Genomic DNA, 72089 nt, shown 5'->3' on the forward strand with positions numbered 1-72089 from the left:
GTGAAGAGTGAACGTTTGACTTCTTTCTTGCCAATTTGAATGCCTTTATTTCTTTTCGTTGTCTGTTTGTGAGGATAGACTTCCAGTGCTATGTTAAGTAGAATGATGGGAGTGGGCATCCCTCTTGTGTTCCTGACAGTAGAGGAAAAGGTTTTTTCCCTACTCTGAATAGTACCTGTGGGGTTTTCATATATGGTCTTTATGATGTTAAGTTATGTTTCCTCTATGCCTTGTTGAGGGTTTTTATTAAGAAAGGTTGCTGTACTTTGTCAAATGCTCTTTTTTACATCTATTGAGAGGATCATATAGTTTTTATCCTTTATCTTATCGATATGTTGTATGACATTGAGTCATTTGTGAATCTTGAACCACCCTTACAACCAAGGAATGAATCCCACCTGATCGTGTAAATGATAATTTTAACGTATTTTTGGATTCAAGTTGCAATTATTTTCTTGATAATTGTTGCATCCATGCCAATTAGGGCTAGTGGCTTTTAAGTCTCCTTCTTAGTGGGGTTTTATTTGATTTGGAACCATGGTCATACTGTTCTTATAGAATGAGTTCGGAAGTTTTCTTTCCATTTCTATTATTTGGAACAGTTTGAGAAGACTAGAATATTCTATGCTACTTAAATAGATTATTTACACTCTTCTTTAAATATCAGGTAGAATTTACCTGTGAAGCCTTCAGGCCCTGGTCTTTTGTGTTTCAGTAGAGTTTTGATTACGGATCAATTGCTTTGTTCATTCAGTCAGTTCAGGTTTTCTATTTCTTCCCATTTCAGTTAATGTAGTTTCCATTACTGTAGGAATTTATCCAGTTCTTCCAGATTGACCAGTTTGTTGGGATATAAATTTCCAAAATATTTTCTTCTAATTGTATTTCTGTGCTATTAGTTGTGATCTCTCGTCTTAAATTTGTGGTTATATTGACTTAGTCCTTTCTCTTTTGTTTTTCGTAATTCTGGCCTTGGGTTTATCATTTTTATTTATGATTCCAAAAACCAACTTATATTTTCAATGACATGTCTAATGTTTTGTTTGTTTATTTATCATTTGTGTGCTCTAATGTTTTTCATTTACCTTCTGCTGGCTTTAGGGTTCATTTGCAGTTCTTTTCTAGCTTCTTTAGTTGTGAAGTGGTTGTTTGTTTGAGATTTTTCTTCTTTCTTGAGTTTGTCCTGTATTGCTATATATTTCCCTCTGCCAACCACTTTTGCTGCATCCAGATGGGGCACTGGCATGTTTTCATTTTAATTTGCATCTATGTATTTTTTATTGCTTCTTTAATTTCCTGAAAATCTCATTCATTCTTTACCACAATTTTCTTTAACCTTAGGTATTAGTGGTGTTGCCAAAGTTTTTCTTGTGGTTGACTTCACGTTTCATAGTGTTTGGTATGAAAATGTGCATGTATGATCTCAGTCTTTTTGAACTTGTAGTGAGCTGATTTATGACATAGTATGTGATCTGTTGTGGAGAATGTTGCATATGCAGTCAAAAAGAATGAGTATTCTGTTGCTTTAGGGTGGAATGTTCTGAATATATCTGTTAAGTCCATTTGGTCCAGTGTGCCTTTCTAAGCCATTGTTTCCTTATTAATGTTGGCTTAGGTAATGTGTCCATTTCGGTAGGTGGAGTGTTAAAGTTCTCTATTATTATTCTTGTATTATTATCAATAAGTTTTTAATGTTTCTTATCAATTGATTTATATATTGGTGTATAAATATTTAAAGCTTTATATCTTTTTGCTGTATAGACCCTTCATGATGATACACTGACTTCCTCATTTCTTGTAATAGACTTTGGTTTAAAATCTAGTCAGTGTGATATGAGTATGGTACTACACCTTTCTTTTCACGTCCATTAGCCTGATAAATTGTTCTCCCTCCCCTCACTTTCCATCTACTGTTGCTTTAGGTTGAAAATGAGCCTATTGTATGCAGTGTACAGAAGGTCTTGTATTTTTTTAATCCATTCTGATATCCTATGTCTTTTGATTAGAGCATTTTTCCCTTTTACATTCACAGTGATTATTGATAGATATAAACTTAGTGCCATTGTGTTACCTCTGAAGTCACAGTTTCTGGAGACTCTCTGCTTATTTCTAATCTTTGTTTCTTTTAGTCTTCCTTTACCACTCAAAGAGTCCCCTTCAATATTTCTTGCAGGGCTTGTTTAGAGGCCATGAACTCCTTTGGTTTTTACCTTTCTGGGAACTTCTATCTCTTCTTCTTTTATCCGAATGACAGTCTTACTGGATAAAGTATTCTTAGATGCATAATTTTCAATTGAGCATGTTGTGGATATCATGTCATTCCTTTCTTGCCTGAAGGTTTCTGTGGATACATCTACCATAATCATTTATTTTATCTTCCCTCTTTAGTTAGGGACGTCTTTCGTCTTGGTGCTCATAGGGTTTGTCTTTTTCTGTGTATTTCGCCAATTTTACTATGATATGTCTCAGTGTTGGCCTGCCATTTTTTATTTTAATGGGAGTTCTCCATGCCTCCTAGATGTGTATGTCTGTTTCCTTCCCCAGTTTTGGGAATTTCCCATGGAAATGCACTCATATAACACCTCTTCTTTTCTCCCTCTCTTCTCCCCGACTCCTTTGAAAAGCATTTTATTACACATTATGTAGTTTCTGAGTTCCCTCAGTATATGTTTGTGATGAAATATTTTAATTTTCCTCTTATTTTCTGCTTCATTTCCCCCATAATTTTATCTTCTATGTCACTTACTCATTCATCTGCTTCATTCTGCCTTGAGGTCATTATATACAATCAGTTTCACATCTTAGAGTATTTTTAAAATTTCAGCATGACTAGGTTTTAGGTCTTTTCTATCTGCAGTAAGGGTTTCCCTCATGTCTCCTATGCTTTTCTCAAGCACACCTATTATCCTTATGATAGTTTTTAAAAATTCTATTTCTTTGTGAGAGTTTTTAGAAATTCTGTTTGAGGCATATTAGTTATATGTGTTTTAATAATATCCCTGGCAATGACCTTTTATTGTTTTTTCTTTTGGGACGAATTCCTCCATCATGGTGTATATCTATGTCTCCGCTTGCTTAAGTGTTTTAGAAAATCCTGTTATGTTTTCTGTTTCTAGAGTAGTGTCTTTATTGAGAAGTGTACAATTACTGTTGAGGGCTTGCCACTTTAGGAAGCATCTGTTGCACATTCTGTGTGCACTGTGCAGTCGTGTATTGGCTGCTCTGTCCCTCAGCTAAGTCCTCTGCAGTTTCTCCTTGTCTCCAGTGATGAGTGTTTAGACATTGCCAACAATGTTGTGAGTTTTAACTAGGTGAGTTTGTTCTGACTGTTAAAAGAGGCTAATTCCTATTTCCCCTAGAGGTGAAGCTATGCCTCACTATATGGTCAGTAGACTTGGTGCCTGTGGGGGTATGTGTGGTCTTTGGAGGAAGGGACACAATGCAGGTCTGGTTTCCAGGCAGTCTTTCCCTAGAAAGGATGCACCTGAGGAAGGAAAGGGGGGTGGATCTTGGTGTCAGTGGCTCATCTTCTACTGGGGGCTGCTGTGCTGCTCACTGAACTCTGTCCATGATGACTGGTGGGAGGAAATATTGACATCATTTCCCCCTCTACTCTCTGTGTTGGAGTTTCCAGCCACCGCTGTTCAGGAAGCCCTCACACAGAGAGAACAGTCTATACTCATGGGTGCCAGGCTTCCGTCAGAACCCTGCATTCACCCTGTCTGTGTCCAAACCATTGGCCCACCTGGCGGCACATGGCTCTTAGGTTTATCTCAGGTGCTCTAGCTGGGTTTGAAAACTCCCAATTGTATGAACTGAATATGACAGGGACCCCACTGATCCTCTGCAAGAGGGTTTCACTGTGCTGTGGCTGGAGCTGGTTATCCCAGAAGGGCAGTTGCATGAACACTAGGGGCTTGGAGTTCATGGTGGGGAACAACAACAAGGCAGTGTTCAGTTAGCTGCTCTCAGCAGAGGCTCCTATATTAATGACCAGGGCAGTGCAATGGTGCCTGTCAGCTCTCCTGCCCCACGAGAGGCAATGAACCCTTTACGAAATGCACCCTGAGAAGGGAACTGTCTCTCCCCAAGTCTCCCAAGGGATACTCAGACCACAATTCTCCCTATGCAACTCTGCCCTCCTTCACCACAGAAGCACAGCTATGCCCACCAGGCTCCATGCCAGTGATGGCATGGACTTCTAAATCTTCAGTCTTTTAAAGGCACATTTACAGGAGGTTGACTTGTCATGATTACCTTTATGTGTCATCTTGACTGCATCATGGGTGCCTAGACTCCCCACTGTTTCTGTGGATGTCTGTGATGTGTTCCAGAAGAGACTGGCATTTCTATCCATGGTTTCTGTCTGCCTGGGCATCACCCATTCCATTAAGGTTCTGAATAAAATCTGATGCACAGGGAGGAGGAATTCCCTCAGTTTTACTTCCCATGTGCCTGTTTGAATTGGAACTTTGGTTTTCTCTGGCCCTTGTTCTGAGAGTTACATCATCAGCTCTCCACGTTCTGAGACTAGACACTAGTTCAGAATCAGATGAGAATTATACCACTGGTTTTCCTGGGTCTCCAGTATGTGAGAGTGGAATGTGGGGCTTATCAATGTATTTAGTCATGTAAACCAGTTTCTTTGGTTTCTGTTGCTCGGGAGAATCCTGACTAATACATGGAGATGAATTATCTCTTCTTTAGAGGAATTGAATAAAGCTGTAGCTCATTTAAAGTCCTGAGTAGCAAGTTCCAGGAAGGAAGTTTCAGGTTGTTTGGGACAACTGCTGGGTGAAGATAAAGTGGAACTGTGGGATCTTGTGGTCCTGGCTGCACAGGGAGTGCATCTGAGACTCCTATAAAGGTTCAGCTGTTGTGCCTCAAGAAATCTGTAATTCACTCATGTTCAGGGACTGGAGGAAAAAGTGCAAACAACTGTGTCTATGTGCATGTTAGGGTAGTTTTCCTATGACAACACAGTTGCTAATTCAGTGAGTTAATAGGTAAACACAGAATCCTGTGTCCAGAGAGGCTCCCTGGGGAAACTGCTGTGTGGACAGGAAGCCCCAGACCCTGAGAGGAAACATGCCTGTAATCCCCATCTGCACCTGCTCCTGGGAACACAAACCAGAATTGTGCATAGTGTGCGCCCCCTGGTGGTGCTTGATCCCCTCCTGCAGGGAGGTTTGTGTCTGGGCTCCCAGTGAGGTCCCCTCACCGTGTCTCTTGCACAGTAATATGTGGCCATGTCCTCAGTCTTCAGGTTGTTCATCTGCAGATAGAGCGTGTTCTTGGAGTTGTCTCTGGAGATGGTGAATCGGCCCTTCACGGAGTCTGCGTAGCTTGTGCTACTTCCATCAGTATTAATATATGCGACCCACTGCAGCCCCTTTCCTGGAGCCTGGCGGACCCAGCTCATCCAAGAGCTACTGAAGGTGAATCCAGAGGCCACACAGGTGAGTCTCAGGGACCCCCCAGGCTTCACCAGGTCTCCTCCAGACTCCACCAGCTGCACGTCACACTGGACACCTGCAGACACAAGACATCTTCATCAGGAAACTGTCACACATCCACTCTTTCTCAGTCATGTCCACTCATATACTCAGTGTCCCTCGTTCACCATGCTCTTTTAAAAGAGCAACCAGGAAAACCCAGCCAAGCACAAACTCCATGGTGAGGTGTCTGTTCTTTCCTGATCAGAGAATGGGAACACCTGAGACTCCCGGGCCTGGGGCTCTTCTCCCAGCTGCAGAGTCTGCGATGGGCTGGTTTTATCAGCACAGTGAGGGCGCTATTTGCATGTCCTATGACATATATATCACACTCCAGACTTAGATTTGATTCTTTAAAAGTGAACGACAGAGTTAGGGACGCACTTGTAGTTTAGTTTGTGTAGATGGTGCTGTGAAAATATGAATAATTCTAATCAGTGAGCACAGGTATATTTGCAGTCCTGTGTGCATTTTTACAGGTCTGTCATCAACATAGGTCATTTTCACTCTACATGTATTTTACATACTTTTTGAAGTTTAACCCAAAATACTTTATTCTGTGCCATTTTCACTTGTATAATTTTGTTTTTTATTTTTCATGTATTTCCATGCTGGTGTGTAGAATCACAGGTGGTTTATTTTTATTTATTTTCTTTATTCATTGTGCATCCTGCACTTTTCCTCATTAAAAAAAACTGGTTATAATATTTTTTGTGGTATCTCTAGGGTTTTGTTATGTTTAAGATCAATGTCATCTGCAAACAAGTAATTTTCCTTCCTCCTTACTGATTTAAATGTCTTTTATTTCTTTTTATTGCCAAAGTTTGCAGGTACTTCTTCCAGTTGTAGAAGGAGAATTATTTTCCCTTCTTCTGAGTTTTCACTTGGTATAAGGATTCAATTGACATGAGACTGATCTAAAGGGGAGGATAAATTTCATTTTGCAAGTGCATGGCCTTCCTAATGATATGACACCCAGAGAATGAACAAAGCAGTTGGCACTTGTGACTTTCAGACAACAAAACATTGGATTTGGCAAGAGTTAAGGCAAAGGTGTGGGTTTGGGGTATTTAATTTGTCAACAAGTAACTAGGTTTGTTTTCACAGCCTTCTTGTCCCTGTGTTTCTTATTCCGGTTCTAAGGATGCTCCTCCCCTCCTGGTACAGGGAAGGGAGTTTTCCCAAGGGAGATTTATTTCCTGATGTGAAGGGACAAACGAGGGTCTGATGTCCTTGGACTGGCTGTTTCTCATGTGACTTTTATCCAAATAAGGACTGTGACACGATGATATGGTTTGAGGCAGCATGTTTATTCTTCACGTTATCATGTGGAATACTTCTATTGGGGATGACCATCATTGCCTGGCTCCTGATGTGGCAGAAATGGTTTTAATATTTTATGTGCAATATGCTGTCAGATTTGGGCTTTCATAGTGGCCATGATCATGTGGAGGTAATTTTCTTCTCTTTTTTTTTTCATTAACATGTTTGTTTTTTATTTTTTAAAATTTATATCCAAATTAGCATATAGTGCAACAATGATTTCAGGAGTAGATTCCTTAGTGCCCCTTACCCATTTAGCCCATTCCTCCTCCCACAACCCCTCCAGTAACCCTCAATTTGTTCTCCATATTTATGAGTCTCTTCTGTTTTGTCCCCCTCCCTGTTTTTATATTATTTTTGTTTTCCTTCCGTTATGTTCATCTGTTTTGTCTCTTAAACACCTCATATGAGTAAAATCATATGGTTTTTGTCTTTCTCAGACTGACTCATTTCACTTAGCATAATACCCTCTTATTCCATCCACATAGTTGCAAATGGTAAGTAAGATTTCATTCTTTTTCATTGCCAAGTATATATATATATATATATATATATATATATATATATATATATATATATAACATCTTCTTTATCCATGATGGATTATTTGTTTTTTTCAGTGTTGAGTTTGATAAGTTCTTTATAATATTGAATACTAACCCTTTATGTGATATGTCATTTTCAAATATCTTTCCCCATTTGTCAGTTGCCTTTTAGTTTTGTTGATTGTTTCATTGCTGTATAGAACCTGTTTATCTTGATGAGATCCCAATAGTTCATTTTTGCTATTGTTTCCCATGCCTCTGGGGACATGTCTAGTAAGAAGTTGCTCTGGACAAGGTCAAAGAAGTTGGTTCCTGTGTTCTCCTCTAGGATTTTGATGGTTTCCCTTCTCACATTCAGGTCTTTCATCCATTTTCAGTTTATTTTTGTTTATATTGTAAAAAGTGGTCCAGTTTAACTACAGTGTCATGTTGCTGTCCAGTTTTCTCAACACTATTTGTTGAAGGGACTGTCATTTTTCCAATTCATACTGTTTCCTGCTTTGTCGAAGATTAGGTGACCATATAGTTATGGGTCTATTTCTGGGTTTTCCAATCTGTTATATTAATCCGTGTGTCTATTTTTATGTAGGTACTATACTGTCTTGATGACTATAGCATTGTAATATAGCTTGAAATCCGGAATTGTGATGCCTCCATTTTTTTTTCTTTTTCAGGATTGCTTTGTGGATTCAGGGTCTTTTGTGGTTCCATGATAATTTTATTTTTTAAATGTTTTTATTTATTGCTGACACAGAGAGAGAGAGCATGAGCAGGGGAGGGCCAGAGAGAGAGGGAGACACAGAATCTGAAGCAGGCTCCAGGCTCTGAGCTGTCAGCACAGAGTCCAATGCGGGGCTCGAACTCACAGGACTGTGAGATCATGACCTGAGCTGAAGTCAGACGCTTAGCCAACTGAGCCACCCAGGTGTCCCTACCATGATAATTTTAGAATTATTGGTTCTAGCTCTGTGAAGAATGCTGGCATTATTAGACACGGATATTTGCATTGAATTACTTGCATTGAATGTCTAGAATGGTTTGGGTAGTATCAACATTTTAACAATGCTTTTCTTTTAATCCATGTACTTTGAATATTTTTCCATTTCTTTTGTCTTCTTCAATTTCTTCCATAAATGTCCCAGATTTTTCAGAGTGAAGATCTTTTAACTCTTTAGTTAGGTTTATTTCAAGGTATCTTGTGGTTTTTGGTGTAATTGTACATGGGATCAATTCCTTGATTTCTGTTTCTCCTGCTTCATTTATTGTTGTATCAAAATGTAACAAATTTCTGTATGTTGATTTTGTATGCTGCAAATTTACTGGTTTATTGTATCAGTTCTAGCGGTTTTTTTGGTGGAGTTTTTCAGGATTTCTATATATAGTATAAAATTCAACTCCAGAACTGAATAATCCTATTAAAAAATGGGCAGAAGACATGAATAAACATTTTTTCCAAAAGCGACCTACAGATTGTCAATAAACACATGAAAAGATGATCCACATCACTCCTCCACAGGGAAATATAAATCCAAACTACAATGAAATATCAACTCACACTGGTCAGAAAGGCTAAACTCAACAGCACAAGAAACAACAGGTGTTGGTGAGAATACAGAGAAAGAAGATCCCTTTTGCACTGATGGTGGGATGCAAACTGGTGCAGCCACTCTGGAAAACAGTACGGAGGTTCCTCAAAAAGCTAAAAGTATAACTACTTTATGATTGAGGAATTGCACTACTAGGTATTTACCCAAGGGATACAAAAATACTAATTTAAGGGATTTGTACTTCTATGTTTATAGCAGGTCTATCAAAAACAGCCCAGCTATGGAGACAGCCCAAGTGTGCTGTTTGATTGATGAATGGGTAAAAAATATGTGGTATATCTACACACACGCGCGCGCACACACACACACACACACACACACACACACACAGAGGAATATTTCTCAGGCCCACAAAGAATGACATTTTGTCATTTGTAATGACACAGTTGGAGCTAGAGAAATTTATGCTACCTGAAATAATCAGAGAACTTCTCTAAAGAAGACATCCAGATGGCTAACAGGCACATGAAAAAATGCTCAATGTCACTCCTCATCAGGGAAATACAAATCTAAACCACACTGCGATAACATCTCATGCAGGTCAGAGTGTCTAAAATGAACAAATCAGGAGACTCTAGATGCTGGAGAGGATGTGGAGAAATGGGAACCCTCTTGCACTGTTGGTGGCAATGCAAACTGGTGCAGCCACTCTGGAAAACAGTGTGGAGTTTCCTCAAAAACTTAAAAATAGATCTACCCTATGAACCTGCAATAACACTTCTAGGAATTTACCCAAGGGATGCAGGAGAGCTGAGACATAGGGGCACTTGCACCCCAATGTTTATAGCAGCACTTTCAACAATAGCCAAATCATAGAAAGAGCCTAAGTGTCCATCAACTGATGAATGGATAAAGAAGTTGTGGTTTATATACACAATGGAATAGCACTTGGCAACGAGAAAGAATGAAATATGGCCTTTTGTAGCAACGTGGATGGAACTGGAGAGTGTTATGCTAAGTGACATGGTCGAACAGAGAAAGACAGATACAATATGTAGTCACTCTTATGTGATTCCTGAGAAACTTAACAGAAGAGTATGGGGGAAGGGAAGGGGAGAAAGAGTTACAGAGAGGGAAGGAGGCAAACCACGAGAGATGCGTAAAAACTGAGAATAAACTGAGGGTTGATTGTGGGGGAGGGAAGGAAGGGAAATTGGGGGCTGGGCATTGAGGAGGGCACCTGTTGGGATGAGCACTGGGTGTTGTATGGAAACCAATTTGGCGATAAATTTCATCTTAAATAAAGAAAAAAGATCACATAGGTGGTTACCAGAGGTAGGGGAGGGGATCAGATGAAGGTGGTCAAAGTGACAAACTCCAAGTTAGAAAATAAGTAAATACTAGGAATGTAATGGACAACATGGTGACTACTGAACACTGCTGTTTGGTAATTGTGAAAGTTAATGAATTGAGTAAATCCTAAGAGTTTCCATCACAAAGCAAATAAACATTATTTTCTCTTACTTTTCTGCTTAACCTATGGATGATGGACATTAACTAAACTCACTATGGTAAACATTTCAAAATATATGTAAGTCACGTCATTATACTGAACACCTGAAACTTATACAGTGTTGTGGGTTGAGTAAATCTCAATAAAACAGGAGGAGGGAAAGCTTAGTTTAATTCACTTCTTCTAAGGAGTTTTTCCTAAGTGCCATTGCTCACTAGATTTTATTTCTTACTCGTCCACATTCCTCTGGACCGCATTGTACGTTACTGAGTCCCTCGCTTGTTGAATTAAATAAGATAAAATCAGCACAATCTTTGATTGGAAAAAAATTAAATATGCCAGAGAAAGAAAAATATATGATTTCATTCATATGTAGAATTTAAGAAACAACAAATGAGTAAAGGGAAAAATAAGAGAGAAGAGTCAAACCAAGAAATAGATGATTTTTTCAATGTTTATTTATTTATTTTGAGAGAGAATGGGAGGAGGGGCAGAAGAAGAGGGAAGGAGTATCCCAAGCAGTTTCTGTGGTGTCAGTGCAGGAACCAATGTGGGGCTCGATCTCAGGAACCATGAAAGCAAGACATGAGCCCAAATCAAGAGTCGTGGCCTTAACCCATGGAACATGTAAGCACACCAATCAGACTCTTAACTGTAGAGAACAAACTGATGGTTACCAGAGGGAAAGTGGATGGAAGGTTGGGGGAAGTAGGTGATGGGGATGAAGGGGTGCACTCATAATGAGCACTGTGTTTTGTGTGGGAATGTTGAATCACTATATTTTACACATGAATCTAATATTGCTTTGCATGTTAACTAACTTGAATTTGAATAAAAACTCAATCAATGTATTTAAAGTGTCTACAAATGGCCTTGTTGGCATACAGCCCACGAGGAAGCATTTATTCCAAAAAATATACTGCCACAAGGAACAGCTAGAGTTTTGAGCTAAGGTATGTTATTTTCTTTCCCCACCCCAGCTCAGCAAATGGAAACTCCAGTGAAAGGAGCTGGGACTATAGGCGTGTGCCACTGAGCCTGGCTGCAACCTCCCCTCCAGACTCTTGTAGCCAATATACAGGGTTCCTGGTGCCCAGCTCCTGTTCAGAGGACTCTTTCCCAGAGGGACAGGATGTCAGTGACCCCAGTCTGTGTGCTGTTGAGGCCAAGCCCCTACAGGTGCCACTGAGATGTGGGACTCACTCATTGTATGCAGCCCCTCTCCCAGGATGGAAGCTTTGCCCTGGGCACAGTCCACTAGGGATGCTGGGAGCCTGGTCGCCCCAGACCTGACTTATATGGCAGGGGTCTCATGCCACCAGGACAAGCAAGCCTCAAAGAAGTGCAGCTGCCAGCCACCCCTAAACTGAGCCCTCAGTTTGTCCCCACCTGTAGCTACAGAGTTTGTCCAGGGCAGGGGGGAGCTGGAAAAATCCGCTAAACCAAGGTGCAAACCTGTTCCAGTACGACTGACTTCATTTACAGCTGAGTGTGAGGACGGTCTGGGCCTCATGTTGTGGGAGAGTCAGGTGCAGGAGACAAATGGTTTCAGTGGATGATTCCTAACCTACTCCTCACCAGCAGGAGACAGCAAGAGCCAGGGACAATGGAGGGAACAGCCGCTGTCAGAACACATATCAGATTCTGGTCTCAGCACCTCTCCAGAGGAGTCAGAGGTTGTGGGGTTCAGTCTGTGGAGACTCCATACATCAGAGTATTGTTGAACATAGCACAGCATTCAACATCAAGCAGAGGAACTTATCATGTGGGGGTGGGGCAGAAAGAGATAAGGTCTAACCAAACACTGTCACTTATGCTGTCACACCTAGGCTGGCTGTGTGAATGTCTCAGGCCACAGCACCTCTGTGGCCTTCCCTCACATCATGTCTTTGAGGGTTCTCCTAGTTTCAATTCTGCATCAATAGCATCACATTTCTGTGGCAAAGCATGCCATCGATGTAAGTTTCATACTTTTATTCCTTTATATTTAGAAAGACTTTTGACTTATTCTTAGCTTATAACACTAAGAAGGTTGCTATAAATATTTAGAAAACATTTATTTTCTGAGCATGGGATTTCATTCTGGAGCAAACACTTGGGAGTGGTATTTCCAGGTTACATGTTAAGTCATCCATGCATAATGTCATAAGCAACAGCCAATGGTTTTCCAGAGCTGGTGTTTGTTTTTCATTCCTACCTGCAGTGTTTGAGGCCCCACGTGTGCTGGATGCTCACCTGGATGGTGTTGCCAGGGTTCCCTTCATACCTGAGCCCTCAGGATGAGTGCATAGGGCATCTATTGCATTCTTGATTTGAATTTCCTTGACAGTCGATGGTGTGAAGAGTCTTCCCCAGTCTATACCTGATGTGTCTACAACCTCTAGGATGGGATGTTTACTACGCAAGGCTGTGCTTGTTTTATAGAGGGTTGTTTCCTTTCTTCCTATTGACTGTTGAGGGTTCTTAGCATATTCAGGATGCAGGTCCCTTGGTAGTTATGCAATTTGTGAATAATGTCTCTTCCTTTGTAACTTGTCTTACTGCCACTGATTGTCCTGTGGGCAGAAAAACGTATCTGATTTTCATAAAGTGTAATTATACCATTTCTTTTTATGGGTCTTGTGTTCTGAGCTTTAATTTTGGTTTTAATGATGATTGATTGCTTGTGCCTAATGTCTATTTTGAAATATTTATTCTCGAGAGAGAGACACAGAAGGGTGAGATGCAGAGAGAGGGAGGCACAGAATCTGAAGCAGGCTCCAGGCTCTGAGCTGTCAGCAGAGATCCTGACATGATGCTCAAACCCATGAACCCTGACATCACGACCTGAGCTGAAGTAGATGCTTATAGCGACTGAATCACCCAGGCACCCGACTTATTTCTTGATTTACAATGTAAATGAAAGTCTTGGTGTTTTTTTTTTTTTTCTGGTTCCCTCTCAATGTTGACTTGTTCCCTAATTGGTCTCTGGTGACTTAGTGTTTTGTTGTTTGTTGTTAAGTTTATAGACGCCAGTAACTCATTTTCATGGCATGTTTTTTTCATAAATATATGGACAATTCTGTTGTCATGCTGTAATTGAACTTCAAATTTCATAAGAGATTCTGTGCTGTGTCTTTTTGGCCAGATTGTTCGTCATATTTGATAGATGTGCTCCTGGGGTCAAAAAACGCGTTTACCTTTCCACGTGTTGGGCTTTCTCTATGTCTCAGGAGCCATTGAGCTCTGTGCACACAACTGAGTTCTTGACACAGGATTTTCCATTCACAATTCTATGTAAAACCCTGAAAATTCATGTTGTGTGTTGTCACTGTCAGACACTTCATGAATAGAACACACTGCAACTGTTTTATCATTTCCTAAAACTATTTTACTCTTGCATGTTTGGGAGTATGATTTTCTTCCTCCTTCAAAGGGGAGCTCATATCTGCATTTGTGGAATTCTTCCAGCTTTCTCATCCCCTAATGCTTTTCCAACATGCTGTACAGTGTTTCATTAAATGCATATTTAGGTTTATTTGTACTCTGCCACATTGGGTGATAGGAGCCTGTAAGACAGGCTGAACCATATTGGTGGGTTTTTTTTTTTTTTTGTTCCCATGTAAATGATCTGTCATATTGAATACTTACAGAAAAGATAGTCCCTCACTTTCATGCACCACTAACAGGGGAATGGTCCTTTTTAAAGAGAAGGGAAAGGAAGACAAGGGAGCTGAGACACAAGGGGGTGAAAGAAACCCACAGGCTGGCAGGAAGGGTCATCTCTCCAGACTTTCCAGTTCTGCAGATGTCGGTCCCTGCTGAGGCCCAACCTGGGTTCTTGTGCAGGTGTCTGGACAAGCGGCCCATGGGATATGGACACAGAGGAGTTAGGAAGGGTTGCTGTGGTTTGAATTCCAGCCCACCTGGCACTGCTGTGAAAATTCATGCATATGTTAATTAATGTCCACTAACAGGTATAAAATGGGTAAATTCAAGAAGGTAGACTCACTACCTTAGATTCCATGTTCATGACAATTTGTGACAATATTTCTCCCTTCCTTTTTTTTTCACTTTTTTTAATTTTTAAATTTGTGTTTAAATTTTTGTTAGTTCACATATTGTGTGATATTAATTTCATTAGTAGAATTTATTGATTCATCACCTACATTCACATCCAGTACTCATCACAACGCGTGGCCTTCTCACCCATTATCCAATCCCCCACACACCTGGCCTCTAGCAACCCTTAGTTTGTTCTCTAACCTTACAGTCTTTTATGTCTTTCTTGATCTTTTTGTCCATCCCCTGTGTTCATCTGTTGTGTTTCTTAAATTCCTCATATGAGGAAATCATATGGTGTTTGTCTTTCTTTGACTGACTTACTTCACTTAGCATGATACCCTCTAGCTGCATCAACATCTTTGCAAATGACAAGATTTCATTCTTATTTCTGAGTAATATTCTAGTCTATACATATAGCACATTCATCACTCGGTGGACTTTTGGTCTCTTTCCTCAGTTTGGCTCTCATTGGTAATGCTGCTGTAAACATTGGGGTGCATGTGCCTCCTCAAATCAGAATTTTCGTATCCTTTGGGTGAATACCTCATAGAGCAATTGCTGGAGTGTAAGGTAGTTTAAGTTTTAAGTTTTTAAACTGTGTTCTGGAATGGCCACACTATGTATTTCCACCAAGAGTATAAAAGTGTTTTCTTTTCTCCTCAGGCTCATCAATATCTCTTGTTTCCCAGTTGTTAATTTTAGACTTTCTGACAGTTTGAGGTTGTTTCTCATTGCAGTTTTGATTTGTATTTCCCTGATGATGAGTGATATTGAGCATCTTTTTGCGTGTTGGTTAGCCATCTGGATGCTTTCATTGGAAAAGTGTCTCCTCATGTCTTCTGCCCATTTCTTCACTGGATTAGTTGTAATTTGGGTGTTGAGTTTGATACGTTCTTTATAGATTTTGGATGGTAAGCCTTTATGAGATTTGTCATTTCCAAATACCTTTTTCAATTCTGTAGGTTGCCTTTTAGTGTAGTTGATTGTTTCTTTAGCGCAGAAGCTTTTTCTTTTGATGAGGCCCCAGTTGTTCATGTTTACTATTGTTTCCTTTGCCTTCTGAGATGCATCAAGTAAGAAGTTGCGATGTCTGATGTCATAGAAGTTGCTGCCTGAGTTCTCTAGGATTTTGATGGTCTCTTGTCTCACATTTAGGTCTTTCACCCATTTTGAATTTATTTTTGTGTATGGGGTAAGAAAGTGACTCGGTTTCATTCTTTTGCATCCTCTGGTCCAGTGTGCCCAACACCATTTGTTGACAAAATTGTCTTTTTTCCATTACATACTCTTTCCTGTTTCAGCCAAGATGAGGTGACCATACATTTGTGAGTCCATATATGGTTTTACCTTTCTTTTCTATTGCCTGTGTGTCTCTTTTGTGCTTGTAGCATACTGTCTTGATGACTACAGCTTTGTAATATAGCATGAAATCTGCAATCACGAAGTCTCCTGTTTCTTTGTGTAGCATAGACATGTCAACAATACTTGCTCCTTCAATCCTTAACATTGACTGTGTTTCCATTTCTTTCTGTCATCCTCAGTTTCTTTCATCATGTTTTATAGTTTACAGAGTATAGATCTTTTAACTCTTAGGTATCCTATTGTTTTTCGTACAATATTAAACGGGATGGATTTTTTTTTAATTTGTCTTTCTGTTTCTTCATTATTGCTGTATAGAAATGCAATAGAATTCTGTATGTTGATTTTGTATCTTGTGGCTTTGGTGAATTGGTGTATCAGTTCTTGCAATGTTTTGGTGGAGTCTTGGGTTTTCTGTGTAGATTGTCATGTCATCTGTGAAGAGTGAAATTTTGACTCCTTCCTTTCCAATTTGAATGCCTTTGTTTATTTTTGTTGCCTGTTTGTGTGGATAAAGCTTCCAGGGATAGTTAAGTAGTATTATGAGAGTGGGCATTCCACTTGTGTTCCTGAGAGTAGAGGAAATTTGTTTTCCCAGTGAGGATATTAGCTGTGGGGTTTTCATATATGGACTTTATGGTGTTGAGGTATGTTTCCTCTATCCCTTGTTGAAGGTTTTTATCAAGAAAGGATGTTTTACTTTGTCAAATGTTATTATTATTATTATTTGGATCTATTGAGAGGGTCATATAGTTGTTATCCTTTCTCTTATTACTGTGATGTATTACAGTGATTTATTTGTGAATATTGAACCACCCTTACAGCCAAGGAGCAAATCCCACCCTATCATGGTAAATGCTACTTTTGATGTTGTTGGATTCAGTTGGAAAGGATTTTCTTGAGAATTGTTGCATCCATTCTCATTAGGGCTAGTGGCCTGTAAGTCTCGTTTTTAGTGGGGTTTAATCTGGTTTGGAACCATGATAATACTGGCCTTATAGAATGAGTTTGGAAGTTTTCTTTCCATTTCTATTATTTGGAACAGTTTGAGAAGACTAGAATATTTTATTCTACTTAAATAGAATATTTACACTCTTCTTAAATATCTGGTAGAATTCACCTGTGAAGCCATCTGGCTCTTGACTTTTGTGTGTCAGTAGGTTTTTGATTACTGATTCAATTTCTTTGCTCCTTTCAGTCTGTTCAGGTTTTCTATTTCTCCCTTTTTCAGTTTAGTTTATATCATTCTAGGAATTTATCCATGTCTTTCAGATTGACCAATTTGTTGGCATATAAATTCCAAAATATTTTTTTATAATTGTATTTCTCTGGTGTTAGTTGTGATCTCTCCTCTCAAATTTGTGATTATATTTACTTAGTCTTGGAGGAAGATGGCAGCGTAGGAGGACGCTGGGATCACCACGTCCTGCTGATCGCTTAGGTTCCACCCACATCTCCCTAATTTACCCAGAAAACCGCCAGAAGATTAGCAGAATTGACTCTCCAGAGCCAAGAGTAGATGAGAGGCCCATGGAAGAGGGTAGGAAGGGCAGAGAGGCGGCGCACACTACACAGACTGGCTGGAGGGAGCCAGAGCACTGGAGGGGCAGCCAGCCCACCCAGCATGGCAGAGCCCCTGAATCTGACTTGCAAAAGCGGAGGGGCTGGGCGGAGTGTGTTCTGACAGTCAGTGGGGCTTAACATCTGGAAAGGTATAAGTCAACAGCTCTGTTCAGAGAACTGGAGGGCTAAAGGACAATGTGAGGGAGAGTTATTGAGCCCCGAAGGACAGAGCTCAGCTTGTTAGAGAACAAAGGTGCAGGGAAGCACCATCTCCCTTGCCCATCCCCCAGACAAAATCCCAAAGGGAACCAGTTCCCAGCACGAGGTGCTTGCACCTCGCAAACACCCAATGCTGTGCTTCTGCAGATCCATCCCTCCAATGGGTCTTCCTCCCTCCCGGTGCCACAGGGCCCCTCCTGAAGTGGACCACCAAAGGCAAAGCGAGGTAAGCCTGCCCCTCCCGCCCCTTTGCACCTTGCGGATCCACCCCAGTTAATATTCCTGATCCCATCGAAGCAGCACCACAAGCCTGGCAGTGTGCTATTTGCCCAGACAGAGACCACACCACTCCACAGTGAGTACTGCCCCTGGGAGAGGGGAAGATAAAGGACATTCCAATCTGACTGTGGCCCCAGTGGAGGGCTGGGACAAGACATCAGGTCTGACTGCAGCCTCACCCACCAACGCAAGTTACTCCAGACAGCACAGGGGAAGAGCCCTGCAGTTCCCCGCCACTCCAGAGACTGTCCAAAATGACCAAACGGAAGAATTCTTCTGAATAGAAACTCCAGGAAGTAGCAACAGCTTATGAACTGATCAAAAACGATTTAAGCAATATAGCAGAAAATGAATTTAATATAATAGTCATAAAATTAATCGCTGGGTTTAAAAAAAATAGAGGACAGCAGAGAATCTATTACTACAGAGATCAAGTGACTAAAAAAGAGTCAGGAGGAGTTAGAAAATGCTATAAATGAGATGAAAAGTGAAATGGAGGCGATCACAGCTCAGGTTGAAGAGGCAGAGGAGAGAATAGGTGAATTAGAAGGTAAAATTATGGAAAAGAAGAAGCTAGGAAAAAGAGAGATAAAAAAAATCCAGGAGTATGAGGGGAGACTTAGAGAACTAAGTGACATAATTAAATGAAATAATATATGCATAATTGGGATTCCAGAGGAGGAAGAGAGAGGGAAAGGTGTTGAAGGTGTACTTAAAGATCATAGCTAAGAACTTCCCTGAACTGGGGAAGGAAACAGGCATTGAAATCCAAGAGGCACAGAGAACTCCCTTCAGATGTAACTTGAATCGATCTTCTGCATGATATATCATAGTGAAACTGGCAAAATACAAGGATAAAGAGAGAATTCTGAAAGCAGCTAGGGATAAACGTGCTCTAACACATAAAGGGAGACTGATAAGACTCATGATGGATCTGTCTACTGAAACGTGGCAGGCCAGAAAGGAATGGCAGGAAATCTTCCATGTGATGAACAGAAAAAAAATGCAGCTGAGAATCCTTAATCCAGCAAGTCTGTCATTTAGAATAGAAGGCGAGAAAGAGGTCTTCCCAAACAAACAAAAACTGAAGGAATTCATCACTACTAAACCGGCTCTACAAGAGATCCTGGGGGGGGGGGGATCCTGTGAGACAAAGTACCAGAGACATCACTACAAGCATGAAACCTACAGATATCACAATGACTCTAAACCCATATCTTTCTATAATAACACTGAATGTAAATGGACTAAATGCTCCAACCAAAATACATAGGGTATCAGAATGGATTAAAAAAAAACAAGACCTATCTATTTGCTGCCTACAAGAGACTCATTTTAGACCTGAGGGTACCTTCAGATTGAAAGTGAGGGGATGGAGAACTATCTATCATGCCTCTGGAAGTCAAAAGAAAGCTGGTGTAGGCATACTTATATCAAACTAGACTTTAAATTAAAGGCTGTAACAAGAGATGAAAAAGGGAATTATATAATAATTACAGGCTCTATCCATCAGGAAGAGCTAACAATTATAAATGTCTATGGACTGAATACGGAAGCCCACAAATATATAAAACAATTAATGATGATCACAAGCAACCTTATTGATAAGAATGTGGTAATTGCAGGGAACTTTAATACTCCACTTACAACAGTGGATAGATCATCTAGACACAGGATCAAGAAAGAAACAAGGGCCCTGAATGATACACTGGGTCAGATGGACTTGACAGATATATTTAGAACTCTGCATCCCAAAGCAACAGAAAATACTTTCTTCTCGAGTGCACATGGAACCTTCTCCAAGACAGATCACATACTGTGTCACAAAACAGCCCTTCATAAGTATACAAGAATTGAGATCATACCATGAATAATTTCAGACCATGATGAAGCTTGAAATCAACCACAGGAAAAAGTCTGGAAAACCTCCAAAAGCATGGAGGTTAAAGAATGCCCTACTAAAGAATGAATGGGTCAACCAGGCAATTAGAGAAGAAATTAAAAAGTACATGGCAACAAATGAAAATGAAAATACAACAATCTAAACGCTTTGGAATGCAGCAAAGGCAGTCCTGAGAGGAAAAGACATTGCAAACCAGGCCTATCTCCAGAAACAAGAAAAATCCCAAATACAAAATCTAACAGCACATCTAAAGTAAATAGAAGAAGAACAGCCAAGACTCCGTAAACCCAGCAGAAGCAGAGAAAGAATAAAGATCAGAGAATAAATAAACAATATAGAATCTAAAAAAACTGTAGAGCAGATCAACGAAACCAAGAGTTGGTTTTTTGAAAAAAATAAACAAAATGGATAAACCTCTAGCCAGGCTACTCAAAAATAAAAGGGAGATGACCCAAATAGATAAAATCATGAATGAAAATGGAATTATTACAACCAATCCTTCACAGATACAAGCAATTATCAGGGAATACTATGAAAAATTATATGCCAACAAACTGGACAACCTGGAAGAAATGGACAAATTCCTAAACACCACACACACTTCCAAAACTCAAAGAGGAGGAAATAGAAAGCTTGAGCAGGCCCATAACCAGCAAAGAAATTGAATCAGTCATCAAAAATCTCCCAACAAATAAGAGTCCAGGACCAGATGGCTTCCCTGGGGAATTCTACCAGACATTTAAAGCACAGATAATACCTATCCTTCTCAAGTTTTCCAAAAAATAGAAACGGAAGGGAAACTTCCAGACTCATTCGATGAAGCCAGCATTACTTTGATTCCTAAACCAGAAAGAGATCCAGCAACAAAGACAACTATAGCCCAATATCCCTGATGAATATGGATGCAAAAATTCTCAATAAGATACTAGCAAATTGAATTCAACAGCATAAAAAGAATTATTCACCATGATCAAGTGGGATTCATTCCTGGGCTGGGCAGGGCTTGTTCAACATTCTCAAATCAATCAGTGTGATACATCACATTAATAAAAGAAAAGATAAGAACCATATGATCCTGTCAATGGATGCAGAAAAAGCATTTGACAAAATTCACCATCCTTTCTTAATAAAAACCCTCTAGGAAGTCGGGATAGAAGGAACATACTTAAAGATCATAAAAGCCATTTATGAAAAACCCACAGCTGATATCATCCTCAACGGGGAAAAACTGAGAGCTTTTTCCCTGAGATCAGCAACACGACAGGGATGTCCACTCTCACCGCTGTTGTTTAACATAGTGTTGGAAGTCCTAGCATCAACAATCAGACAATAAAAGGAAATCAAAGGCATCAAAATTGGCAAAGATGAAGTTAAGCTTTCACTTTTTGCAGGAGACTTGATATTATATGTGGAAAACCCGATCGATTCCATGAAAAGTCTGCTACAACTGATACATGAATTCAATAAAGTCTCAGGATACAAAATCAATGTACAGATAACAGTTGCATTCTTAATACACTAATAATGAAGCAACAGAAGACAAATAAAGAAACTGATCCCATTCACAAGTGCACCAAGAAGCATAAAATACCTAGGAATAAACCTAACCAAAGATGTACAAGATCTGTATGCTGAAAACAATAGATAACTTATGAAGGGAATTGAAGAAGATATCATTCAATGCAATCCCAATCAAAATTGCACCAGCATTCTTCTCAAAACTAGAACAAGCAATCCTAAAATTTGTATGGAATCACAAAATGCCCCGAATAGCCAAAGTAATTTTGAAGAAGAAGACCAAAGCAGGAGGCATCACAATCCCAGACTTTAGCCTTTACTACAAAGCTGTAATCATCAAGACAGCATGGTATTGGCACAAAAACACATAGAACAATGGAATAGAATAGAAACCCCAGAACTAGACCCACAAAAGTATGGCCAACTAATCTTTGATGAAGCAGGAAAGAATATCCAATGGAAAAAAGTCTCTTTAACAAATGGTGCTGGGAGAACTGGACAGCAACATGCAGAAGGATGAAACTAGACCACTTTCTTACACCATTCACAAAAGCAAACTCAAAATGGATAAAGGACCTGAGTGTGAGACAGGAAATCATCAAAACCCTAGGGAATAAAGCATGGAAAAACCTCTCTGACCTCAGCCGCAGCAATTTCTTACTTGACACATCCCCAAAGGCAAGGGAATTAAAGGCAAAAATGGACTATTGGGACTTCATGAAGATAAAAAGCTTCTGCACAGAGAAGGAAACAATCAACAAAACTAAAAGGCAACCAACGGAATGGGAAAAGATATTTGCAAGAGACATATCGGACAAAGGACTAGTATCCAAAATGTATAAAGAGCTCACCAAACTCCACACCTGAAAAACGAATAACCCAGTGAAGAAATGGGCAGAAAACATGAATAGACACTTCTCTAAAGACATCCAGATGGCCATGAGGAACATGAAAAGATGCTCAACGTCGCTCCTCATCAGGGAAATACAAATCAAAACCACACTCAGATATCATCTCACGCCAGTCAAAGTGGCTAAAATGAACAAAACAGGAGACTATATATGCTGGCGAGGATGTGGAGAAACGGAAACCCTCTTTCACTGTTGGTGGGAATGAAACTGGTGCAGCCACTCTGGAAAACAGTGTGGAGGTTCCTCAAAAAATTATAAACAGACCTACCCTACGACCCAGCAATATCACTGCTAGGAATTTACCCAAGGGATACAGGAGTACTGATACATAGGGGCACTTGTACCCCAATGTTTATAGCAGCACTCTCAACAATAGTTAAATTATGGAAAGAGCCTAAATGTCCATCAACTGACAAATGGATAAATTGTGGTTTATATACACAATGGGATACCACATGGCAATGAGAACGAATGAAATATGGCTTTTTGTAGCAACGTGGATGGAATCGGAGAGTGTTATGCTAAGTGAAATAAGTCATACAGAGAAGGACAGATTCCATATGTTTTCATTCTTATGCGGATCCTGAGAAAGTTAACAGAAGACCATGGGAGAGGGGAAGAAAAAAAAATGGTTAGAGAGGGAGGGAGCCAAAACATAAGAGACTCCTAAAAACTGAGAACAAACTGAGGGTTGATGGGGGGTGGGAGTGAGGGGTGGGTTGGTGATGGGTATTGAGGAGAGCACCTGTTGGGATGAGCACTGGGTGTTGTATGGAAACCAATTTGACAATAAATTTCATATTAAAAAATATTTACTTAATCCTTTCTCTTTTGCTTTTGCTAAGTATGACCTTGGTTTATCATTTTTATTCTTCCAAAAACCAGCTTATAGTTTTATTGATCTGTTGTACTGTTTTTGTTTGTTTGCTTCTTTATCACTTATTTCTGGTCTAGTCTTCTTTATTTACCTTCTGCTGGCTTCAGGGTTCATTTTCTGCTCATTTCCTAGCTCGTTTAGGTGTAACATGGTTGTGTGTTTGAGATTTTTCTTCTTTCTTGAGTTTGGCCTGTATTGCTATATATTTCCCTCTTCCAACCACTTTTGCTGCATCCAGATGGTTTGGCACTGGCATATTTCCGTTTTCATTTGCTTCCATGTATTTTTTACTGTTTCCTTAATTTCCTGAAAATCTCATACATTCTTTACTACAATGTCTTTAACTTCATGTATTAGTGGTGTTGCTGAAGGTTTTCTTGTGGTTGACTTCAAGTTTCATAGTGTCCTGGTATGAAAATATCCTTGGTATTATGTCAATCTTTTTGTACTTGTAGAGGGCTGATTTGTGACATAGAATGTGATCTGTTCTGGGGAATATTCTATGTACACTCAAAAGGAATGTATATTCTTCTGTTTAGAATGGAATGTTCTGAATATATCTGTTAAGCCCATTTGGTCCAGTGTGTCTTCCTAAACCTTTGTTTCCTTATTGATTTTCAGCTTAGATGATGTGTCCATTGTTGTAAGTGGAGTGTTAAAGTTCTCTATTATTATTATTGTATTATTATCAATTAGTTTATGTTTCTTATTAACTGGTTTATATATATCAGTGGTTAAAATTTTAGCATATAAAGATTTAAAGCTTTATATCTTCTCGTTGGATAGACCAGTGTGTGATGATATACTGCCTTGCTCATCTCTTGTAACAGATTTTGGTTAAAATCTAGTTAGTGTCATACGTGTATGGTACTACAAGTTTCTTTTGACGTCCGTTAGCATGATAAATTGCTGTCTCTCCCCTCAATTTCAATCTACAGGTATTTGGGTTGAAGATGAGTCTATTGGATGCAGTGTATAGAAAGTCTTGTATTTTTTTTTTTATCCATTCTGTTTTCCTATGTCTTTTGGTTGGAGCATGTTGCCCTTTTACATTCACAGTGATTATTGATAGATATAAACTTAGTGCCATTGTGTTAGCTCTAAAGTCACTGTTTCTGGAGATTTTCTCTGCTTATTTCTAGTCTTTGTTTCTTTTAGTCTTCCTATCCCACTCAAAGAGTCCCATTTAATATTTCTCAAAGGGCTGGTTTAGAGGCCACGAACTCTTTTGGTTTTTGTTTGGGAAATTCTGTCTCTCCTTGTATCTGAATGAGAGCCTTGATGGGTAAGTATTCTTGGCTGCATATTTTTTACTTGGGCATGTTGAGGATATCATGCCACTCCTTTCTTGCCTGCGGGTTTCTGTGGAGACATCTGCCATAATCTTTTATGTCTTCCCGTTTTAGTTAGAGACTTCTTTTGACTTGCTGCTTTTAGTGTTTTTCTTTATATGTATATTTTGCTAATTTTACTGTGATATGTCTCCGTGTTAGCTGCTTTGTTTTTATTTTAATGGGAGTTCTCTGTGACTCATAAATGTGGATGACTATTTCCTTCCCCAGTTTGTGGATGTTTTCCACTATAATGCACTCAGATAAAACTTTTCCCCTTTTTTATCCCTCTTGTCTTCCTCTGGGACTCCTTTGAAAATAATTTTATTACACTTTATGAAGTTGCTCAGTTCCCTCAGTATAAGTTTGTGATGCAATATTTAATTTTCCTCTTCTTTCCTGCTTCATTCCCCCATAATTTTATCTTCTATGTCACTTACTCATTCATCTGCTTCTTTCCACCTGAGGTCATTATGTGCAATCAATTTCACATCTCGGTTATAGCATTTGTAAAGTTTCAGCCTGACAAGTTTTTAAGTCTTTTCTACATGCAGACAGCGTATCCTCCTGTCTTGTATGCTTTCTTCAAACACAGCTAGTATCCTTATGATGATTTTTAAAAAATTCTGTTTACTTATGATAGTTTAAAAAATTGTGTTTGAGGCATATTGGTTATACGTGTTTTAATTATATACCTGGCAATGACATTTTATTGTTTTTCTTTTGGAATGAATTCTTCCATCACTCTGTATTTCTATGTCTCTGCTTTCTTAAGTTTTTGGAAAATCCTGTTATGTTTTCTGCTTCTAGAGTAGTGTATTTATTGAGAAATGTTTACATGCTGTTGAGGACCTGACTTTTCTGGAAGCATTTCCTTCATGTGCTGTGGGCACTGTGCTGTTATGTATTGGCTGCTCTGTCCCTCAGGTCAGACCTCTCCAGAGTTTCTCCTTGCCTCTAGTGGGGAGTTTTTCAACTTTGTCCATAGTGTTGTGAGTTTTAACTAGGTGAGTTTGTTCTGCCTGTTAAAAGAGGCTAATTCCTATCTCCTCTAGAGGTGAAGGTTCGCCTCAGTATATGGTCAGTAGACTTGGTGACTGTGGGGGTATATAGTGGTCTTTGAAGGGAGGGGCATGGTGCTGGTCTGGGTTCCGGACACTCTTTCCCTAGTAAGGAAGCACTTGAGGAAGGCAAGGGGGGTGGATCTTGGTGTCAGTGGCTCAGCTTCTACTGGGGGTGCTGTGCTGTTCACTGAACTCTGTCCATGCTGATTGGTGGGAGGAAATATTGGCATCAGCTTCCACTCTAGTCCCTGTGTTGGAGTTCCCAGCCGCCCCTGTTCAGGAAGCCCTCACACAGAGAGAACGATCTGTACTCGTGGGTCCCAGGCTTCCATCAGAACACAGCCTTCACCCTGTCCGTGTCCAAACCATTGGCCCACCTGGTGGCACAGAGCTCTTATGTTTTATCTCAGGAGCTCTAGCTGGGTTTGAAAACTCCAAATTGTATGAACTCAATATTACAGGGACCCCACTGATCCTCTAGGAGAGGGTTTCACTGTGCTGTGGCTGGAGCTGGTTATCCCAGAAGGGCAGTTGCATGAACACTAGGGTCTTGGAGTTCATGGTGAGGAATAACAAGAAGGCAGCGTCCAGTTAGCTGCTCTCAGCAGAGGCTCCAATGCTAATGACCAGGGCAGTGCAATGGTGCCTGTCAGCTCTCGTGTCCCATGAGAGACAATGCCCCCTATCCCAAATGCACTCACAGAAGGGGACTGTCTCTCCCATGCGATCCAGGGGATCCTTTGACTGCAGTGCCCCCATGGGCTTCTGCCCTCCTTCTTCACAGGAGCACTGCCCTGGCCACCAGTCTCCACCCCAGTGATGGCATGGACTTCTAAATCTCTAGTCTTTGAACTCCACTTTTACAGGAGGTTGAATTGTCTAATTACCCTTATGTGTCATCTTGACTGCATCATGGGTGCCCAGATTAACCACTGTTTCTGTGTATGTCTGTGATGTGTTTCCAGAAGAGATTCGCATTTCCATCCATGGTTTCTTTCTGCCTGGGCATCACCCATTCCATTAGAGTTCTTAGTAGAATACGATGCAGAGGGAGGAAGAATTCCCTCATTTTTCCTTCCCATGTGCTTGTTTTAACTGGAAGAGTGGTCCCCTCTGGCCCTAGTTCTGAGAGTTATATCATCAGGTCTCCATGTTCTGAGACTAGACACTAGTTCAGAATCAGATGAGAATTACACCACTTGTTTTCCTGGGTCTCCAGGAAAATCCTGGATGATGGGACTTCACAACCTATTTAGTCATGAAAACAATGTGCTTTGGGCCTGTTACTCAGGAAAATCCTGACTAATACATGGAGATGATTTAACTCTTGTTGAGAGGAATGGAATAAAGCTCTAGCTCATTTAAAGTCCTGAGTAGCAAATGCCAGGAGGGAAGTATCAGGTTGTTTGATTGGGACAAGGGCTCGGTGAAGGTATGGGGAGCTGTGGAATCTTGTGGTCCTGGCTGCACAGGGAGTGCATCTGGGACACCTGTAAAGGTGCAGCTCTTGTGCCTCAGGATATCTGCAATTCACTCATATTGAGGGACAGGAGTAAGGAATGCAAACAACTGTGTCTTTGTGTATGTTAGGGTAGTTTTCCTATGACAACACAGTTGTTAATTCAGAGAGTTAATAGGTAAACACAGAATCCTGTGTCCAGGGAGGCTCCCTGGGGAAACTGCTGTGTGGACAGGAAGCCCCAGACCCTGACAGGAAACCTGCCTGTAACCTCCATCTGCACCTGCTCGTGGGAACACAAACCAGAATTGTGCATAGTGTGCTCCCCCTGGTGGTGCTGATCCCCTCCTGCAGGGAGGTTTGTGTCTGGGCTCCCAGTGAGGTCCCCTCACCGTGTCTCTTGCACAGTAATAAGTGGCCGTGTCCTCAGTCTTCAGATTGTTCATCTGCAGATAAAGCGTGTTCTTGGCGTTGTCTCTGGAGATGGTGAATCGGCCCTTCACGGAGTCTGCGTAGTTTGTGCTACTTCCATCAGTATTAATATATGCGACCCATTGCAGCCCCTTTCCTGAAGCCTGGCGGACCCAGTTCATGCTGTTGCTACTGAAGGTGAATCCAGAGGCCACACATGTGAGTCTCAGAGAACCTCCAGGCTTCACCAGGTCTCCCCCAGACTCCACCAGCTGAACGTCACACTGGACACCTGCAGACACAAGACATATTCATCAGGAAACTGTCATACATCCACTGGTCTCCCTCATATCCACTCATATACTCAGTGTCTCTTGTTCACCATGAATTACCTTTTAAAAGGGCAACCAGGAAAACCCAGGCAAGCAGAAACTCCATGGTGAGGTGTCTGTGTTCTGTCCTGATCACAGAATGGGAACACCTGGGACTCCCAGGGCTGGGGCTCCTCTCCCAGCTGCAGGGTTGGAGCTGGACTGGTTTAATCAGCACAGGGAGCCCCCTATTTGCATATCCTCTGACTATATATCAAGCTCCAGACTTATATTTGTTTCAAATTTAAAACCAGTTTTTGAGAGGCACTTCTAGATGATTTCTTGCAGAAGGTGCTGTGACAGTATAAGTAATTCTAATCTGTGAACACAGTTATCTTTTCATCTGTGTTTGCCATTTTACATGTCTTTCACCCAGCACGTCATGTGTGGTATGCTATTTTACTTTTTAGTGAAATTTAATCATAAATACTTTATTTTGTGCCATATAATTTTAATGTGTGTTTATTTTTGTGTGACAGAGAGGAGAGAGAGATCAGAGAGAGAGAAGGGGACAGAGAATCCCAAGCAGGCTCTGCACAATCATTGCAGACCCTGCCTCAGAATTAAACTCAGGAACCATGAGATCATGACCTGAGCCAAAATCAACAGTAGGCACTTAACGGATTGAGCCACACAGGTGCTCCATTTTGTGCCATTTTCAATTGTGTGATTTTGTTATTTTTTCATATACTATGTTTTTGGTGTGTGGAAATACAACATATTTTTGTATGTTGACTTGTATCCTGAACTTTTCCTGAGTTTATTAGTCCTAATGCTTTTTTTGTGGAGTTTCTAAGGTTTCACTGTATGTAAGTTCGTGTGATTCTCAAACAAATAATTTTCTTCTTACTGATTTACATGTCTTTATTTCATTTTCTTACCTAATTTTTATGGGTACATCTGCAACTTGTAGGAGCAGAAAGCATTTTCCTTCTTTGCTTCTGTGTTCTTTGGTCTAAGGATTCAACTGACATAAGACAGATCTACAGAAGAGAATAAATTTCATTTTGCATGTGCACAAGCTTCCTAATAATATGACACCCAGAGAATGAAGAAAGTAGGTGGCACTTGTGCCTTTTAGAATAAAAAACAATGGATTTGCAAAGAGTTAACAAGACAGAGATTTGGGTTTGGGCAAGTCAATTAGTGAGGAATTAACAAGGCTTGTTTGCACAGCCTTCTTGGTGCTAAGTTCCCATTTCTGGTGCTAAGGATCGTTCTCCCGTTCTGGTAGAGGGGAAAGAAGTTTCCCAGGCAAGATTTATTTCCTGCTCTCAGGGGGACAAAAAATGGCCACAGTTTCCTTAGACTAGCTGTTACTCAAGTGACTTTCCTCCAAATAAGCAATGTGACAAGATGACATACATTGGGTGCCATATTTTACTGGTCTTCATGTTACCATGTGGAATACCTATGTTGGGAATGAGCATTCTTGCCAGGCTCCTAATATGACAGGAAAAGCTTCAGTGTTTCACTGTTAAATATGCTGTCATGTGTGGGCTTTTCATCTATGGCCACGTTTTTATGGAGGTTATTTCTTTCTTTCCCTCAGTTGCTGAGATTTTTTAATAATGACAATTTGTTGAATTTTGTCTAGTTTTATATGTAACAATAGATGATGATATGATCAACAGATGTGACTGCATTGTCACATATGACCCTTTCATTGTGCTGTTGCATTCACTATGCTAGGAGTTTTGCATGTATGTCCATCTGAGATATTGGCCTTTAGTTTCTCTTCTTAAGGTGTCTTTCGATTTTGCAGCATAGTAAGGTTGGTCTTGTAGATGAATTGGGGCATATTCCTTTCTTTTCAGTTTTTGGTAAGAGTCTGGGAGGTATTGTAATTAAATCTCTTTTATATTTTGATACAATTCATGGATAAAGCCCTCTGTTAGTAAGCTGCCTTGTTTCTTTTGGGGTGGTGTATGATTAGATTATAGATTCACTCTTATTTGTTTTCATTCTGTCAATTTTCTATTTCTTCATATACAGTCTTGGGGATTGTATAACTCTAGAAATTACCTAGTTGCCTTTAGTTATCTAATAATTGGTCTATAATTCTCTAGGCATTTTCTGTTATTGTTTTCACTTCTTTGGTATCAGTTATGTCCCCTCCTTAATTCTGATTGTATTTGTTTGAGTTTTACCATTTTACTGGTAGAGATGCTTTTTAAATTTCATTTAGCTTTCCAGATATACACTTCAATTTGTTAATTTTTTGTATTATTACACTCTTTATTCCTTTTATCTGTTCTAATAATTTCTAATATTAGTTGAGTTAATAAAAATGCCAATGAATGTATCTGGGAAATTCTTATTTATATGGTACCACAAAGCACACAGAAGTGAGAAAACAATCCTGAGAAAGAAGAAGAAACCTGGAGACAGCACACATCCTTCTTTCTAAGTATATTGCAGAGGTACATTGTCTATAACACTGTGCTGCTGGCACAGAGTCAGACACACAGACCAGTGGAGCAGATTACAGAGACCAGAGTGAAATGTGTCTGGATGCAGTCAGCAAATCCTCCATGAGATTTCATAGAATTAAAATTAGAGAAAAATTGGCCTCTTTCACAAATGGTTTTGAATTCCAGTGAGTAAAATAATGACATTTGGTCCTTATCTTATACCATACGGGTATGTAGAACCCCATTCATCCCCTTCCCTGGAGTCTGGCATACCCACCTCATCAATTAGCTACTGAAGGTGAATCTAGAGACTGCACAGGAGAGTCTCAGGGACCCCCTCCCCTGCCAGGCTTCATCAGGTCTCCCCCAGACTCCACCAGCTGCACGTCACACAAGACATCTACAGATACAAGTCCGGAAAATGTCACACACACACTGTTTCTCTCACTCATATGCACTAACATAGTCAGTGTTTCTTGTTCACCATGAATTACTGTTTAAAATAGAACCAAGGAAAACCAAAGTGAACCCAAACTCCATGGTGAGATGTCTATGTTCTGTTCTGATCATTGAATGTGAACACTTAGGGGCTGGGGCTCTTCTCCCAGCTACAGTTTCAGGGATGGAGGTTTTAATCAGCATACAGATGTCCTTTGACTGTATAGTAAATTTTGCAATAGAATCCTCAATAAGCCAGTGACCCTTGGCAGGTGTAAGGGATGAGGCAGTGTTTGGTATCACAATATCTTTCAGGACATTGTGATTTATTAATTTGTGATTTTGCTGCAGTGATTATAGTACCCATGATAACCCTTATTTTCACATATGCACCCAAACACTTGAGGTAAGAATCCGTATACCACCATTGTACAGGTTAACAGATACACTGCAGCAGAGATGGAATGTGTGAGTGTCAAAGAGCATGTATGAGGTGAGAGTAGTCCCAGCATCTGGACCTGTGCTCCGCATTGGGGGACCCACCTGCCTCCTGAACCACATGCAGTACAAGTCTGGACATTCCAGTGAGGTTTTCAGGTTCATGACCTTCTAGAAGTCCCAGGAGAGTGATCGGTGGAAGCCAGTTCTATTCTGTCACAGAAATTGGAGAGTGAGAAGCCTCGACAGAGACTCACAGAGCTGATGGAGATGCCAGGGGTTTTCTACAAACACAAGTGGTCATTTACACATGAACTCTATGTGGACATCAATGGAAACCCTCAATATGGGGTCTCTGGGTGGTTCAGTTGGTTAAGTGTCCGATTTTGACTCAGGTCATGGTCTCACAGTTTATGCGTTTGAGCCTTGTGTCGGGCTCTGTGCTGACAGCTCAGAGCCTGGAGACTGCTTCATATTCTGATTCTGTGTCTCCTCTCTCTCTTCCCCTCCACCACTCATACTCTCTCTCCCTCTTAAAAATTAGTAAACATTAAAAAAGAAAGCCTCAATAAAGTTAAAATGGTTGAATTGTTGAAGGCAAATATGTTGAAGGCAAAACATCTGAGATCAGGAAGGGTGATGTTAATTAAAAATATTTCTTAATCTATGAAATGGAGATCATTATTCTTCTAAACTCTTGTTAATGTGAGAATTGTCAAGGATATATTTATCCCAGTGCCTGACCCTGGGGAATTTTGTGTATTCCCATTATCATGGATTATTCCAAACAGGGAGGAAACTTGTGTGTTTCCACAGCTTTTACAAACTCTTTGCTGTGTTCATGTCAGAAGAAGTGTGCAGAGCCTGGATCTGAAAACCCTCGAGAGGAGACCAGCCTTCAACCAATCTCTTGTCCTGGATCATGAGCTCCCTGGTCTCTGAGTTCCCCCTGGTGGTTGTGATTGCCCCCTCGTGGTCCCCGTGCTCCTGTTGTTTCACAGACCCCTGCAGAGATACAGTGACTCCTTTATTTCCCTACCCATTTATGCAACATGCAAGGGTGAGACCCTTCCATCATGAGCACTGCAGACCCTTCTGTTCACAGGATGTCTCCTCCCACATATTTCCCATCTTTGAACCCCTAACTCTGCTCCTTGCCTGTAAATATACAGTTATAGTTCCTTTAATCATTGGTGAGCAACAATCTTGAATAGTCATCCTTATCAGCTGGCAAGAGTCAGAAGAACTTTTCATTTGATAATCAAGAGAACAAAAGAAAGATTTTTGGGCTCAGAAATTCTACTTTCATGAAACTGGGATAAATGTGCTCAGCTTCAAACATGTACCACCTTCAAGAAAAAAGGAAGTGTAAATCCCAGAGACAAGTTGGAGTCTGAGATTCAGAGCATTCTGTCTTTGAACCTAATGGATTTCCCCGGATTGATAATCAAATTGTTTCTTGTTGGTGATGCACTTCTAAATTACACTGTATTTCTTCTGTCATAGGAATGTCAGTACCTGTTATGTTATGGTTACCATGCAGAAGCATTCAGAAGAACATGAATGGTTTTCTAGAAATGCAGGTCGGCGGATGGAGAGGGTTTCACCCCAGGATGGAAGGTACCACAGTCTCACCCTACCCAAGCTACATGGTTAGATTTGGGGTTTTAGAGGTAGTGAAATTTAGGTACATTTTGGACTTGACTTAATATTTAATGATTTGACATGTTGGAGGATTTGGGGGTGTGGTAATGTGAGTGTCATGTGGGATGGAGGTGAACTTTCCCTGACATCATTGTGGACTGTGGCCCACATTAGATTAATTGTGAGACATTGATATTACTGTCATGTGTATGAGTCTGGGGATGCAGTTCAGGACACAGATGGGCAGTCACAAAATGTTAATCTCGGAACTGAAGATGAGTGAGTGCGTCATGAAGACAGCACATCTTTGGGAGGGAATACCTTGAGAATTGTGGGATGAAACCCCTCATCACCAGGCACAGACACTTTCTTGCATGAAGTCCATGTCTCCCACTGGATCTGAGTATCTGACTGAACCCAGGTGGATATGCATGGATATCCCCAAAATGCTCTGAGGTGAAGAGAAACAGTAAGGAAAGAAACATGAAGAAAGACAGATAACAGCAAGGAAAGACACATAAAGGAGTCATTGCCATTGAGAGAAGACTTCTGGGGCTGACATGCATCCTGTTTACTGCAGCCTTGATTGGATGATGTTGGACACTAGCCAGTGGAGGTCGGGGGCAGCCCTACAAACTGGGCTCTGGGATGTAAGACCAGAACCATAGCCACCCTAAGCTGACTGTATTGTGCACAAGTGACATGACTCGGGAGGTCCCTCACCTGAGGGTAAAGAGAAGTTCCGGCCACCCCTGTGGCCCCTCCACCCTCTGAGGTCACTCCCTCCAGATGTTATACATTCACAGCTTCTATTGTATGTGAAATGTACCCTCTCTCAGTAAGATGATGGTCCACTGCTGGTTCTGGGAGGATCCGTCCTTGTGACCTTGTCTCTGGTATAAACCTCTTCTCTGTCTTCTAAAAACGAAAGCGAAGTTCCCCTTATGATGCAGCTAAAATCCGGTATTGTGCCCTCACTTGGTTCCAATTATTTTTTGGTGTAAAATACTCGTGAAATTGTCATCTGTTTGGAAATTCCCTTCAGAAGCAAGTACTGGAATACATGGGTGGTGTCAGGTGGTGTAGACCAGTGGAACACCACATGGTAAACATGCATCCTCAAGGCTGAGCTTGTTCCCTAGTGAGGAATGGGAAGTACAAGGAATGCCAGCTGACACTAGTCTGTGCTTCTTAAATACCCAACAGACCTGGGTGAACGGGTCTGGTCCAGGAGCAAGGACATCTACACACAGGCAATACATAGATGCCAGCTGTCTAGACAGACTGCCCATGAGATGTGGTCACAGAGGAGCTGGGAAGGGCAGCTGGGGTTTGAATTCCAACTCAAGTGGCACCAACATTGGGAATCATGGGTATGTTTGTTAATTAATGTCCACTACCAGTTAGGGATAAAATGGGTAAATGCAAGTAGTTAGACTCACTGCCCTAGATCCCATTATTTATGACCATGTGTAACAAAATTTGTCCATTTCCTTTTTCCCCCTGTGTTTTAATGTCTGAAGATTGTATTTATTTACATCTTTGTTAGTTAACATGTAGTGTAGTTTTAGTTTCAGGAATAAATTTTAGTGATTGATCACATACATTAACACCCAGTGCGGGCTCCTGGGAAGATGGCTGCATAGGAGGATGCTGGGCTCACCACACATCCTGCTGATCACTTAGATTCCACCTACACCTGCCTAAATAACCCAGGAAACTTCCAGAAGACTAGCAGAATGGAGTCTCTGGAGCCAAGTGCAGACGAGAGTCCCACGGAAGAGGGTAGGAAGGGCGGAGAGGTTGTGCGCACTCCACGAACTGGGGGTAAGGAGCCGTTCGGACAGGTGGCCCGCCAGCCAAGCAGAGCCCCCGAGTTTGGCTTGCAAAAGTGGAGGGGCCGGAAGAAGTGTGTTGGACCGCAAGCAGGACTTGACATCTGGAAGGTTATAAGCTAACAGCTCTGCTCGGAGAATGGGAGGGCTGGAGGACAACGGGAGGGAGAGTTATTGAGCCCAGACAACAGAGCTCAGCTTGCTGGGGAACAAAGGCTCCGCTGGCGCCATCTCACTCGCCCATCCCCCAGCCAAAATCCCAACGAGAACCAGTTCCTGACAGGGAACTTGCTTGTACCTCGCAAACACCCAATGCTGTGCTTCTGTGCATCCATCCCTCCAGAGGGTCTGACTCCCTCCCGGTGCCGCAGGTCCCCTACCGAAGTGGATCTCTGAAGGAAAAGCGAGGTGAGCCTGCCCCTCCCACCCCAATATACCTTGCCGATCTACCCCAGCTAATATACCAGATCTCCAGCACCACAAGCCTGGCAGTGTGCAAGTAGCCCAGATTGGCCATGCCACCCCACAATGAATCCCGCCCCTAGGAGAGGGGAAGAGAAGGCACACCAGTCTGACTGTGGCCCCAGCGGTGGGCTGGGGGCAGACATCAGGTCTGACTGCAGCTGGCCCATCAACGCGAGTTATTTAAGACAGCACAGGGGAAGTGCCCAGCAGCTCTGCACCACTCCAGGGACTATCCAAAATGACAAAATGGAAGAATTCCCCTCAGAAAAAAATGTCCAGGAAATAACAACAGCTAACGAACTGATCAAAAATGATTTAAACAATATAACAGAAAGTGAATTTAGAATAATAGTCATAAAATTAATCACTGGGCTTGGAAACAGTATAAAGGACAGCAGAGAATCTCTTGCTACAGAGATCAAGGGACAAAGGAACAGCCAGGGGTAGCTCAAAAATGCTATCGAGATACAAAATAAAATGGAGTCAACTATGGCTCAGATTGAAGAAGCAGAGAAGAGAATAGGTGAACTAGAAGACAAAATTATGGAAAAAGAGGAAGCTGAGAAAAAGAGAGATAAAAAAAATCCAGAAGTATGAGGGGAAAATTACAGTACAAAGTGATGCACTAAAGAGAAATAATATAAGCATAATTGGTATTCCAAAGGAAGAAAAGAGAGGGAAAGGTGCTGAAGGTGTACTTGAAGAAATAATAGCTGAGAACTTCCCTGATCTGGGGAGAAAAAAGGCATTGAAATCCAAGAGGCACAGAGAAATCCTTCAGACGTAACTTGAATCAATCTTCTGAACGACATATCATAGTGAAACTGGCAAAATACAAGGATAAAGAGAAAATTCTGAAAGCAGCTAGAGATAAACGTGCTCTAACATATAAAGGGAGACCTATAAGACTCATGACCAATCTCTCTACTGAAACCAGGCAGGCCAGAAAGAAATGGCAGGAGATCTTCTATGTGATGAACAGAAAAAATATGCAGCCGAGAATCCTTTATCCAGCAAGTCTGTCATTTAGAATAGAAGGAGAGAGAAAGGTCTTCCCAAACAAACAAAAACTGAAGGAATTCATCACCACTAAACCAGCCCTACAAGAGAGCCTAAGGGGGATCCTGTGAGACAAAGTACCAGACACATCGCTACAAGCATGAAACCTATGGACATCACAATGACTCTAAACCCATATCTTTCTATAATTACACTGAATGTAAATGGATTAAATGTGCCAACCAAAAGACATAAGGTATCAGAATGGATAAAAAAACAAGACCCATCTATTTGTTGTCTACAAGAGACTCATTTTAGACCTGAGGATACCTTCAGATTGAGAGTGAGGGGATGGAGAACTATTTATCATGCCACTGGAAGTCAAAAGAAAGCTGGAGTAGCCATACTTATATCAGACAAACTAGACTTTTGATTAAAGGCTGTAACAAGAGATGAAGAAGGGCATTATATAATAATCACAGAGTCTATCCATCAGGAAGAGCTAACAATTATAAATGTCTATGTGCCGAATACGGGGGCCCCCAAATATATAAAACAATAACAAACATAAGCAACCTTATTGATAAGAATGTGGTAATTGCAGGGGACTTTAACACCCCACTTACAGAAATGGATAGATCATCTAGACACATGGTCAATAAGGAAACAAGGGCCCTGAATGATACATTGGATCAGATGGACTTGACAGATATATTTAGAACTCTGCATCCCAAAGCAACAGAATATACTTTCTTCTCGAGTGCACATGGAACCTTCTCCAAGATAGATCACATACTGGGTCACAAAACAGCCCTTCATAAGTATACAAGAATTGAAATCATACCATGCATACTTTCAGACCACAATGCTATGAAGCTTGAAATCAACCACAGGAAAAAGTCTGGAAAACCTCCAAAAGCATGGAGGTTAAAGAACACCCTACTAGAGAATGAATGGGTCAACCAGGCAATTAGAGAAGAAATTAAAAAATATATGGAAACAAACGAAAATGAAAATACAACAATCCAAACGCTTTGGGATGCAGCAAAGGCAGCCCTGAGAGGAAAATACATTGCAATCCAGGCCTATCTCAAGAAACAAGAAAAATCCCAAATACAAAATCTAACAGCACACCTAAAGGAAATAGAAGCAGAACAGCAAAGGCAGCCTAGACCCAGCAGAAGAGAAATAATAAAGATCAGAGCAGAAATAAACAATATAGAATCTAAAAAAACTGTAGAGCAGATCAACGAAACCAAGAGTTGGTTTTTTGAAAAAATAAACAAAATCGATAAACCTCTAGCCAGGCTTCTCAAAAAGAAAAGGGAGATGACCCAAATAGATAAAATCATGAATGAAAATGGAATTATTACAACCAATCCTTCACAGATACAAGCAATTATCAGGGAATACTATGAAAAATTATATGCCAACAAACTGGACAACCTGGAAGAAATGGACAAATTCCTAAACAGCCACACACACTTCCAAAACTCAATCAGGAGGAAATAGCATGAGAAGACCCATAACCAGCAAAGAAATTGAATCAGTCATCAAAAATCTCCCAACAAATAAAAGTCCAGGACCAGATGGCTTCCCAGGGGAGTTCTACCAGACGTTTAAAGCAGAGATAATACCTATCCTTCTCAAGCTATTCCAAAAAATAGAAAGGGAAGGAAAACTTCCAGACTCATTCTATGAAACCAGTATTACTTTGATTCCTAAACCAGAGACTCAGTAAAACAAGATAACTACAGGCCAATATCCCTGATGAATATGGATGCAAAAATTCTCAATAAGATACTAGCAAATCGAATTCAACAGCATATAAAAAGAATTATTCACCATGATCAAGTGGGATTCATTCCTGGGATGCAGGGCTGGTTCAACATTCGCAAATCAATCAATGTGACACATCACATTAATAAAAGAAAAGATAAGAATCATATGATCCTGTCAATCGATGCAGAAAAGGCCTTTGTCAAAATTCAGCAATGTTTCTTAATAAAAACCCTTGAGAAAGTCGGGATAGAAGGAACATACTTAAAGATCATGAAAGCCATTTATGAAAAGCCCATGGCCAACATCATCCCCAATGGGGAAAAACTGAGACCTCTTTTCCTGAGATCAGGAACACGACAGGGATGTCCACTCTCACCGCTGTTGTTTAAAATAGTGTTGGAAGTTTTAGCATCAGCAATCAGACAAGAAAAGGAAATCAAAGGCATCAAAATTTGCAAAGATGTAGTTAAGCTTTCACTTTTTGCAGAAGACATGATATTATACATTGAAATTCTGATAGACTCCACCAGAAGTCTGCTAGAACTGATACTTGAATTTTGCAAAGTTGCAGGATAGAAAATCAATGTACAGAAATCAGTTGCATTCTTATACACTAATAATAAAGCAATAGAAAAACAAATAAAGAAACTGATCCCGTTCACAATTGCACCAAGAAACATAAAATACATAGGTATAAATCTAACCAAAGATGTAAAGGATCTGTATGCTGAAAAATATAGAAAGCTTATGAAGGTAATTGAAGAATATATAAGAAATGGAAAAGCATTCTGTGATCATGGATTGGAAGAATAAATATTGTCAAAATGTCAATACTACCCAAAGCTATCTACACATTCAATGCAATCCCAATCAAAATTGCACCAGCATTCTTCTCGAAACTAGAACAAGCAATCCTAAAATTCATATGGAACCACAAAAGGCCCCGAATAGCCAAAGTAATTTTGAAGAAGAAGACCAAAGCAGGAGGCATCACAATCCCAGACTTTAGCCTCTACTACAAAGCTGTCATCATCAAGACAGCATGGTATTGGCACAAAAACAGACACATAGACCAATGGAATAGGAGAGAAACCCCAGAAGTAGACCCACAAACATATGGCCAACTAATCTTTGACAAAGAAGGAAAGAATATCCAATGGAAAAAATACAGTCTCTTTAACAAATGGTGCTGGGAGAACTGGACAGCAACATGCATAAGATTGAAACTAGACCACTTTCTCACACCATTCACAAAAATAACCTCAAAATGGATAAAGGACCCAAATGTGAGACAGGAAACCATCAAAACCCTAGAGGAGAAAGCAGGAAAAGACCTCTCTGACCTCAGCCGTAGAAATTTCTTACTCGACACATCCCCAAAGGCAAGGGAATTAAAGGAAAAAATGACCTACTGGGACCTTATGAAGATAAAAACTTCTGCACAGCAAAGGAAACAACCAACAAAACTAAAAGGCAACCAACGTAATGGGAAAAGATATTTGCAAATGACATATTGGACAAGGGGCTAGTATCCAAAATCTACAAAGAGCTCACCAAACTCCACACCTGAAAAACAAATAACCCAGTGAAGAAATGGGCATAAAACATGAATAGGCACTTCTCTAAAGAAGACATTTCGATGGCCAACAGGCACATGAAAAGATGCTCAACATGGCTCTTCATCAGGGAAATACAAATCAAAACCACACTCAGATGTCACCTCACGCGAGTCAGAGTGCCCAAAATGAACAAATCAGGAGACTATAGATGCTGGAGAGTATGTGAAGAAACGGGAACCCTCTTGCACTGTTGGTGGGAATGCAAATTGGTGCAGCCACTCTGGAAAACAGTGTGGAGGTTCCTCAAAAAATTAAAAATAGACCTACTCTATGACCCATCAATATCACTGCTAGGAATTTACCCAGGGATACAGGAGTACTGATGCATAGGAGCACTTGTACCCCAATGTTTATAGCAGCACTCTCAATAATAGCCAAATTATGGAAAGAGCCCAAATATCCATCATCTGATGAATGGATAAAGAAATTGTGGTTTATATACACAATGGAGTACTACATGGCAATGAGAAGAATGAAATATGGCCCTTTGTAGCAACGTGGATGGTACTGGAGAGTGTTATGCTAAGTGAAATAAGCCATACAGAGAAAGACAGATACCATATGGTTTCACTCTTATGTGGATCCTGAGAAACTTAACAGAAACCCATGGGGGAGGGGAAGGAAAAAAAAAGAGGTTAGAGTGGGAGAGAGCCAAAGCATAAGAGACTTTTAAAAACTGAGAACAAACTGAGGGTTGATGGGGTGTGGGAGGGAGGAGAGGGTGGGTGATGGGTATTGAGGAGGGCACCTTTTGGGATGAGCACTGGGTGTTGTATGGAAATGAATTTGACAATAAACTTCATATGTTGAAAAGAAAAAAAACACCCAGTGCGCATCACAAGTGACCTACATAATCGCCATCACCCGTTACGCCATTTGAATCCGAATTTTTGTATCCGTTGTGTATATACCTTGTAGAGAAATTGGTTGGACATAAGGTAATTCTATTTTAATTTTTTAAACTCTTCTCCAGTGTGGTCACACCACTTTGCATTCCCACCAAGAGTATAGGCGGGTTCCTCTTTCTCCACATCCTTGCCAATATCTGTTGTTTCCTGAATTGTTAATTTTAGTCATTCTGACAGGTGCAGGTGGTATCTTATAATGGTTTTGAATTGTATTTCCCCAGTGATGAGTGATGTTGAGCATCTTTTCATGTGTGTCTTAGCCATCCAGATGTTTTCTTTGGAAAAATTGTCTACTCATGTCTTTTGACCATTCACTGGATATTTGTTCTTTTGTGTTTGTCAAGTTCTTATAGATTTTGGATACTAACTTTTACCACGTATGTCATTTTCAAATATCTTCACTCCTCTGTCAGTTTCCACTTAGTGTTGTTGATTGTTTCCTTCGCTGTGCAGAAGCTTTTTATCTTTATGAGGTCCCAATAGTTCATTTTTTGCTTTTGTTTTCCTTGCCTCTAGAGGCATGTCTATTAAGAAGTTGCCGAGGTCGGGGTCAAAGAGGTTTGTGCCTGTTTTCTCTTATAGATGTTGATGCTTTTTGGTCTTACATTTAGGTTTTTCATCCATTTGGAATATATTTTTGTGTTTGCTGTAGGAAAGTGTTCCAGATTCAACCTTCCTCATGTTTCTATCCAGTTTTCCCAGAACCATTTGGTGAACAGACTGTTCAGCAAATCTGGTTCTCTATTCTGTCCCATTCATGTATGTGTCTATTTTTGTGCCAGTACCATAATTTCTTGATGATTACAGCTTCGTAATACAGCTTGAAGTCTAGAATTGTGATATCTCCAGCTTTGGATTTCTTTTTTTTTTTTAATGAAATTTATTGACAAATTGGTTTCCATACAACACCCAGTGCTCATCCCAAAAGGTGCCCTCCTCAATAACCATCACCCACCCTCTCCTCCCTCCCACACCCCATCAACCCTCAGTTTGTTCTCAGTTTTTAACAGTCTCTTATGCTTTGGCTCTCTCCCATTCTAACCTCTTTTTTTTTTTCCTTCCCCTCCCCCATGGGTTCCTGTTAAGTTTCTCAGGATCCACATAAGAGTGAAACCATATGGTATCTGTCTTTCTCTGTATGGCTTATTTCACTTAGCATCACACTCTCCAGTTCCATCCACGTTGCTACAAAAGGCCATATTTCATTTTTTCTCATTGCCACGTAATATTCCATTGTGTATATAAACCACAATTTCTTTATCCATTCATCAGTTGATGGACATTTAGGCTCTTTCCATAATTTGGCTATTGTTGAGAGTGCTGCTATGAACATTGGGGTACAAGTGGCCCTATGCATCAGTACTCCTGTATCCCTTGGATAAATTCCTAGCAGTGCTATTGCTGGGTCATAGGGTAGGTCTATTTTTAATTTTCTGAGGAACCTCCATACTGCTTTCCAGAGCAGCTGCACCAATTTGCATTCCCACCAACAGTGCAAGAGGGTTCCCGTTTCTCCAAATCCTCTCCAGCATCTATAGTCTCCTGATTTGTTCATTTTGGCCACTCTGACTGGCGTGAGGTGATACCTGAGTGTGGTTTTGATTTGTATTTCCCTGATAAGGAGCGACGCTGAACATCTTTTCATGTGCCTGTTGGCCATCCGGATGTCTTCTTTAGAGAAGTGTCTATTCATGTTTTCTGCCCATTTCTTCACTGGGTTATTTGTTTTTCGGGTGTGGAGTTTGGTGAGCTCTTTATAGATTTTGGATACTAGCCCTTTGTCCGATATGTCATTTGCAAATATCTTTTCCCATTCCGTTGGTTGCCTTTTAGTTTTGTTGGTTGTTTCCTTTGCTGTGCAGAAGCTTTTTATCTTCATAAGGTCCCAGTAATTCACTTTTGCTTTTAATTCCCTTGCCTTTGGGGATGTGTCGAGTAAGAGATTGCTACGGCTGAGGTCAGAGAGGTCTTTTCCTGCTTTCTCCTCTAAGGTTTTGATGGTTTCCTGTCTCACATTTAGGTCCTTTATCCATTTTGAGTTTATTTTTGTGAATGGTGTGAGAAAGTGGTCTAGTTTCAACCTTCTGCATGTTGCTGTCCAGTTCTCCCAGCACCATTTGTTAAAGAGGCTGTCTTTTTTCCATTGGATGTTCTTTCCTGCTTTGTCAAAGATGAGTTGGCCATACGTTTGTGGGTCTAGTTCTGGGGTTTCTATTCTATTCCATTGGTCTATGTGTCTGTTTTGGTGCCAATACCATGCTGTCTTGATGATGACAGCTTTGTAGTAGAGGCTAAAGTCTGGGATTGTGATGCCTCCTGCTTTGGTCTTCTTCTTCAAAATTCCTTTGGCTATTTGGGGCCTTTTGTGGTTCCATATGAATTTTAGGATTGCTTGTTCTAGTTTCGAGAAGAATGCTGGTGCAATTTTGATTGGGATTGCATTGAATGTGTAGATAGCTTTGGGTAGTATTGACATTTTGACAATATTTATTCTTCCAATCCATGAGCAGGGAATGTCTTTCCATTTCTTTAAATCTTCTTCAATTTCCTTCATAAGCTTTCTATAGTTTTCAGCATACAGATCCTTTACATCTTTGGTTAGATTTATTCCTAGGTATTTTATGCTTCTTGGTGCAATTGTGAATGGGATCAGTTTCTTTATTTGTCTTTCTGTTGCTTCATTGTTAGTGTATAAGAATGCAACTGATTTCTGTACATTGATTTTGTATCCTGCAACTTTGCTGAATTCATGTATCAGTTCTAGCAGACTTTTGGTGGAGTCTATCGGATTTTCCATGTATAATATCATGTCATCTGCAAAAAGCGAAAGCTTGACTTCATCTTTGCCAATTTTGATGCCTTTGATTTCCTTTTGTTGTCTGATTGCTGATGCTAGAACTTCCAGCACTATGTTAAACAGCAGCGGTGAGAGTGGGCATCCTTGTCGTGTTCCTGATCTCAGGGAAAAAGCTCTCAGTTTTTCCCCGTTGAGGATGATGTTAGCTGTGGGCTTTTCATAAATGGCTTTTATGATCTTTAAGTATGTTCCTTCTATCCCGACTTTCTCAAGGGTTTTTATTAAGAAAGGGTGCTGGATTTTGTCGAAGGCCTTTTCTGCATCGATTGACAGGATCATATGGTTCTTCTCTTTTTTTTTGTTAATGTGATGTATCACGTTGATTGATTTGCGAATGTTGAACCAGCCCTGCATCCCAGGAATGAATCCCACTTGATCATGGTGAATAATTCTTTTTATATGCCGTTGAATTCGATTTGCTAGTATCTTATTGAGAATTTTTGCATCCATATTCATCAGGGATATTGGCCTGTAGTTCTCTTTTTTTACTGGGTCTCTGTCTGGTTTAGGAATCAAAGTAATACTGGCTTCATAGAATGAGTCTGGAAGTTTTCCTTCCCTTTCTATTTCTTGGAATAGCTTGAGAAGGATAGGTATTATCTCTGCTTTAAACGTCTGGTAGAACTCCCCTGGGAAGCCATCTGGTCCTGGACTCTTATTTGTTGGGAGATTTTTGATAACCGATTCAATTTCTTCGCTGGTTATGGGTCTGTTCAAGCTTTCTATTTCCTCCTGATTGAGTTTTGGAAGAGTGTGGGTGTTCAGGAATTTGTCCATTTCTTCCAGGTTGTCCAATTTGTTGGCATATAATTTTTCATAGTATTCCCTGATAATTGTTTGTATCTCTGAGGGATTGGTTGTAATAATTCCATTTTCATTCATGATTTTATCTATTTGGGTCATCTCCCTTTTCTTTTTGAGAAGCCTGGCTAGAGGTTTGTCAATTTTGTTTATTTTTTCAAAAAACCAACTCTTGGTTTCGTTGATCTGCTCTACAGTTTTTTTAGATTCTATATTGTTTATTTCTGCTCTGATCTTTATTATTTCTCTTCTTCTGCTGGGTTTAGGCTGCCTTTGCTGTTCTGCTTCTAGTTCCTTTAGGTGTGCTGTTAGATTTTGTATTTGGGATTTTTCTTGTTTCTTGAGATAGGCCTGGATTGCAATGTATTTTCCTCTCAGGACTGCCTTTGCTGCGTCCCAAAGCGTTTGGATTGTTGTATTTTCATTTTCGTTTGTTTCCATATATTTTTTAATTTCTTCTCTAATTGCCTGGTTGACCCACTCATTCGTTAGTAGGGTGTTCTTTAACCTCCATGCTTTTGGAGGTTTTCCAGACTTTTTTCTGTGGTTGATTTCAAGCTTCATAGCATTGTGGTCTGAAAGTAAGCATGGTATAATTTCAATTCTTGTAAACTTATGAAGGGCTGTTTTGTGACCCAGTATATGATCTATCTTGGAGAATGTTCCATGTGCACTCGAGAAGAAAGTATATTCTGTTGCTTTGGGATGCAGAGTTCTAAATATATCTGTCAAGTCCATCTGATCCAATGTCTCATTCAGGGCCCTTGTTTCTTTATTGACCGTGTGTCTAGATGATCTATCCATTTCTGTAAGTGGGGTGTTAAAGTCCCCTGCAATTACCACATTCTTATCAATAAGGTTGCTTATGTTTATGAGTAATTGTTTTATATATTTGGGGGCTCCGGTATTCGGCGCATAGACATTTATAATTGTTAGCTCTTCCTGATGGATAGACCCTGTAACTATTATATAATGTCCTTCTTCATCTCTTGTTACAGCCTTTAATTTAAAGTCTAGTTTGTCTGATATAAGTATGGCTACTCCAGCTTTCTTTTGGCTTCCAGTCGCATGATAAATAGTTCTCCATCCCCTCACTCTCAATCTAAAGGTGTCCTCAGGTCTAAAATGAGTCTCTTGTAGACAGCAAATAGATGGGTCTTGTTTTTTTATCCATTCTGATACCCTATGTCTTTTGGTTGTCCATTTACATTCAGTGTTATTATAGAAAGATACGGGTTTAGAGTCATTGTGATGTCTGTATGTTTTATGCTTGTAGTGATGTCTCTGGGACTTTGTCTCACAGGGTCCCCCTTAGGATCTCTTGTAGGGCTGGTTTAGTGGTGACAAATTCCTTCAGTTTTTGTTTGTTTGGGAAGACCTTTATCTCTCCTTCTATTCTAAATGACAGACTTGCTGGATAAAGGATTCTTGGCTGCATATTTTTTCTGTCTAGCACCCTGAAAATCTCGTGCCAATTCTTTCTGGCCTGCCAAGTTTCAAAAGAGAGATCAGTCACGAGTCTTATAGGTCTCCCTTTATATGTGAGGGCACGTTTACCCCTTGCTGCTTTCAGAATTTTCTCTTTATCCTTGTATTTTGCCAGTTTCACTATGATATGTCGTGCAGAAGATCGATTCAAGTTACGTCTGAAGGGAGTTCTCTGTGCCTCTTGGATTTCAATGCCTTTTTCCTTCCCCAGTTCAGGGAAGTTCTCAGCTATGATTTCTTCAAGTACCCCTTCAGCACCTTTCCCTCTCTCTTCCTCCTCTGGGATACCAATTATGCGTATATTATTTCTTTTTAGTGTATCACTTAGTTCTCTAATTTTCCCCTCATACTCCTGGATTTTTTTATCTCTCTTTTTCTCAGCTTCCTCTTTTTCCATAACTTTATCTTCTAGTTCACCTATTCTCTCCTCTGCCTCTTCAAGCCGAGCTGTGGTGGTTTCCATTTTGTTATGCATTTCGTTTAAAGCGTTTTTCAGCTCCTCGTGACTGTTCCTTAGTCCCTTGATCTCTGTAGCAAGAGATTCTCTGCTGTCCTGTATACTGTTTTCAAGCCCAGCGATTAATTTTATGACTATTATTCTAAATTCACTTTCTGTTATATTATTTAAATCCTTTTTGATCAGCTCATTAGCTGTTGTTATTTCCTGGAGATTCTTCTGAGGGGAATTCTTCCGCTTGGTCATTTTGGATAGTCCCTGGCGTGGTGAGGACCTGCAGGGCACTTCCCCTGTGCTGTGGTGTATAACTGGAGTTGGTGGGCGGGGCCACAGTCCGACCTGATGTCTGCCCCCAGCCCACCGCTGGGGCCACAGTCAGACTGGTGTGTTCCTTCTCTTCCCCTCTCCTAGGGGCGAGATTCACTGTGGGGTGGTGTGGCTCGTCTGGGCTACTTGCACCCTGCCAGGCTTGTGATGCTGGGGATCTGGCGTATTAGCTGGGGTGGGTAGGCAAGGTGCAAGGGGGCAGGAGGGACAGGCTTAGATCGCTTCTCCTTAGGTGATCCACTTCAGGAGGGGCCCTGTGGCAGCGGGAGGGAGTCAGATCCGCTGCCGGAGGTTTGGCTCCGCAGAAGCGCAGAGTTAGGTGTTTGCGTGGAGCGAGCAAGTTCCCTGGCAGGAACTGGTTCTCTTTGGGATTTTGGCTGGGGGATGGGCGGGGGAGATGGCACTGGCGAGCGCCTTTGTTCCCCACCAAACTGAGCTCTGTTGTCAGGGGGCTCAGCAGCTCTCCCTCCCTTTGTCCTCCAGCCTTCCCGCTTTCCAAGCAGAGCTGTTAACTTATGACCTCCCAGACGCTAAGTCACGCTTGTTGTGGGAACACAGTCCTTCAGGCCCCTCCGCTTTTGCAAGCCAGACTCGGGGGCTCTGCTTGGCCTGCGAGCCGCCCCTCCGCCCCGGCTCCCTCCTGCCAGTCCGTGGAGCTCGCACCGCCTCGCCGCCCTTCCTACCCTCTTCCGTGGGCCTCTCATCTGCGTTTGGCTCCGGCGACTCAGTTCTGCTAATCCTCTGGTGGTTTTCTGGGTTATTTAGGCAGGTGTAGATGGAATCTAAGTGATCAGCAGGACGTGCGGTGAGCCCAGCGTCCTCCTAACTGGATTTCTTTTTCAACATTGCTCTCCCTATTTGGAGTTTTCTGGTTTTATAAAAATTTTTTAATTCTTTGTTCTTTTTTTGTGAAGAATGTTGGTATTATTCTGGTAAGGATCACATTGAATGTGTAGAATGCTTTGGGTAGTATTGATATTTTAATAATATTTGTTTCCCAATCCATGACCATGGAATGCTCTTCCTTTGTGTCTTGTGTAATTTTCTTCATATGCATTCTGTAGTTTTTAGCATACAGATCTCTAACATCTTTGGTTAGGTTTATTCCTAGGTATGTTATGATTTTTGGTGCAATTGTAAATGGGACTGATTCCTTAAAGCCTCTCTTTTCTGCTTCATTTTTGGTGTATGTATATAGTGCCAGTTACTTGATGTGTTTTGTATCCTACAAATTTTCTGAATTTTGTATCAGCCCTAGAAGTCTTTTGGTGGAACCTTTTGGATTTTCCACATAGAGTATCATGTAATCTGCAAAGAGTGAAAGTTTGACTTACTCCTTTCAAATGTCTATGCGTTTTATTTCTTTTCATTGTTTGATTGCAGAGGCTAAGCCTTCTAGTACTACGTTGAACAAAAGTAGTGACAGTGGATATCCCTGTCATGTCCCTGACCATATGTGGAGAGCACTCGGTGTTTCCCCATTGAGGATGATGTTAACAGTGCGTGTTCTGTATATGGCCTTTATGTTGTTGAAGAATTTTCCATCTATCTTTACTTGCTTGATGGTTTTTATCAAGAAAAGATAGTGTAGTTTATCAAATGATTCTCTGCATTTATTGAAAGGATCATTTGGGTCTTATATTATTATTGATATGGTGTATAACTTTGATTGATTGTTAATATTGATCCATCCTTGCACCCCAGGAATAAATCCGACTTCATCCTGGTAAATGACTCTTTTAATATACTGTTGGATTCAATTTCTAAGTATGTTGTTGATAATTTTTGCATTCATGTTCACCTGGGCAATTGGTCTGTAATTCTCCTTTTCTAATTATTCCTGTTGAAATTTTGGTAGTTTACATGTTTCTAGGAATTTATTCATTTCTTCCAGATGGCCTAATTGGTTGGTATATAGGTTTTCATCATATTCTCTTATAATTGATTGTATTTCTGGTGTTGGTTGTGATCTGTCCCATGAAATTCATGATTTTGTCTCTTTGGGTCCTTTTTCTTTTCTGTTTGAAATCTGGTCCAGGAACTTCAATTTTATTCATTCTTTCAGAAAGCAACCTAAAAGTTTTGTTGATCTGTTCCACTGTTTTTGTTTATTTCTGTGCCATTTATAGGTACTCTATGATTATTTACCCTCCTCCTCTGTCTTTAGGCTTCCTTTGCTCTTCCTTTTCTAGCTTCTTTAGGTGTAAAGTGGTTGTGTGTTTAAAATTGTATTTTTATTGTGTTAGGCCTGTACTGCTATATATTTCCATCTTAAATGTGCTTTTTCTGCATCCCACAGGATTTGGACTGTCAACGCTAACATTTTCATTTGCTTCCATGTATTTTTATTTCTTCTTTAGTTTCCTGGTTAACCGCTTTATTCTTCAGTACGATGGTCTTTTACTCCAACTATTACTGGTGTTTCCAAATTTTTCCCTTGTGGTTGACTCCAAGTTTCATAGTGTTTTGATCTGAAAATATGCATGCCATAGTCTCAATCTTTTTGCACTTGTAGGGGCTGATTTATGACCCCGTGTCTGATCTATTCTGGAGAACGTTCCATGTGCACTCGACAAGAATGTATTCTGCTGCTTTAAGATGGAATGTTTTGAATATATCTGTTAAGTCCATCTGGATGTATGTCATTCAAAGCCATTATTTCCTTCTTGATTTTCTTCTTATACGATCTATTCATTGTTGTAAGTGGGGTGTCCCCTACTTACAATGAAAGTCCCCTACTACTAGTGTATTATTATCAATGAGTTTTTTTATGTCATTAATTGCTTTACATATTTCAGTGCCCCAATTTGTGGTCATAAATATTTACAGTTGTTAGTGCTTCTTGTTGGATAGATCACTTTATGATATAATGCCCGTCTTCATCTCTTTTTGCAGTCTTTGTATTTTAAATCTAGGTTGCCTGATATGAATATGGTACTACAGCTTTCTTTTTATGTCCAGTAGCATGATAAATTGTTCTGCAACCCCTCACTTTCAATCAACAGGTATCTCTAGGTCTCAAAGGAGTCTTTTACAGGCAGAATATACATGGATCTTGTTTTTTCTTTTTTACCCATTCTGATACCCTGTGTCTTTTGACTGGACTTTTTAGTTCATTTCCATTCACAGTGATTACTGAAAGATATGATATTAGTGTAATTGTTATCACAATGTTTCTGTAAAGTAATTTTTTTCTGGAGATTTTCTCTGTTCCTTTCTAGTGTTTGTTGCTTTTGGTCTTTCTTTTGCACTCAAAGAGTCCCTTTAGTATTTCTTGCAGGGTTGGATTAGGGGTCACAGACTCCTTTAGATTTTGTTTGTCTGGGAAGCTCTTTATCTCTCCTTCTTCTCAATGACAAACTTCCTGGATAAAGTATTCTTGCCTGCCTATTATTTTCCCATTCTCTTGCTGCTTTTAGGAGTTTTCCTTTATCTCTATATTATGTCAATTTTCTATGATTTATCTTGGTAATGGCCTGCTTTTGTTGATTTTGATAGGAGTTATCTATGCCTTCTGTATTTGGATGCTCATTTCCTTCCTTGGGTTAGGGCAACTTTCAGCTACAATTTGCACAAATAAACATTCTGTCCCTTTTTCCCTCTCTTCTTTTTGGACTCCTATGAAAGGAATTTTACTACACTGTACAGAGTGGCTGAGTTCTCTAAGTCTACATCCATTACCCAAGAAGTTAGTTTACCCTCTCTTTTCTGATTCCTTATTTTCCATAATTTTATCTTCTACATCACTTAGTCATTCCTCTGATGCTTCCACCCATTATTATGTGCAGTAAGCATCATGTCTCTTTCATAGCATTTTTACATTTCACCATTGACCAGTTTTTATGTCTTTTATCTCTGTGGTATGCATATCCTTGATGTCTTCTATGCTGTTCTCAAGCCCATCCATTATCCTTACTATGGTTGTTTTAAGTTCTGTTTTAGGCCTATTCCTAATATCTGTTTTGATTAGATCCCTGGATATGATCCTTTCTTCTTCTCTCTTTGGGGATGGATTCCTCCATGTTCTCATATTGTCTAGGTCTCTGTCTTCTTCTGTGTTTTAGAAAACCTGTCATGTTTTCAGCTTCTGAGAGTAATGGCTACATTAAGAAGAGTTCATATGCTGTACGGAGACTGGCACTTCAGGAAGGGTTTGTGGTGAGTGCTGTGTGCACTGTGTTCTTGCGTTTGGTGTCTTGGGAAGTGGGCATCACCCAATCCATTAAGGTTATGAATTGAACAAAAATAAAATTGAAGCAATTTCTCATTTTTACTTCTTGTGTGCCTCCTTGAGCTGTAAAATTGACTTCTCTTGCCCTTGGAGTGAAAGTTAAACCATCAGGTCCTCATGTTCTCAGACTTGACACTAGTTTGGAATCAGATGAGAATTACACCAGACTTTACTTGGTGTCCAGCATGTGATAGTATATCATGGGACTTCTCAACCTATATAGTCATGTAAGCCAATGTGCTATGTGTTCTGTTCCTCAGGATTATCCTAATGTATGTAAATGCTTTTTCTCTTGTAGTTTCAAGTATTTGAAGAAAACTGTAACACATATAAAGTTCTGAGAAGCAAAGTGACATCAATGAAGTGTCATGGTGTTTGACTGGGGCAAGAGCAGGGTGAGGATAACGAGGAGCTATGGGATCCTGTGGTCCTAGATGCAAAGTGAGCGCACCTGGGACTCCTGTAAATGTTCTATTGATGTGCATCAGGATACGTGTAAACCATTGATATTTAGTACAAGGGTAAGCAATTGTAAGAGTCTCTATCTCTTGTTAATGTAATTATAGTTTTCCTGGTAAAACAAACTTTGTAAACCAGACCCAAGTAGGTAAGCACAGAATCATGTGTCCAGAGAGGCTTCCTGGGGGAAACTGCTGTATGGAGAGGAAGCCCCAGGCCATGGCACAAAACCTTCCAGCAACCCCTACCTGCACCTGCTCCTGGGAACACAAACAGAATGGTGCATAATGTGCACCCCCTGGCGGTCCTGATCCTCTTCTACAGGGCGATTTGTGTCTGGGCTCACAAGGACAACCCCTCACTGTGTTCTTGCACAGTAATACACGACCGTGTCTGCAGACCTCAGACTGCTTTGCTCCATGTAGCCTGTGTTTGTGGATGTGTCTGCTGTCAGGGTGAGTCTGCCCTGGAACTTCTTTGCATAGCTTGTAGCACCATCTTCAGGGTCAATGCTTCCCATCCATTGAAGCCCTTGTGCAGGAGCCTGTCGCACCCAGTGCATATAGTAATCAGTGAAGCTGTATCCAGATGCTTTGCAGAAGATCTTCAATGATGCCCCAGGCTTCCTCACTTCAGCCCCAGATTGCACGAGCAAAACCTGGGAGTGCACACCTGTAGAGAGGGTAAAAGAGTGGATGAAACCAATGTTGACTGTTCCTGGTCCTCTCCTGTGTCCAGGGACTTGGGTGACCCTTACCTGTAGCCACTGCCCCCAGGTAGAGGATTCTCCAGCTCCAGTCCATTGTGAGGGGGTGTGTCTCAGGGTCTCCGGTAGACGATGGCGTTTTCCGGTGATGCTCTCAGGGCACAGACACACCCATATTTAGCCTAGTGCTTTTAGGATTGTTTGCATAGTCATGAGACAGAGTATTTCATACACAGGACCAGAACCATCTGGAGACGGTCCCAGAGACCGTGTACATTGGGACTCAGAGAGCACCAGTCTAATCCTTGTTTGAGGACATGGGTCGTTGGCCAGGTTCCTGAACTGTGTGCAGACTGAGCTCCTGCCACTGAGTGATAAGACCTTACAGAAAATTCTCCCCATTGTGGACCAGTATTGAATGAGGCAGAGACCACCTGAACCTGTTGTTGGCTCTGATATCTGAACGTCTTATTCCTGGATAAGCGTGACTCCAAACTGCTGCACAAAATGGGGTAATAAATGCATCCTGGTTTCCATCTCTTAGATGAAGATATCTAAAAGCCCTGGACTAGCAGCGACTTCAAGTGTCTTCTCACTGCCTGAGTTCATTAAATGCTCTGATGGAACAGGATATTTAAACACCCTTTAGCATCCCTCATCTACTGATATTTTAGATTGCTTTCAGGAAAAGGAAACACTGGCTTCTGACAGGAAAGCCTTCCCCACCCCTTGTGCACCTACTCACCTGGGGTATCAGCCTGGTGCTGGGTAGTACTGAAAGGCCCCTGCCGTCTAGGCCCGGCCCTGCAGAGAGGTTCCTGCCAAGACTCACAGGACATTTATTCCAGTGTCTCTACTCCAGCATTACATGGTGGAGGGGAGCAGAATATGCCACCCCAAATATGCCACTGGAATGAAACATGCTTGAGAAACAGCCAGTGCAGAGACGCACTGACCATCCTTTGTTCCCTAAACAGAATATAAATCTCCATGTGAAATACACCCTTTTTGTACCAGGAGGGGAGAACTGTCCTTAGCACCAGAAAAAGGAATTTAGGCCCCAGAATGCTGTGCAGAGAAACCTTAGTTCTTCACTATTGTAGTAACACTAAGCACATTAAAGCTCTCAGTTTTTCCCCATTGAGGATGATATTAGTGTTGGGTCATTCATATATGGCTTTTATGATCTTGAGGTATGCTCCTTCTATCCCTACTTTTGTGAGGGTTTTAATCAAGAAAGAATGCCGTATTTTGTCGAATGCTTTCTCTGCATCTATGGAGAGGATCATATGGTTCTTGTCCTTTCTTTTATTGATGTGATGAATCACGTTAATTGTTTTGCAGATATTGAACCAGCCCTGCATCCCAGGTATAAATCCCACTTGGTCTTGGTGTATAATTTTTTTAATGTATTGTAGGATCCGGTAGGCTAATATCTTGTTGAGGATTTTTGCATCCATGTTCATCAGGGCAGTTGGTCTATAGTTCTCCTTTGTAGTGTGGTCTCTGTCTGCTTTTGGAATCAAGGTAATTCTGGCTTCAGAAAAAGTCTGGAAGTTTTCCTTCCATTTCTATATTTTGGAACAACTTCAAGAGCAGAGGTGTTAACTCTTCCTTAAATGTTTGGTAGAATCCCCTGGAAATCCATCTGGCCCTGGACTCTTGTTTTTGACAGATTTTTGACTACTAATACCATTTCCTTACTGGTTATGGGTCTGTTCAAATTTTTATAGTTCTTCCTGTTTCAGTTTGGTAGTGTGTGTGTTTCTAGGAATTTGCCCATTTCTTCCAGATTACCCATTTTATTGGCATATAATTGGTCATAATATTCTCTTACTATTGTTTTTATTTCTGTTGTGTTGGTTGTGATCTGTCATTCTTGATTTTACTTTTTTGCATCCTTTCCTTTTTCTTTTTGATCAAACTGGCTAGTGGTTTATCAATTTTGTTCATTCTTTCAAAGAACCTGCTTCCGGTTTCATTGATTTGGTCTACTGTTTTTTTGGTTTCGATAGCATTAATTTCTTTTGTAATCTTTATTATTTCCTGTCTTCTGCTGGTTTTGGGTTCTATTTGCTGTTCTTTTTCCAGCTCCTTAAGGTGTAGGTTAGGTTGTGTATCTGAGATCTTTCTTCCTTCTTTAGAAATGCCTGGAATGCTATATATTTTCATCTTATGACCACCATTGCTGCGTCCCAGAGGTTTTGGGTTGTGGTGTTATAATTTTAATCAACTTCCATATACTTTTTAATTTCCTTTTAACTGCTTGCTTAGCCCATTCATTCTTTAGTAGGATGTTCTTTAGTCTCCAGGTATTTTTTTTTAATTTATTTTGGGACAGAGAGAGACAGAGCATGAACAGGGGAGGGTCAGAGAGAGAGGGAGACACAGAATCGGAAACAGGCTCCAGGCTCCGAGCCATCAGCCCAGAGCCTGATGCTCGAACTCACGGACCGCGAGATCATGACCTGGCTGAAGTCGGACGCTTAACTGTCTGCGCCACCCAGGCGCCCCTCCAGGTATTTTTTAACTTTCCTAATTTTTTCTTTTGGTTGATTTCGAGTTTCATAGCATTGTGATCTGAAAATATGCACAGTATGATCTCGATCTTTTTGTACTTTTTGTACTTTTTACTTACTTAGGGCTGATTTGTGTACCAATATATGGTCTATTCTGGAGAACGTTCCATGTGCACTGTAGAAGAATGCATATTCTGTTACTTTAGGATGAAATGTTCTGAATATATCTGTTAAGTCCATCTGGTCCAGTGTGTCATTCAAAGCCATTCTTTCCTTGTCGATTTTTTGTTGAGATGATCTGTCCATTGCTGTGAGTGGGGTGTTGAAGTCTCCTAATATTATGGTATTACTATCGGTGAGTTTCTTTATGTTTGTGATTAATTGATTTATATTTGTGTGCTCTCCTATTTGGCGCATAAATGTTTACAATTTTTAGGTCTTCTTAGTCTATAGACCCCTTGATCATGATATAATGCCCTTCTGCATCTCTTGATACAGTATTTTTAAGTCTACATTGTCTGATATAAGTATGGGTACTCGGGCTTTCTTTTGTTGACCATTAGCATGATAGATGGTTCTCCTTCCCTTTATGTTCAATCTGAAGGTGTCTTTAGGTCTAAAGTGGGTCTCTTGTGAACAGCATATAGATGGATCTTGTTTTCTTATCCATTCCATTACCCTATGTCTTTTGATTGGGGCATTGAGTCCACTGAGGTTTAGAGTGAGTACAGAAAGACATGAGTTTATTGTCATGATTATGCTTGTAGATCTGGAGTTTCTGATGGTGTTCTCTGGTCCTTTCTAATCTTTCTTGCTTTTGATACACACACACACACACACACACACACACACATATGTGTGTGTGTGTGTGTGTATATATATATATATATATATATATATATATATATATATATATATATATATATATTTTGTCCCCTCAGAGAGTCCCCCTTAAAATTTTTTGCTGGGCTGTTTTAGTGGTCAAAAACTCTTTTAATTTTTGTTTGTCTGGGAAACTTTTATCTCTCCTTCTATTTTGAATGACAGCCTTCTTGGATAAAGAATTCTTGTCTGCATACTTTTCTGTTTCAGCACACTGAATAGACTCTGCGACTCCTTTCTGGCCTGCCAAGATTCTGTGGATAGGTCTGCTGCAAACCTGATCTGTCTTCCCTTGTATGTTAGGGACTTTTTTTTCCTTGCTGCTTTCATGATTCTCTCCTTGCCTGCGTATTTTGTGAATTTGACTATGGTATGCCTTGTTGCTGGCCAGTTTTTGTTGAATCTAATGGGGGTCCTCTGTGCTTCCTGGATTTTGATGTCTGTGTCTTTCCCCAGGATAGGAAAGTTTTCTGCTATGATTGGCTCACATAACCCTTCTACCCCTATTTCTCTTTCTTCCTCCTCTGGGACCCCTATGATTCTGATGTTCCTTTTTAATGAGTCACTGATTTCTCTAATTCTTAAATCATGCTCTTTTGCCTTAATCTCCCTCTTTTTTTCTGCTTCATTATTGCCTATAAGTTTATATCACTGATTCTCTGTTCTGCCTCATCAATCCTTACCACAGCTGCATCCATCCGTGATTGCAGTTCAGGTATAGCATTTTAATTTCATTCTGGCTATTTTTTTTACTTCTTTTATCTCTTCAGAAAGGGATTCTAATCTTTTTTTGACTCCAGCTAGTATTCTTATTATCGTGATTCTAAATTCTGGTTCAGACATCTTGCTTGTACCTGTGTTGGTTAAATCCCTGGCTGTTGTTTCTTCCTGGTCTTTCTTTTGGGGTGAATTCCTCCATTTTGTCATTTTGAAGAGAGAAAAGGAATTAATGAAGTAGAAATATTGAAATAAAACAGTAAAATTACAAAAATATTAAAATTAAAAATTAAACATACACACACACAAATCTAATAGTTAATGCTACATCCTAGGTGTCTTTTTTTAGGGTGTTGAAAGTGGTTTGACAGATTAGGGGAGAAACAGGGGGCAAATTAAATCATTTGAGAATTTGAAAAAATGAATACACTGAAGTAGACTAAAATGGGTAGATGGGAATAAAACAGAATTTGAAAATAATATACACAAAAGTAAAGAATATAGTAGAAAAGATTAAAGAAAAATATTTTTAGTAAAAATTAAAAATAAATATGAATTTTTTGTTCTGTATTTAAGAAAAAAGTAAAGAAATGAAAAAGAATAAAGATAAAGAAAAGAAAAAAAAGAAATCATTTGAAAATTTGAAAAAGTGAATATACTGTAGTAGACTAAAGTAAAATGATGGAAATAAAATAGAATTTGAAAAAATTTACATAAAACTAAAAAAACATAGTAATGACAATTAAGTAAGATTATTTTGTAAATATGAAATTTATTGTCAAATAGGTTTCTATACAACACCCAAAGCTCATCCCAACAGGTGCCCTCCTCAATACCCATCACCCACCCTACCCTCCCTCCCACCCCCCATCAACCCTCAGTTTATTCAGTTTTTAAGAGTCTGTGATGGTTTGACTCCCTCCCTCTCTAACTTTATTTTCCTTCCCCTTCCCCATGGTCCTCTGTCAAGTTTCTCAGGATCCAAATAAGAGTGAAAACATACAGTATCTGTCTTTCTCCATATGACTAATTTCACTCAGCACAACACTCTACAGATCCATCCACTTTGCTACAAAAGGCCACATTTCATTCTTTATCAATGTCAGGTAGTATTCCATTTTGAATAGATACCACAATTTCTTTATCCATTCATTAGATGATGGACATTTAGACCCTTTCCATAATTTGGCTATTGTTCAAAGTGCTGCTATAAACATTGGGGTACAAGTGCCCCTATGCATCAGCACTCCTGTATCCTTTGGGTAAATTCCTAGCAGTGCTATTGCTGGGTCATAGGGTAGACTTATTTTTAATTTTTTAGGAACATCCACACTATTTTCCAGAATGGCTGCACCAGTTTGCATTCCCACCAACAGTGCAAGAGGGCTCCCGTTTCTTCACATCCTCTCCAGCATGTATAGTCTCCTGGTTTGTTCATTTTAGCCACTCTGACTGGCGTGAGGTGGTATCTCAGTGTGGTTTTCATTTGTATTTCCCTGATGAGGCACGACGTTGAGCATCTTCTCATGTGCCTGTTGGCCAGTTGGATGTCTTCTTTAGAGAAGTGTCTATTCATGTCTTCTGCCCATTTTGTTACTGGATTATTTGTTTATCGGGTGTGGAGTTTGATGAGTTCTTTATAGATTTTGGATACTAGCCCTTTGTCTGAAATGTCATTTGCAAATATCTTTTCCCATTCCGTTGGCTGCCTTTTAATTTGGCTGATTGTTTCCTTTGCAGTGCAGCTTTTTATCTTCATGAAGTCCCAATAGTTCATTTTTGTTCTTAATTCCCTTGCCTCTGGAGATGTGTCAAGTAAGAATTTGCTGTGGCTGAAGTCAGAGAGGTTATTTCCTGCTCTCTCCTCTAGGGTTTTGGTGGTTTCCTGTCTCACATTCAGGTCCTTTATCCGTTTTGAGTTTATTTTTGTGAATGGTGTAAAAAAGTGGTCTAGATTAATTCTTCTGCATGTTACTGTCCAGTTCTCCCAGCACCATTTGTTAAAGAGACTGTCTTTTTTCCATTGGATATTCTTTCCTGCTTTGTCAAAGATTAGTTGGCCATACATTTGTGGGTCCAATTCTGGAGTCTCTATTCTATTCCATTGGTCTATGTGTCTGTTTTTGTGCCAATACTATGCTGTCTTGATGATGACAGCTTTGTAGTAGAGGCTAAAGTCTGGGATTGTGATGCCTCCCGCTTTGGTCTTCTTCTTCAACATTTGGCTATTCTGGGTCTTTTGTGGTTCCATACAAGTTTTAGGATTGCTTGCTCTAGCTTCGAGAAGAATGCTGGTGCAATTTTGATTGGGATTGCAATTTCGATTATGTAGATTGATTTGGGTAGTATTGACATTTTAACAATATTTATTCTTCCAATCCATGAGCATGGAATGTTTCTTCATTTCTTTGCATCTTCTTCAGTTTCCTTCATAAGCTTTCTATGGTTTTCAGCATACAGATCTTTTACATCTTTGGTTAGGTTTATTCTTAGGTATTTTATGAATCTTGGTGCCATTGTGAATGGGATCAGTTTCTTCATTGGTCTTTCTGTTGCTTCATTTTTAGTGTATAAAAATGTAACTGATTTCTGTACATTGCTTTTGTATCTTGCGACTTTTCTGATTTCATGTATGAGTTCTAGCCGACTTTTGGTGGAGTCTATTGGGTTTTCCATGTGTAGTATCATGTCATCTGCAATAAGTGAAAGCTGACTTTATCTTTGCCAATTTTGATACCTTTGATTTCCTTTTGTTGTCTGATTGCTGATGCTAGAACTTCCAACACTATGTTAAACAACAGCAGTCAGAGTGAACATTCCTGTCGTGTTCCTGATCTCAGGTGGAAATATCTCAATTTTTCCCCATTGAAGATGATATTAGCTGTGGGGTTTCCATAAATGGCTTTTATGATGTTCAAGTGTGTTCCTTCTATCCCGAGTGTCTTGAGGGTTTTTATTAAGAAAGGATGCTGAATTTTTGTCAAATGATTTCTCTGCATCAGTTGACAAAATCATATGGTTCTTATCTTTTCTTTTATCAATGTGATGTATCACAGTTTGTACAGCATCTGCCTGTAATACATTTGCTGCCAGGGGTTAGAATACAATCACTCGTGCAGCAGGGATTGTTGTAGCACTGCTTGAAGGAGCCACAGTCACACTGCTCACCTGGCTCCACTACATAGTTTCCACAACGATCGTGAGTCAGGCTTTTATTGAAATAGGAAAGTCCTGAGTCAAATATGCACTCACAAAAATTATTCACCACTACATGCTGCATATCAATGAAGGAACAGTTACTGAAAGAATCTGTCATAATAGGGTATTGATTCATAATGCAGGTAGACCTCCTCTGGCATGCACAAAATTTATTTTCATAAAAAATACCAATAGATTTTGCAATTGTTTGGGCTACTAACACGGACAACAATAAAAAATGTCTGCCTAGAGAAGCAAGAGAGATGATGGATTTTGATCCGCATACCGCATATGTGGCTGGCTGAAACTGAAGTTCATGTGGAGCATCTTTGTTCATAAGTAAAGCTGTATGTGGTTTAAAAGCAACAAACAAGTGTCTTTGAAAGTAGATATGAATCGGACTCCCTGGCACCTGAAAATTGTTCAAGACAACTGGATCTTCCAGATTATAAATGACCATGGAGGAAATATAGTGCCTTACATCAATACCTTGAAGCATTGAGTCAGTCAAACTAACAAGCCTTATGAGGAATCGGGCACATTTTGACACGTTGTTGAACACACTATACATTGTTTTGGAACCGAGAACAAGTCCTTTCAAAATTCCATGATGGGATGAATACAACTTACTAGAGATCCTGGGGGCTGCACTGATATTTGCTTGAGAGAACAGAGGTTTCCTATCCCCCTTATATCCCAGGTTATAAGTAGGTCCCGTTGCATTGGTGTCTGCCACTATCTGAGAAACAACGTGTTCAAACCGTTGGGAATCGCTGAGGGGTCTGATTTCATAGGCAAGGTCATCCAACTTCATGATACCTTCAAGGCCCCCATAGCACGTGTCCATGGTGACCGTGGAAAGAGGAATCTCCTCCAGGTAGCCGAGGTAGTAACAGTCTGGAGGGATGAAGGGGTAGTCCATCTGCAAGGCTCCCTGATCATCCTGAGTCATCATCAGCAAATGTCTGGACCAAAAGAGTTTCTTGTGCCTCATGTGGATAACATGGCTCTTGCCCCCAAAATGCAGGCTATAGGACAGCCAGCCAGGCATCTGAACGCCCTTGCCGTGGTGCCACTCCTTCTTGGGAATTACCACCTCAGAAGAGATGTAGCGCCATGAGGGACGACCTTGAGAACCTTGGACAGGAGCCAGCACTGCCCAGAGTGCAAACAGCAAGAGGGGTGCCCTCAGGGTGACCTTGTTCTTTGCCAGCCTCATGCCCCTGCTCAGGGACATCTGCCAGTGAGAATGGATAAATGGAGGATCCTCAGCAAAGCCAGGTCTAGACCATCAGACAGAACAGAGGGCTGGACCGGGTGGCCAGCACCCTACACTCGGGGCCACCTGTGGGGTTAGGTAACAGTCACAGGGTGTGGCATTGGGTGACCCTGCTCATCCGTTCACCTGGGGTGGATGTGGGAGAGTCAGGGGGGCCATGGTCAACAGTGCTCACATGGACATGGGTAGGGACTTGGACCCAGAAACACGGCTCTATTCAACACATTCCATCTTTTCTCCTACTTGGATATGGGATATGCAATTATAACACACTGAACTTCTCTACCAATTCCACGTCCTGTGGTGTTGCTGGGTCACTTTCTCTGGATGACTGCTTTTCCTCATTATGGAGACCAATGCTTCCTACTTCCATGGGATATGGAGGTAGACTGTCAATTTTACCTTTGTACGTATTGAAAAACATCGCTTTGTAATTTTACATGTCTTATTCTGGTTGGCTATTAGTTTGCAAGCCATTTGATCCTTTTGGTTGTTGCTTTGAAGCTTCCTCTGAGTTTACTGAGGAAACATTTCCCAGTATTCTGTGTCATGATTGGTGAAGTACAAGGTTGTATTTTAGTTTTTTCTTATGCCATCTGGTGAGAACAGAAAGTACTGCTGAACATGTGTGAGCCCCAGGGGATTTCCCCTCTAATCCCTTATTGTGGTTCTTTCCTGGCCTCTGGCAGTCCTCTGCCATGCCTGTGAGTTTCTCTCCTCAGGTGGAGATAGATGCAGGGGAGTTGAGGTTACGTTGGCAGCTTGCACCATGGAGGCTGCACATGATCGAAAATGGTATCCACCATGGAACTCCCTTGTTTAAGTACCGTCTAGTCCTTTAAAATCCCCTGGGTTGGGCAGAAACCCTCAGAGTTGGCTTTTGGAGAAGTGTCTGCCTTTTCTCTGGGTGGCTGGCCTCCTAAATAAAGCTCGACTTCTTTTCCCACCAAAACTAATACTTTGAACATTGACCTTTCCAGAAATACTCAGCTGAATTTGGGATTTGATAACAATACAATGGAGAGTGGAATGGCAGTTGTCAGGGGCTGGCAGGGTGGGGCAATGAGGAGTAGATCTCAAGGGCTATGATTTTCTGTTATGCAAGATGATTAAGTTCTAGAGGGGTCTCCACAACATTACCCCTGTAATTAACAGTACTGTACTGTATGGTTCAAGTTTTGTGAAGAGTGTTGGTGTCATGTTCAGTGAGATCCTAACATAAAACAAAAGTGGAAGACACGAATTTTGCTTCTCACATGACAGTATGCTGAACTGCATGGACACACTCTCTACTGATAATGTGAAAATAATTTAAAAACATTTGCATAGTTTGAATAGTAACCCTGAGGATATGTCATTTACAAATATCTTCTTCCATTCCATAGGTTGCCTTTTAGTTTTGTTGATTGTTTCCCTCACTGTGCAGAAGCGTGCTATTTTGAGGTAGTCCCAATAGTTCATATATGTATGTATTTAATTTTCTTCTTTTATTTTTAATTTAAATTCAAGTCTTCAGTCTTTGAGCTCCACGTTTACAGGAAGTTGACTTGTCATGATTAACTTTATGGGTTATCTTGACTGAGTCATGGGTGCCCAGATTCACCACTGTTTCTGTGGATGTCTGTGATGTGTTTCCAGAAGAGACTGGCATTTCCTTCCATGGTTTCTGTCTGGGCATCACCCATTCCATTAAGGTTGTGAATAGAATCTGATGCAGAGCGAGGAAGAATTCCCTCATTTTTACTTCCCATGTGCTTGTTTGAACTGGAACAGTGGTCCCCTCTGGCCCTTGTTATGAGAGTTATAACATCAGATCTCTACGTTCTGAGACTAGACCCTAGTTCAGAATCAGACATATTACACCACTGGTTTTCCTGGGTCTCCAGCTTGTGACAGTAGATCATGGGACTTCCCAACCTCTTTAGTCATGGAAACCAATGTGCTTTGGGTTCTGTTCCTCAGGAGAATCCAGACTAATACATGGAGATGATTTATCTCTTCTTTAGAGGAATTGAATAAAGCTGTAGCTCATTTAACGTCCTGAGTAGCAAGTGCCAGGAGGGAGTGTCACGTTGTTTGATTGGGACAAGCGCTGGGTGAAGTTAATGGGGAGCTGTGGAATCCTGTGGTCCTGGCTGCACAGGGAGTGCATCTGGGACTCCTCTAATGGCTCAGATGTTGTGCCTCAGAAAATCTGTAATTCACTCATGTTGAGGGACAGGAGTAAGCAATGCAAACAACTGTGTCTTTTGTGCATGTTAGTGCAGTTTTCCTATGACAACAGGTATCTAATTCAGAGAGTTAATAGGTAAGCACAGAATCCTGTGTCCAGAGAGGCTCCCTGGGGAAACTGCTGTGTGGACAGGAAGCCCCAGACCCTGACAGGAAACCTGCCTGTAACCTCCATCTGCACCTGCTCCTGGCAACACAAAGCAGAATTGTGCATAGTGTGCGCCCCCTGGTGGTGCTGATCCCCTCCTGCAGGGAGGTTTGCGTGTGGGCTCCCAGCGAGGTCCCCTCACCCTGTCTCTTGCACAGTAATTTGTGGCAGTGTCTTCTGTCCTCAGGTGCATCTGCAGATACAGCGTGTTCTTGGCGTTGTCTCTGGAGATGGTGAATCGGCCCTTCACAGAATCTGCGTAGTATGTGCCACTTCCATCAGTATCAATCCCTGAGACCCACTGCAGACCCTTTCCTGGAGCCTGGCGGACCCAGTTCATGCTGGAACTACTGAAGGTGAATCCAGAGGCTACACTGATGAGTCTCAGGGATCCCCCAGGCTTCACCAGATTTCCCCCAGACTCCACCAGCTGCACGTCACACTGGACACCTGCAGACGCAAGACATCTTGGTCAGGAAACTGTCACACATCCACTGGTTCTCACTCATATCCACTCACATACTCAGTGTCTCTCGTTCACCATGAATTACCTTTTAAAAAAGCAACAAGGAAAACCAAGCCAGCACATACTCCATGGTGAGGTGTCTGTGTTCTGTCCTGATCACAGAATGGGAACACCTGGGACCCCTGGAGCTGGGGCTCCTCTCCCAGCTGCACGGTCGGGCTGGGCTGGTTTTATCAGCACAGAGAGGGCCCTATTTGCATGTCCTCTTACATATATATCACACTGCAGACTTAGATTTGATTCTTTAAAAGTGAATGGCAGGTTTAGGGATGCACTTCTACATTAGTTTGTGTGGATGGTGCTGTGACAATATGAATAATTCTTATCAGTGAGCACAGGTATATTTGCGGAACTTGTGCATTTTTACATGTCTTTCATCAACAAAGGTCATTTTCGCTCTACAATTATTTTACATACTTTATGAAGTTTAATCCCAAGTACTTTATTCTGTGCCATTTTCAGTTGTATAATTTTGTTATTTGTTTTGCATATATTTCCATGCTGGTGTGTAGAATCATAGGTGGTTTATTTTTATTTATTTTCTTTGTTCATTGTGCTCATTGTGCATCCTGCACTTTTCCTCATTTTCAAAAACTGGTTCTAATATTTTTTGTGGTATCTCTAGGGTTTTGTTATGTTTAAGATCATGTCATCTGCAAAGAAGTAATTTTCCTTCCTCCTTACTGATTTAAATGTACTTTTATTTCTTTTTATTGCCAAAGTTTGTGGGTACTTCTTCCAGTTGTAGGATAAGAATGCTTTTACCTTCTTTTGTTCTGGGCTTTCATCCTGTCTAAGGATTCAATTGACATAAGACTGATCTAAAGGGGAGAATAAATTTCATTTTGCAAGTGCCTGGGCTTCCTAATAATATGACACCCAGAAAATGAACAAAGCAGGTGGCACTTGTGACTTTCAGACAACAAAACATTGGATTTGGCAAGAGTCAAGGCAAAGGTGTGGTTTTCGGTATTTAATTAGTCAAGTAACTAGGTTTGTTTGCACATCCTTCTTGTCCCTGTGTTCCTTATTCTGGTGCTAAGGATGGTTCTCCCCTCCTGGTACAGGGAAGGGGAGTTTCCCAAGGGAGATTTATATCTGCTGTCAAGGGACACAGGAGGGTCTGAGTGTCCTTGGACTGGCTGTTTCTCCCGTGACTTTCATCCAAATAAGGACTGTGACACGATGACATGGTTTGAGGCGGCATAGTTATTCTTCACGTTATCATGTGGAATACTTCTATTGGGGATGACCATCATTGCCTGGCTCCTGATGTGGCAGGAATGGTTTTATTATTTTATGTTCAATATGCTGTCAGGTGTGGGCTCTCATAGTGGCCATGATCATGTGGAGGTAATTTCCTTCTCCTTTTTAATTGAGTTATTTTAAAAATGATGAACATGTGTTTTTTGTTCATGAAAAAACTGTGTCTAATGATTTTATGAATAAATTAAGGATGGCTTTGATTCAATCATTCCCTCTGTTAATGGAGGACATCAGATTTTTGCATTTGTGTATGTTGAAGGATACTTGCATTTCAGGGATGAATCACACTGGAGTATCATGTATGATCCTTTCAGTGTGCTGTTGAATTCAGTAGGCTCGGACTTAATCAAGGAATTTTGCATGTATGTGTATCTGAGACACTGGCCTGTAGTTTCCCTTCTTGTGGTGTGTTTCTCTGGCTTTGTTGTGAGAGTAAAGGTGTCCTCATAAAGTGCATCTGGGAGTGGTCTTTTTCATCAGTGATTTGTAATAGTTTGAGAAGTATTGGCATTAATTATTCTTTAAATATTGTAGAATTTTAATAAAGCCTTGGTTTTTTTTTTTTTTGGAGGGTGAAGGTTTTACATTAAGGATATCTTCTTACTAATTTGTGTTTTGTTCCTCTTGTATTTTGCATGAAAGAGTATTGGTGGATTATATAATGCTAGAAAATGTGTAATTTGTTCTTGGTGATCTAATTGTTGACCTATAAATATCTAAGTTTTTCCTTTATGATCCTTTTCATGTGTTTAGTTCAGTTAGGTCTCCTTTTTCAGTTCCGATCGCATTTGTTTGAATCTTACCTATTTCCCTAGGCTACCTAAGTTTTTTAAATTTCACTTATCTTTCCAAATTCAAATTTTAATGAAGTTGATTTGTTTTCTGTATTTGTGATAGTCTTTTTTCTCTGCTGTATATTTTTATGTTAATTTTGTATTTATCTTTTTATCTCAATGAAAATACCAATGCCTTTTTTTTAAAGGAATCTGAAAAATATACTAATTCATATGTAACCACAAAACACATGGAAGTAAAAAACAAAATCATGAAGAGGAGAGAACCTGGAAGAAGGAGAACACTTCTTCCTTCTAAATATATTGCAGAGGTACATTAACTCCAACAGTGTACTGCTGGCATGAAATGAGTCATATAGACCAGTGGAGCTCATTACGGAGCCCAAGAGTAGAATTGTGCAGATGCAGTCAGCAAATCCTCCATGAGATTTCCAACAATGCACAGTGGGGAAAGGATTGTGTCTCTTAAACATGGTGTTGACTAGGGGCGCCTGGGTGGCTCAGTCAGCTAAGCATCCAACTTCCAGTCATGTATTGTTGTCATGATTTGTGGGTTTGAGCCCCACATCAGGCTCTGTGCTGACAGCTCAGAGCCTGGATTCTGTGTCTGCCTCTATCCCTGTGCCTCCCCTGATCATGATCTCTCTCCCTCAAAAATAAAAGAAACATTAAAAAATGGTGTTGATATACACATGCAAAATAATGACATTTGGCCGTAATCTTGCATCATACATATATGTCAACACAAACAAATCTCAAAATGGATTAAAGATTAAGCAGAAGCCCGACCCAAAATGCCTTCGAATAAAACACACAGGATAAACATCATGACATTCTCTTGACAATGATTTATTTGATACAAAAGCAAAATCACAGAGAACCATGGCAGACAAGGGGGACTGCATCAAACTAGAAAGGGGGCAAATCAAACAGTAGCAGGGTGAGAAGGCAGTCTATGAAATGGGAGACATTACATTAAAAATATTGAAAAGGAGTTAATATCCAAAATACAGGAGGGACTCCTTAACATCAATAGCAAAAACCACAATTATAATCATAACAGTAAGCACATCACCTGATTAAAATTTGGGTAAAACATGTAAATATCCATTTTGCTATTAAGGTTGAAAAAATGTCCATCCAGCATATGAATGGTGTTCATCATCACTAATCATCAGAGAATTCCACCCCCGATCCACTGAGATATCACCTCACAACTGATAGCAAGGCTATTATAAAATAAGGCAAACACAATGAGAACATCTCAAGTGTTGCTGAGGATGTGGAGAACAGGCAATCCTAGAATTCACTTGATGGGAGTGCAACATCGTGTAGCCACTATGGAAAACTGTGGTGAAATGACCCACTAAACTGAGTTCCTAATCTGCTCCCATACAGTTGACTTCATGTCCAGCTGAGTGTGAGGAAGGTCTGGGCCTCATGTTCTGTGGAGAGGCAGGTCCAGAGACAGGTGGATCCAGTGGATGATTCCTTAACTACTTCAGTAGAATGGACCCCTGGCTGACCGTTTTGTAAGACTTGACTCAGTGTGCCTCCCCACTGGTTGTCTCTGGCTTCCTGAACTGGATGGAGAACAAAAGGAGTGAAGGGTAGAAACTACTCTTTTCTCTCACAGGAACGTGTATATACTGTAAATCTTGAGAGAAAGTAGTGGAGTTGATGAAGACGCTGTGGGGTTTCAACAACCACAAGGGTCTTTACTCATGGTCTCTCTTCATGGGCATCAAAGGAAAACCTTAAGGAAAATTAAAGGAGAGAGGAGGTGCTCAAATATATTAAATTTAGATCACTTGAATGAGTCAGTGTCCTCTGTTTGAAAATCACTTACATGTATCTTAAATGGTGGCCCGTGTACTTGTGAGGCACAGGTCTGTATATGAGTTGATTTATCCCCAAGCTTGGTCTCTGTCAAGGTCGGCACTAATATATGACTGTTCACTCTAAATGTTAGAAGACATCTGTGTTTGTAAATGGTTTAGGAAACAGTGTGTACTGTTTACTGGTCAGGATGAAGCTTGCAGGGCATGATGAGAAAGATGCTTCACAGGAAACCTGACCCTGAAACACTGGTTCCGGATATGAATTCTGAGATCTTGGGTGCCCCCTGGAGACCTGTGAACCTTCAGGTTACCTACGTGGCTCCTGGTGTCCTGTGTGTTCCTGATGACCTTAGTGCCCCCAGGTGAACTGAGTGGCAACTAGTGACCTCAATGCCCCATGGAGACCTGAGCATCCCCCTGGAGGTCTGAGTGCTCCATGCAGAACTAAGCGACCCTGGTGTCCTCAGCTCCCCCTGGTAACCTGAGCACCCCAGGAGATCTCAGTTACCCCTGTTGTCCTGAATGCCCCCTCATGAATTTTAGGTAACCTAAGGGCAAATTGCAATTTTTGGGCCCATGCTCAGCTCTCAGAAGTCCTTTGTGGTGTTTGAGACAGCTCTGTGGCTAGGCCTATCCTGTCCTGTTCACCCATAGAGGCGATTCTGATTGTGTGGCTGTTAATCCTGGGGGAACCTCCAAGGGTGTGGCCAGAACCTGCTTTATCCCTCTTCCCTCTTGCCTAACAAACTGCCTAACTGATGGACATGTGGCTCTTGTGGTCTGGACCCTAGTATGTGATATAGAATATATGATAGTATGTGAACCATCCACTGCATCCACTCTGCTGGGGTCGGTGGATCCAATTCCACCAGAAATTACTGGTTGAGATGGAGAACCCCAAGATGCTGCTAGTGAGGTGCAGAGTGTGCTAGGCATTCACCAGTTGGGCACAACCCCTGCAGCTGCACCTGGGACAGGACCCCTGGGGACAAGGAGACTCAGCCTGGGCCAGTCACCAGCAGTCACAACCATTCCCATCATCCCACATCTGACATCTGAAACCCTCACCTTTGGGACCTCTCACCAGGCACAAGGAAGGCCCTACAGCCTCTTCTGTGTCTTGAATACAGTTCTGCCTTCCTTAGGGACTTCAGCTCTCTCTGAGGAGAGAGCTGTGGGCTCCCACACCCTGAGATTGGAGTTAACTCTAGATCTTGAGAAGTTTGCCTGTGTGGGAGGGAGCATGTCCTTACAAGTGAACAAAAATTTAGTCAGGCTCCCCTGGTCCTTCCAGGTCCACCTGTGGGCATCTCTTTGTGGATCCACAGGCTTGTTGGTCCTCGGTCAAGGCAGCACTTGGTCTATGAATTGTGTTGGAGGCAGGTCAAGTGATGGCCTCACCTTTCTGATCAGATAGTGAACAAATGAGTGGATCACAATTCACTGTACACTATCTGTCCAAAAGATATTTGAAGGGATCCATATTTTCTCCAGAAAACTTTCCAAATCAAGTCTTTAAATACATTCAATTTTAACAGTCATTCCACACATAACTGCATAGGAAAAATCTATATTGATGTCCAGTCTGGTGTAAATATAACAAGCAAAGGACACTTGTTCCCAGGATCATATTTCTTTTAGTTTCCACACTGATGTATTAACCTCACCTGACAACTACCTGCAGAGCTTGAGCACACCTGGAGACTTCTGATCTTGATGGTTCTGTGCTGATGGGGTTTGCTTCCTCAGTCATCTGCAAAGCTTGGAAGCAGTGCCGACATCTTTAAGTGCACAGACACCAAGACATGGACACCTTTCTGTCCCCTGCAGATATGATTCCCATGCATGGCTGGTGTCTCCATCTCCTGAGAAATCCCCATCCAACACAAGGGGCTGTTAACTCAGGGAGGAGGCACAGATGTCACAGAAAAGTGGGGGACTCTTCACTGATATGGCACAGAGACCATCAGTATCTGAGGTAAGAAGTTAAAGGCACTAAAACAACCACATTAATGAAAATGGATTGGCTGACCTGGACATCATTGGAATCTAAACATCCGGAGCCTAAAGAAATTGTAGAAAATGTGTTCATAGTCCTGAAGGCATGTGCCAAGAGGATAAATGCTGAGTTAGCTGAATAGACTGCAAATAGAGATCAGAATGCTAGATACTAGATAGATGATAAGTGGATAGGTGATGGATGATAGAGGGTAGATAGATGATAGATAGATAATAGATACTTTTATGTTATATTAAAGTCATTATAGAGGAGTCACATCATTATGAATGTATTTGAATGAAATTACCCACTATTGGCAATATTTCTTAAAAGACCATAATTTCATACAGAAAAGAATATTTGACACCAACTTTAGAAATACAAAAGAAATAATTATGACTTCAATATTTTCTGAATACAGCTTCCACATGGGGTAGCACATGCCTGCTTGTAGATTCCTCCTCCCTCTGGGGCTTTGTCTTCCACTCCCATTTGTTCCCAGGGTCTCCCTTCCCAGGATGTCCTGAGCTCTGGGATGTGCAGGGACAAGAGCTCTGTCCTGGATCTGGACCATAGTCCCTCTGGCCTAACATTTACAGCTCCTTCCATGCCCTTGCTCAACCACCAGGCTTCTGCCCACCAGGCTCCATCCCTGCATCCGCCACCTACCAGCCTCCTTCTGCACTCTTCCATTCATTTCCTGTGGATTTAACAACAGTTTGTTAGGTTGGCAGGTCTCCTAATAATAATTCACATTGAAGAAAGAACAGTATAGGTAAAACATGACAGAGTCTCTCCACAATAGCCTTGAGTTCATTCCCATGATGTTATTATTTTGCATCCCATCTCAGCCCCTTGACCCCACAGTCTTGCATTAGAAACGGTCACTTTCATGAACTGAACTAAATCTGTCCCCCCTACACAACTGGTCCATCCTATCTATCTACTCTATATGGTCATCAGACAACCACCAAGCTAAGAAGGAACACAATACAGAGTGTGAAGACATAAGTATTTATAGAAATAATTTTATAAAATTTTATCTAATAATGAAAGTAATATATTTACAGAAGTAACTTAAATATGGTAAATGACCATGTTTATTATAAGATTCTATGAGTTTAGATGAACATAATCAAGTTACAGGACAACCAAATAAACACAGGTCAAAGAAATGTATCATTCTCAGGTCTATCCAAACCCTTTCCTTTGCACACCAATCAGTTTCCTATCTCTCCCTTTCTCTCTGGGCCTCGCGTGTTCTCTGTCTCAAAAATAAATAAACATTACAAAAATAAAGATATGTACAGGTCAGTGATATTTAATGGAGAACCCAGAAATAATCCCCCTTCATCTTTGGTCAACTGAATTTTGACAAGAGCAGACGACATGACATTGGGGAAACAATGGTCTTTTTATTTTATGTTACTTTATTTTTAATTTTTTTTTCAACGTTTATTTTTTTGGGGACAGAGAGAGACAGAGCATGAACGGGGGAGGGGCAGAGAGAGAGGGAGACACAGAATCGGAAACAGGCTCCAGGCTCCCAGCCATCAGCCCAGAGCCTGACGCCGGGCTCAAACTCACGGACCGTGAGATCGTGGCCTGGCTGATGTCGGTCGCTTAACCAACTGTGCCACCCAGGCGCCCCGCAATGGTCTTTTTAATAAAGGGTGCTAGACAGCTGGCTATCCATGTGCAGAGGAATGAAATTGAGCCCATACCTCGCACCATATAAAAACATCAAATCAAAATGGATCAACAGTTTACATGTAAAATTAAGACCTCTGGAAGCAATATATCGAGATAAATCTTCATGACTTTGGGTTTAGCAATGCTGTTAGAGATGACACCAAAGCATAAGCAAGGAAATAAAAGTAGATAAATTTAGTTTCTCAGCGTTAGAAACCTTTGTACACCAGAAGATGCTATCCCCAAAGTGAAAAGACAAAGCCTAATGGAAGACAATATTTGCACAGTATTTGGTAAGAACCTGTTATGCAGAATGTATAAAGAGTTTTTACAACTCATCAACAAAAAGACAACCCAATTTTTTTTTAATTTTTTTTTCAACGATTATTTATTTTTGGGACAGAGAGAGACAGAGCATGAACGGGGGAGGGGCAGAGAGAGAGGGAGACACAGAATCGGAAACAGGTTCCAGGCTCTGAGCCATCAGCCCAGAGCCTGACGCGGGGCTCGAACTCACGGACCGCAAGATCGTGACCTGGCTGAAGTCGGACACTTAACTGACTGCGCCACCCAGGCGCCCCTGACCACCCAATTTTTAATATGGACAAAGGATTTTGCTTTATCTTTCCCCAGTGCAACCATACAAATGGTGAATACCACTTGAAAAGATATTAAACATCAATAGTCCTTATGGAAATGGAGATTTAAACCACAGTGAGATACCCTTTTACACTCACTAAAAATGCTCTAATCAATACAACTACAAAATAACAAATGTTGGTAAAGATGTTGAGAAATTGGAACCCTTCAACCTTGCTTGTGGAAATGTAAAATGGTGGAGACTATGTGTAAAGTAGTTTGGCAATTCCCCCCCCCCCCAGAAAAAAGATAAAAACATAGAATTACCATATGGCCCAACAATACTCCTCCTAGATGTATATCTCGAAGAATTGAAAACAGTTGTTGAAACAAAGTGCATGTGCACAACATAGCACTGTTCACAATAGCCAAATTGTAGAAACTATGCAAATGCCTATCGGTGTGTGAATGGATAAACAACCTGGGGCAGACCCTTAAACAGGAATATTATTCTGTCATACAAAGAAATAAAGTAAAATGTTGTGGCTGTAGAGAATACTGGTTTCTCAGAAAGCTATCACAGAACTCCACATCTGCACTTACATCTGGAAATTTAAAGCAAAGCCTTGAGCAGGTATTCATGTTCCCGTATTCATAGCCGCTTCTTCACAACAGCCAAAAGATGGAAGCAAACCAAGTAACTATTCACAGATGAGTAAATAAACAAAATGTAGTATATACACAATGGAATATGATTCAGCTTTAAAAAGGAAGAGACTTCTGACACACACTAGCACACCGACTGAACTTGGCAGTC

General features: G+C 40.7%; 2 gene segments (V, D, J or C); both read right to left on the bottom strand.

The window, feature by feature from the left end:
- Window positions 1-4883: 4883 nt before the first annotated feature.
- Window positions 4884-27850, bottom strand: LOC122468143. The segment is given in 3 exon segments: window positions 4884-4916; window positions 5132-5532; window positions 27754-27850. Coding segments are annotated over 3 exon segments (480 nt in total).
- A 23402-nt stretch (window positions 27851-51252) lies between these two features.
- LOC122469643 lies at window positions 51253-51739 on the bottom strand. The segment is given in 2 exon segments: window positions 51253-51566; window positions 51652-51739. Coding segments are annotated over 2 exon segments (360 nt in total).
- Between the last annotated feature and the right edge of the window lie 20350 nt (window positions 51740-72089).

Source organism: Prionailurus bengalensis, chromosome B3 (genome assembly GCF_016509475.1).
Source record: "Prionailurus bengalensis isolate Pbe53 chromosome B3, Fcat_Pben_1.1_paternal_pri, whole genome shotgun sequence".
In the NCBI taxonomy this organism is placed as follows: Eukaryota; Metazoa; Chordata; class Mammalia; order Carnivora; family Felidae; genus Prionailurus; species Prionailurus bengalensis.